The sequence below is a fragment of the Arachis hypogaea genome, chromosome 4, assembly GCF_003086295.3.
Source record: "Arachis hypogaea cultivar Tifrunner chromosome 4, arahy.Tifrunner.gnm2.J5K5, whole genome shotgun sequence".
NCBI lineage: Eukaryota > Viridiplantae > Streptophyta > Magnoliopsida > Fabales > Fabaceae > Arachis > Arachis hypogaea.
The window spans coordinates 86,682,803-86,754,891 of NC_092039.1; the positions used below are offsets into that span (position 1 = coordinate 86,682,803).

Consider the following 72,089-nt stretch of genomic DNA (forward strand, 5'->3'; position numbering starts at 1 on the left):
GATAGTCCATACTTTGCCCAAGATTTGATGGCCCAAACCGGCGTTCAAAGTCACCTTCAGAAATCCCAGCGTTAAACGCCCAAACTGGCACAAGAATGGGAGTTAAACGCCCAAACTGGCACCAAAGCTGGCGTTTAACTCCAAGAGGAGTCTCTACACGAAAATGCTTCATTGCTCAACCCAAGCACACACCAAGTGGGCCCAGAAGTGGATTTTTATGTCATTTACTCATCTCTGTAAACCTTAGGCTACTAGTTCTCTATAAATAGGACCTTTTACTATTGTATTTTCATCTTTGGATCATTTTAGATCTTTTGATCATCTTTGGACATCTAGTTCTTAGATCATTGGGAGGCTGGCCATTCGGCCATGCCTAGACCTTGTTCTTATGTATTTTCAACGGTGGAGTTTCTACACACCATAGATTAAGGTGTGGAGCTCTGCTGTACCTCGAGTATTAATGCAATTACTATTGTTCTTCTATTCAATTCCGCTTGTTCTTGTTCTAAGATATCACTTGTTCTTCAACTTGATGAATGTGATGATCCGTGACACTCATCATCATTCTCACCTATGAACGCGTGCCTGACAACCACCTCCGTTCTACCTTAGATTGGGTGGATATCTCTTGGATTCTTTAACCGGAGTCTTCGTGGTATAGGCTAGAACTGATGGCGGCATTCAAGAGAATCCGGAAGGTCTAACCTTGTCTGTGGTATTCTGAGTAGGATTCAATGATTGAATGACTGTGACGTGCTTCAAACTCCTGAGGGCGGGGCGTTAGTGACAGACGCAAAAGAATCACTGGATTCTATTCCGGCCTGATCGAGAACCGACAGATGGATAGCCGTGCCGTGACAGGGTGCGTTGAACATTTCCACTGAGAGGATGGGAGGTAGCCACTGACAATGGTGAAACCCTTGCTTAAGCTTGCCATGGAAAGGAGTAAGAAGGATTGGATGAAGACAGTAGGAAAGCAGAGAGACGGAAGGGACAGCATCTTCATACGCTTATCTGAAGTTCCTACCAATGAATTACATAAGTATCTCTATCTTTATCTTTATGTTTTATGCGTTTATCACCATACCCATTTGAGTTTGCCTGACAAAGATTTACAAGGTGACCATAGCTTGCTTCATACCAACAATCTCTGTGGGATCGACCCTTACTCGCGTAAGGTTTATTACTTGGACGACCCAGTACACTTGCTGGTTAGTTGTGCGAAGTTGTGTTTATGCCATGGTATTGAACACCAAGTTTTTGGTTTCATTACCGGGGATTATTTGATTTGTGAAAAGTATTGATCACAATTTCGTGCACCAAGTTTTTGGCGCCGTTGCCGGGGATTGTTGAGTTTGGACAACTGACGGTTCATCTTGTTGCTTAGATTAGGTATTTTTTTTCGGAATTCTTGAAGATGAATTCTAGAGTTTCATGATGATTTGTTGAAGTCTGGCTGGCTGAGAGGCCATGTCTAATTTCATTGGACCGAGGTTTCAACTTATCATCACCAAAGCTTGTTGATTTCTATCAATCTTACTTTTGGAGCAGTGATCTGCTAAGGCTTGGCTGGCCATTGGCCATGTCTAGTGTTTTGGACCGAAGCTTTCTTTGAAAGCTTGGCTGGCTGTGAAGCCATGTCTAATTCCTGGACCGGAGTCTTAGACTAAACATTGCATGATTCCTGGAATTCTCATTAAGAATTTTGATACCTTTTTCCACTTAATTTTCGAAAATCCAAAAAAATTTTTACAAAATTATAAAAACAAAAAATTATTGCATGTTTGAGTCTAGTGTCTCATTTTAAGTTTGGTGTCAATTGCATGCAATCATGTGTCTTAGTGATCTTCAAGTTGTTCTTGATGATTTCATTGCTCTGACCTTTGAATTCTCTTGACTTGAGTGTTTATATGTCTGATATGCATTCTCATTAGTGTCAGTAGTATACAAACTGCTAAGTTTGGTGTCTTGCATGCATTGTTATTTGATTTTAGTTGCATTTTGATTATTCCTTATTATTAAAAATCCAAAAATATTTTTAATTTGTGTCTTCTCAAGTCAATAATACAGAGAATTAAAGATTCAGAACATACAGCAGAGGAATTACACAGAAAAAGCTGGGCGTTCAAAACGCCCAGTGAAGAAGGATAGACTGGCGTTTAAACGCCAGCCAGGGTACCTGGTTGGGCGTTTAACGCCCAAAAGGGTATAGTTTTGGGCGTTAAACGCCAGAATGTGCACCATTCTGGGCGTTTAACGCCAGGATGGCACAAGAGGGAAGATTTTGTTTTTAATGCAGATTTTTTTTTCAGTTTTCAAACTTTTTCAAATCATATCTTTTCAATCATATGTTTTCAAAATCAATTTCTTTCTATTTTTAAAAATACTTGCTATCAATTAATGATTTGATTCAACATTTCAAGTATGTTGCCTTTTCTGTTGAGAAAGGTTTAATGTTTGATTCATATCTTTTCTTGTTAGCCAAGTTTTTAATTTTCAAAATCAAATCTTTTTAAAACTAATCATATCCTCTTAACCACATCTTTTTCAAAATAGTTTTCAATCAAATCTTTTTGATTTCTAATTTCAAAATCTTTTTCAAAAATCACTTGATTTCTTTTCCACTTTCAATTTCGAAAATCAATTAGTGTTTTTCAAAAATGTTTTCAAAATCTTTTACTTAATTTTCGAAAATTACTTCCCTTCTTCTCACATCCTTCTGTTTATGGACTAACACTATTCCTTAATGCAAAATTCGAACTCCATCTTCTTTGATAAGTTCGAATTTTCTACTTCTGTCTTCTACTTTTCTTTTCCTCTGACACCTAAAGGAATCTCTATACTGTGACATAGAGGATTCCACATTTCTTGTTCTCTTCTCTTTCTTATGAGCAGGAGCAAAGACAAAAGCATTCTTGTTGAGGCTGATCCTGAACCTGAAAGGACCTTGAAGCGAAAACTAAGAGAAGCTAAGGCACAAATCTCTGTAGAGGACCTAACAGAAATCTTCAAAGAAGAAGAACACATGGCAGCCGAAAACAACAACAATGCCAACGATGCAAGGAAGGTGCTGGGTGACTTTACTGCACCTACTCCCGACTTCTATGGGAGAAGCATCTCTATCCCTGCCATTGGAGCAAACAACTTTGAGCTTAAGCCTCAATTAGTTTCTCTAATGCAACAGAATTGCAAGTTCCATGGACTTCCATTGGAAGATCCTCATCAGTTCTTAGCTGAATTCTTGCAAATCTGTGACACTGTCAAGACTAATGGGGTTGACCCTGAGGTCTACAGACTTATGCTATTCCCTTTTGCTGTAAGAGACAGAGCTAGGACATGGTTGGACTCACAACCTAAAGAAAGCCTGGACTCTTGGGAAAAGCTAGTCAATGCCTTCTTGGCAAAGTTCTTTCCACCTCAAAAATTGAGTAAGCTTAGAGTGGAAGTCCAAACCTTCAGACAGAAGGAAGGAGAATCCATCTATGAAGCTTGGGAAAGATACAAACAATTAATCAGAAAGTGTCCTTCTGATATGCTTTCGGAATGGAGCATCATAGGTATTTTCTATGATGGTCTCTCTAAACTATCCAAAATGTCTTTGGATAGCTCTGCTGGAGGATCTCTTCATCTGAAGAAGACGCCTACAGAAGCTCAAGAGCTGATTGAAATGGTTGCAAATAACCAATTCACGTACACTTCTGAAAGAAATCCTGTGAACAATGGGACTAGTCAGAAGAAAGGAGTTCTTGAGATTGACACTCTGAATGCCATATTGGCTCAGAACAAAATATTGACTCAACAAGTCAATATGATTTCTCAAAGTCTGTCTGGAATGCAAAATGCACCAAGCAGTACTAAGGAGGCTTCATCTGAGGAAGAAGCTTATGATCCTGAGAACCCTTCAATGGAAGAGGTGAATTACATGGGAGAATCCTATGGAAACACCTATAATCTTTCATGGAGAAATCATCCAAATCTCTCATGGAAGGATCAACAGAGACCTCAACAAGGTTTCAACAATAATAATGGTGGAAGAAACAGGTTTAGCAATAGCAAGCCTTTTCCATCATCTTCTCAGCAACAGACAGAGAGTTCTAAGCAGAATACCTCTGACTTAGCAACCATGGTCTCTGATCTAATCAAAACCACTCAAAGTTTCATGACTGAAACAAGGTCCTCCATTAGAAACTTGGAGGCACAAGTGGGTCAGCTGAGCAAGAGAATTACTGAACTCCCTCCTAGTACTCTTCCAAGCAATACAGAAGAAAATCCAAAAGGAGAGTGCAAAGCCATCAACATGGCCGAATTTGGAGAGGAGGAAGAGGCAGTGAACGCCACTGAGGAAGACCTCAATGGACGTCCACTGGCCTCCAATGAGTTCCCCAATGAGGAACCATGGGAATCTGAGGCTCAAAATGAGACCATAGAGATTTCATTGGACTTACTTCTGCCATTCATGAGCTCTGATGAGTATTCTTCCTCTGAAGAGGATGAGTATGTCACTGAAGAGCAAGTTGCTAAATACCTTGGAGCAATCATGAAGCTAAATAACAAGTTGTTTGGAAATGAGACTTGGGAGGATGAACCCCCTTTGCTCACCAAAGAACTGGATGACTTGTCTAGGCAGAAATTGCCTCAAAAGAGACAGGATCCTGGGAAGTTTTCAATACCTTGTACCATAGGCACCATGACCTTCAAGAAGGCCTTGTGTGACTTAGGGTCAAGTGTAAACCTCATGCCTCTCTCTGTAATGGAGAAGTTAGGGATCTCTAAGGTGCAAGCTGCAAAAATCTCACTAGAGATGGCAGACAATTCAAGAAAATAAGCCTATGGACTTGTAGAGGATGTTCTGGTAAAAGTTGAAGACCATTACATCCCTGCTGATTTCATAGTCCTAGAGACTGGGAAGTGCATGGATGAATCCATCATCCTTGGCAGACCCTTCCTAGCCACAGCAAGGGCTGTGATTGATGTTGATAGAGGAGAATTGATCATTCAAGTGAATGAAGAATCCTTTGTGTTTGAGGCTCAAGGATATCCCTCTGTCACCATGGAGAGGAAGCATGAAGAGCTTCTCTCAAAATAGAGCCAAACAGAGCCCCCACAGTCAAACTCTAAGTTTGGTATTGGGAGGCCACAACCAAACTCTAAGTTTGGTGTTGAACCCCCACATTCAAACTCTAAGTTTGGTGTTGGGAGGTTCCAACATGGCTCTGAGCATTTCTGAGGCTCCATGAGAGCCCACTGTCAAGCTACTGACATTAAAGAAGCGCTTGTTGGGAGGCAACCCAATGTTATATTTTGACTATTTTCTTTTGTTATTTTATGTTTTTTGTAGGTTGATGATCATGAGAAGTCACAAAATCAATGAAAAAAGCAAAAACAGAATGAAAAATAGGAAGAAAAACAGCACACCCTAGAGGAAGAACTTACTGGCGTTTAAACGCCAGTAAGGCTAGCTGTTGGGCGTTTAACGCCCAGTCTGGCACCATTCTGGGCGTTTAACGCCAGAAAGGGGCACCAGACTGGCGTTAAACGCCAGAAAAGGGCAAGAAGCTGGCGTTAAACGCCAGAAATGGGCACCAGCCCGGTGTTTAACGCCAGAAATGGCTAAAAACGCATTTTTGCATGCCATTTGGTGCAGGGATGACTTTTCCTTGACACCTCAGGATCTGTGGACCCCACAAGATCCCTACCTACCCCACCACTCTCTCTCTTCTTCACCCATTCACCAATCACCTCAACACCTCTTCCCCAAAAACCCTTCACCTATCCAATTCCATCTTTCTCTTCACCACTCACATCCATCCTTCACAAAACCCCACCTACCTCACCATTCAAATTCAAACCACTTTCCCTCCCAAACCCACCCTCAAATAGCCGAACCCTCACCACCCCCACTCCTATATAAACCCCTCTTCACTCCTTCATTTTCACACAACCTAAACACCACTTCTACCCCCTTTGGCCGAACACAAGGCCATTCCCTTCTTCCTCATTTCTTCTTCTTCTACTCTCTTCTTTCTTCTTTTGCTCGAGGACGAGCAAACATTTTAAGTTTGGTGTGGTAAAAGCATTGCTTTTTGTTTTTCCATAACCATTTATGGCATCCAAGGACGGAGAAACCTCTAGAAAGAGGAAAGGGAAGGCAAAAGCTTCCACCTCCGAGTCATGGGAGATGGAGAGATTCATCTCAAGGGTGCATCAAGACCACTTCTATGAAGTTGTGGCCTTGAAGAAGGTGATCCCCGAGGTCCCTTTTTCACTCAAAAAGAGTGAATATTCGGAGATCCGACATGAGATCCGAAGAAGAGGTTGGGAAGTTCTTACCAACCCCATTCAACAAGTTGGAATCTTAATGGTTCAAGAGTTCTATGCCAATGCATGGATCACCAAGAACCATGATCAAAGTGTGAACCCGGATCCAAAGAATTATCTTACTATGGTTCGGGGGAAATATTTGGATTTTAGTCCGGAAAGTGTAAGGTTGGCATTCAATTTGCCCATGATGCAAGGAGATGAACATCCTTACACTAGAAGGGTCAACTTTGATCAAAGGTTGGACCAAGTCCTCACAGTCATATGTGAAGAGGGCGCCCAATGGAAGAGAGATTCAAGAGGGAAGCCGGTTCAATTGAGAAGGCATGACCTCAAACCCGTGGCTAGAGGATGGTTGGAGTTTATCCAACGCTCAATCATTCCCACTAGCAACCGGTCCGAAGTTACCATAGACCGGGCTATCATGATTCATAGCATCATGATTGGAGAAGAAATAGAAGTTCATGAGGTTATATCTCAAGAACTTTATAAGGTGGTGGACAAGTCCTCTACCTTGGCAAGGTTAGCCTTCCCTCATCTCATTTGTCACCTCTGTTATTCGGTTGGAGTTGACATAGAGGGAGACATCCCTATTGATGAGGACAAGCCCATCACTAAGAAGAGGATGGAGCACACAAGAGACCCCACTCATCATGAGATCCCTGAGATGCCTCAAGGGATGCACTTTCCTCCACAAAACTATTGGGAGCAACTAAACACCTCCCTAGGAGAATTGAGTTCCAACATGGGACAACTAAGGGTGGAGCATCAAGAACACTCCATCATCCTCCATGAAATTAGAGAAGATCAAAGAATCATGAGAGAGGAGCAACAAAGACAAGGAAGAGACATTGAGGGCTCAAGCACTCCATAGGATCTTCAAGAGGAAGAACAAGCCGCCATCACTAAGGTGGACCCGTTCTTTAATTTCCTTGTTTTTTATTTCTCTGTTTTTCGAAAATTATGCTTATGTTTATCTATGTTTGTGACTTGTGATCATTAGTGTCTTAGTGTCTATGCCTTAAAGTTATGAATATCCTATGAATCCATCACCTTTCTTGAATGAAAAATGTGCTTAAATTGAAAAAGAAAAGAATTGCATGAATTTTGAATTTTATAACAGTTTAATTATCTTGATGTGGTGGCAATACTTTTGTTTTCTGAATGTATGCTTAAACAGTGCATATGTCTTTTGAATTTGTGGCTCATGAATGTTGGCTCTCGAAAGAATGATGAAAAAGGAGACATGTTACTGAGGATCTGAAAAATCATAAAAATGATTCTTGAAGCAAGAAAAAGTAGTGATGAAAAAAAAATTCGAAAAAAAAGGGAAAAGAAAAAGAAAGAGAAAAAGAAAAAAAAAGGAAAGAAAAAGAAAAGAAATAAGGTTGTGATCCAAGGCAAAAAGAGTGTGCTTAAGAACCCTGGACACCTCTAATTGGGGACTCTAGCAAAGCTGAGTCACAATCTGAAAAGGTTCACCCAATTATGTGTCCGTGGCATGTATGTATCCGGTGGTAATACTGGAAGACAGAGTGCTTTGGGCCACGGCCAAGACTCAATAAGTAGCTATGTTCAAGAATCATCATACTTTACTAGGAGAATCAGTAACACTATCTGGATTCTAAGTTCCTAAAGAAGCCAATCATTCTGAATTTCAAAGGATAGAGTGAGATGCCAAAACTATTCAGAGGCAAAAAGCTAAAAGCCCCGCTCATCTAATTAATACTGATCTTCATAGATGTTTTTGGAATTCATTGTATATTCTCTTCTTTTTTTTATCTTATTTGATTTTCAATTGCTTGAGGACAAGCAACAATTTAAGTTTGGTGTTGTGATGAGCGGATAATTTGTACGCTTTTTGGCATTGTTTTTAGTATGTTTTTAGTATGATCTAGTTTGTTTTTAGTATATTTTTATTAGTTTTTAGTTAAAATTCACTTTTCTAGACTTTACTATGAGTTTGTGTGTTTTTCTGTGATTTCAGGTATTTTCTGGCTGAAATTGAGGGACCTGAGCAAAAATCTGATTCAGAGACCAAAAAGGACTGCAGATGCTGTTGGATTCTGACCTCCCTGCACTCGAAGTGGATTTTCTGGAGCTACAGAAGCCCAATTGGCGCACTCTCAACGGCGTTTGAAAGTAGACATTCTGGGCTTTCCAGCAATATATGATAGTCCATACTTTGCCCAAGATTTGATGGCCCAAACCGGCGTTCAAAGTCACCCTCAGAAATCCCAGCGTTAAACGCCCAAACTGGCACAAGAATGGGAGTTAAACGCCCAAACTGGCACCAAAGCTGGCGTTTAACTCCAAGAGGAGTCTCTACACGAAAATGCTTCATTGCTCAGCCCAAGCACACACCAAGTGGGCCCAGAAGTGGATTTTTATGTCATTTACTCATCTCTGTAAACCTTAGGCTACTAGTTCTCTATAAATAGGACCTTTTACTATTGTATTTTCATCTTTGGATCATTTTAGATCTTTTGATCATCTTTGGACATCTAGTTCTTAGATCATTGGGAGGCTGGCCATTCGGCCATGCCTAGACCTTGTTCTTATGTATTTTCAACGGTGGAGTTTCTACACACCATAGATTAAGGTGTGGAGCTCTGCTGTACCTCGAGTATTAATGCAATTACTATTGTTCTTCTATTCAATTCCGCTTGTTCTTGTTCTAAGATATCACTTGTTCTTCAACTTGATGAATGTGATGATCCGTGACACTCATCATCATTCTCACCTATGAACGCGTGCCTGACAACCACCTCCGTTCTACCTTAGATTGGGTGGATATCTCTTGGATTCTTTAACCGGAGTCTTCGTGGTATAGGCTAGAACTGATGGCGGCATTCAAGAGAATCCGGAAGGTCTAACCTTGTCTGTGGTATTTTGAGTAGGATTCAATGATTGAATGACTGTGACGTGCTTCAAACTCCTGAGGGCGGGGCGTTAGTGACAGACGCAAAAGAATCACTGGATTCTATTCCGGCCTGATCGAGAACCGACAGATGGATAGCCGTGCCGTGACAGGGTGCGTTGAACATTTCCACTGAGAGGATGGGAGGTAGCCACTGACAACGGTGAAACCCTTGCTTAAGCTTGCCATGGAAAGGAGTAAGAAGGATTGGATGAAGACAGTAGGAAAGTAGAGAGACGGAAGGGATAGCATCTTCATACGCTTATCTGAAGTTCCTACCAATGAATTACATAAGTAACTCTATCTTTATCTTTATGTTTTATGCGTTTATCACCATACCCATTTGAGTTTGCCTGACTAAGATTTACAAGGTGACCATAGCTTGCTTCATACCAACAATCTCTGTGGGATCGACCCTTACTCGCGTAAGGTTTATTACTTGGACGACCCAGTACACTTGTTGGTTAGTTGTGCGAAGTTGTGTTTATGCCATGGTATTGAACACCAAGTTTTTGGTTTCATTACCGGGGATTATTTGATTTGTGAAAAGTATTGATCACAATTTCGTGCACCAGCCGCCCTATCCCGATTCTTAGCAGGAGCTGCGATAAGATCTCTCCCCTTTTATGCTACTTTAAGAAAGGGAAAACAGTTCGAATGGACAACAGAATGTGAGCAAGCCTTCCAAGACTTTAAGAAGTTCTTAGGACGGCCACCTATCCTATCTCGACCATGAGAAGGAGAACCACTCATATTATATCTCGCAGTAGGAAGCCAGGCAATAGCCTCAGCACTAGTCAGAGAAGACGAGAATGGACAACAACCCGTCTACTTCATTAGCAAAGCACTACAGGAATCCGAGCTGAACTACCTGAAAATAGAAAAATTCGCCTATACTCTTATTTTAACATCCCAACGACTCCGCCCTTACTTCTAGGCTCACACCATTAAGGTTCGAACTAACCAGCCCTTAAAAGGAATATTGTAGAAAACAGATTTAACAGGTAGAATTCTACAATGGGCAGTCGAGATGTCAGAGTTTGACCTCCAATATGAAGCTCGGACGGCCATCAAATCACAGTATCTGGCCGACTTTATCGCAGAATTTACAGATGCCCTGGAAACCCTCACAGAATGGAATCTCTACGTGGACAGTTCTTCAAATAAAAGTAGAAGCGGCGCAGGCGTAATAATAGAAAGCAACCAAGGAACCCAAGTTGAGCTCTCCCTCAAGTTCAGGTTCTCGACCTCAAATAACCAGGCAGAATATGAAGCATTGTTAGTTGGTTTGAAGCTGGCTGAAGAGATGGGAGCTCAAAAACTCAACATTTACAGCGATTCACAAGTGGTCACATCACAAATAACAGGGAGCTACCAAGCCAAAGATCCCAACATGAAAAAGTATTTGGATAAGACCAAGGAACAGCTCGGACAAATCAGGGAATATAAGATCTGCCACATACCCCGCGAACAAAATGCCCGAGCTGACGCACTCTCAAAACTAGCCAGCACCAAACCAGGGGGCAACAATAGAAGCCTCATCCAGGAAATGTTACAGAACCCGTCAATCTCGGAAGAGGAAAAAGTCCTAGCCATAGTAAACCAGGACTAAGGATGGATGACCCCCATAATCAACTACCTCAAAACAGGAACACTCCCCACAGAAGAAAAGGAGGCAAAGAGGCTAAAAAGGGAGGCACAGTACTACACCATCATAAACAACATCCTGTACAAAAGAGGGATCTCAGTACCATTATTAAAATGCGTGCCGACCTCCCACACAAAGGAAGTGTTAGAAGAAGTACACGGCGACATTTGTGGCAATCATCTCGGAGCACGGGCCCTCGCCAAAAAAGTACTCCGGGCAGGGTTCTATTGGCCAACATTACAGAAAGAAGCCACAGAATTTGTAAAGACATGTCCACCATGTCAGAAGCATGCCAACTTTCACATCGCCCCGCTAGAAGAGCTCATTAGCGTGACTTCGCCTTGGCCGTTTGCAAAATGGGGACTCGATCTTCTCGGCCCCTTTCCTCAGGGATCAGGACAAGTTAAATTTCTCATAGTAGGGGTAGATTACTTTACAAAGTGGATCGAGGCAGAACCCCTAGCCAACACCACCGCCCAAAGAAGCCAGAAATTCCTATATAGAAATATTGTCACAAGGTTCGGAGTTCCATATTCAATAACCACAGACAATGGCACTCAATTCACAGATGCAGGCTTCAGAAAACTAGTAGCCGACTTGAATATAAAGCACCAATACACCTCCGTCGAACATCCACAGGCCAATGGACAGGCCGAAGCCGCCAACAAAGTCATATTGGTCGGGTTAAAACGGAGATTACAAGATGCAAAGGAAGCTTGGGCAGAAGAGCTTCCACAGGTCCTATGGGCATATTGAACGATGCCACATTCCACCACAAAGGAATCCCCCTTCCGGTTAGCATACGGAATAGAGGCAATGATTCCAGTAGAGATTGAGGAAAGATCGCCTAGAGTAGTTCATTACAATGAGGGAGCAAACTCCCAACTTCAGAGGGAAGAGCTCGACCTACTACCTGAAATCCAAGAAAGAGCTCGGATTAGGGAGGAAGCTCTAAAGCGTCGAATGGCTTCCAGATATAATCAAAGGGTAGTATCGAGAAGTTTTGCAGAGAATGATCTTATCCTAATCCGAAATGATATTGGAACAACTCGACCAGGAGAAGGAACGCTGGCAGCAAACTGGAAAGGACCCTACCGAGTTATAGAAGTACTTGGGAAGGGCTACTACAGACTGTCCGAACTCGATGGACGAGAGCTTCCCAGATCATGGCACGCCTGCAACCTAAGAAGGTACTACAGTTAGAAAAGGTAAAGGATCTCATTATTGGATGCACTCTTTTTCCTGAAAAAGTTTTTTAATGAGGCACCAGGTTGAGACCTAGACATTATCCGACTTAAAAGGATAAAAAAATTCCCACATGTATATATTCACACTTTGAATAAAGTTTATTTAGATATTCTACAAGATTTCAAGATGCATTAATCTGAAGTATTCATCATCCGATTATAAAGCAATAGATCGGCAGAAAGTGAAAAACAATTTCACTGCATGATCATGATAAAGATAACCGTTCGATAAAGGTGAAAACGCGATTCACCCAAAAGACGATCTAAAGATGCCAACCACTTTCTATAAATCGGCAAAGATGAACACAGAATAATGTAAGAAGTTATCGAAAGCAATCCAAAAAAGAACCTGACGAGGTCTTACGGATAGCTAAAATAATAACTTAAAGACTGGCCGACGTTCAGAAGTCGGACCAAGTCAACCCAAGTTATAAGTAAACCCTGGAAAGAGGTCTGGCCAACCCTATTAAAGAGGATTACTTTAACTTAGAAAGAGATCGACCTAACGAAGTCGGTTTCCTACAAAACAAAGTTATAAAAGTAATCCCTAAAAGAGACCTGACAAAGGTCCAAGAAAGAGGATTATAAAAATAACTTAGAAAGAGATCGACCTAACGAAGTCGGTTTCCTACAAAACAAAGTTATAAAAGTAATCCTGAAAGAGACCTGACAAAGGTCCAAGAAAGAGGATTACAAAAATAACTTAGAAAGAGATCGACCTAACGAAGTCGATTTCCTACAAAACAAGTTATAAAAGTAATCCCCGAAAGAAACCTGATAAAGGTCCAAGAAAGGGGATTACAGAAATAACTTAGAAGGGGACCAACGCAAAGGAATCGGTTATGGAGCACCAAAAATACGTACAAAAGCGAAAAAACCGAGAAACAAGTCAGACCCACACAGACACAACCTCAAAGGATCCAAGCTATAAACAATACGTACAAAGCAATCCAAAGAGGTCGAGCTGCAAGGTTCCAACATTCTCAGAAAACAGAAGAGATAACAAGTCAAAAACCTTGATATAATCTACAAAGTTATAAAGCCTCGGAGGCCATCAAAACCTACCTTAAAAGGATAGCGAGCTACTCTTTGTTTTTCAAAATAAAAGTTGCTAAAACAAGCAACTAGAAAACGTCAGCAAATAAACAAAAAGTTTTAAGAGCCCACAAGCCGGGCCAACTACATAAATATCCAGAAAGAGATCAGCAAGCATAAGGAGCCTTCTTGGCAGCATCAGGACAAGGGGAAAGAGGACGAGTCTGAATAGGCACAGCGTCTATAGTTCCATCCTCCCGGTTCAGAACCTGGCAATCCGAATCAGGTGCAACCGGAGGAGCAGAAGAGGTCGACACTTTGGCAGAGGACACAGGGGAGGATCAGCATCATCATCACCCTCGTCATCAGGGATAATCTTGCCATCCCTGACAACGTTGTCCAGGCTGAAAGGGGTGAGATCGGCCTCGGGAGCAATGACCCAAACTTGCTCCTTCAAGTTCTCATAAGCAGCAGTCACGCTGCCAACGAGATGACCTTGGAGCTCAGAATAATCTTCCCGGGCATTGTCCAACTCCCCCCTCAGGTGCATCACCTCCCGATAAGACGTAACGTAACTCTCCTTATGCATCATGGCTGTGTCCTCGGCCAACCTCAAATAAGCTGCCAGTGAAAGGGAACTCGCCTTCTCGTTCTCTAGATCCTTCTCCAACTTGGTCACCTTTACTTCAAGTTCCTCCTTCAGCTCCCTCATCCGGTTAAACTCCTGCTTTGCCTCCTCCATAAATGCTTTGGTGGCGTGGAGAGGAAGATTCTGAGCACTCCGGTATATAGCAGCCGCCATATACGCCATCTTTACGTTATTTCGGGCCATAAATTCCAAATGATGGAGGATAGACACATCGTCCATGGGGAGGGTACCATAAGGACCGATTTGCTGATCCATAAATTCAATGGCATTAAAATCGGGAGCATTGAGGTCGAAAGGCTCAGCTATTTTTTGTTTTTTATTGGGAGGAGCAACAGAAGGAGCAGCAGAAGTAGGGTGAGGATCCACCAGACGAACTCAAGGAGTAGGGATCACCTTCTTTACCCCAGGGGAACTCGGCACAGACGGCTTCACGTGCACTTGGGAGGATCCTTCCCCAGCCACCTTGGCTGAGATGTTTCTAGCAGCAGTCACCCTCTACGCTCTTTTAAAAGCTTTCATGGATTCATTATTCTTCATTGCCTCTGCAAATAAAATAGAAATTAAGCTACAAGTCGGAAAAGACAGTCACAAGCAATATAAACAGATAAAAAAGTAAACACAAAATACCCAGCTCAGTTTGAAGAAGAGAGGGATTGGTTAGAAATTTCTTTGTGTCGAGATGGGGAGGTTGACCCCAGTGTTCTTCCAAGACAGTCACAAAGGCTCGCTCAGCCTCATCCAACGTTTCCCACGTATATCGAGACACCCTCACATCTTTTTGCCATTCCAAGGAAAAAGCAAGCTCGTCATTTTCATCCAGAAAGAAGGGCCGAGCTCCTTCAACAGCTCGGACCTTGAAAAGGTAGTTTTTAAAATCGCGGAATTACTCGTCAAACATGGAAAAGACCTTCTTTCCCTGGGTAGAGCAAAAGGAGACCCAAGCTACTTTCTTTTTTACCACTCCGTGCTTAGTCAAGACAAATAGATAGAAAAAGAGAGATTGGGAAGCAGGGATACCAAAACCATTGCACAACAACTGAAAAATCTTTATGAAACCCCAGGAATTAGGGTGAAGTTGGGAGGGGGCGACATTACAGGACCATAACAGGTCGGCCTCAAATTTAGTAAACGGAAGGGTGATACCCAGCTGACCAAAGAAAAAGTCATAAACATAGAAGAAAGGGCGATCGTTAACAACCCGAGTAGAGAAGCAGACTCTCTCGTCAGAAGAGGGAGGGACAAGTTCATAGTTCTTCTCATCACAGGGATTACTACAGACACTATGAAACTGCCTAAGCTACGCGCAAAACTTAGAATCAACCAGAGAGACACAGATAAGAACCATCGAGTCCACCCAATCAGCCATGCCCTCAGGGACCTGGGAAGGCATCTCTACAACGTTATTTCGGAAAGACATGAGGCCAACTAAATCCTACAAAAAGAAAAGAAGAGAGGATTACTTAAAAAACATTTCGGATGAGGGGCAAAACAACTCGACGGATGGACAAACAGAAAAGGAAAACCCCAAGACTCAAGCCAAAAGTCTTGGGGCATCCCTTGGAGGCAGTAACAAAGCAAGGTTTTTTAAGAAATCTCTACAGCTCACGTCCTGACACTCATCAAAAAGAAAATAAAGTCTCAAAGGATACAAAGGAAGTAAAAACACAAAATCGACACCCTTCTACAGTTTGTCAGCAAAAGCATTGTCAAAAACACCAAAAAATGCCAAGCAGAAAAATAGCAAAGACGCAAAAACTTTTTCGGAATCAAGCAAAAAAAAAAAATCATCAGCGAAGGCACAAGCAGAAACGGTGACAACATAAAGAAAAATATTCAAGCAACAAGAAAAAGATTCGCACCAAAAACGAAGAAATTCCAGAGCATGCAACAATCAGGCATGATAAAAGCAGAAAGACCCAAACTTCCTCTAAACAAAATGCAAACTATCCACATATAAGGAAACAGAAGAAAGAAAAAACAAACCTGGAAAAAATTAGAAGAAAACCTCGAAAGCCGAAAGAACAGAAGCCACAAAGCCACCCCTCGAAAGCGGAAAACTGCAGAGGAAAAAACCTAGAAATCACAGCTCTTCCACAGAAAGTAATGACAGAACAGACGGAAGAAGCTACAAAAGAAACAAAAAATGAGAGAGTAAAAGGAGAAGTTACGAAGAAGAAGTGAAGAAGAGAAACCATTTTTTGATTGAGAAATTCAAAATAAAAGACCAAGAGAAAATGAGGCAATTAATGCCAATTAAATGCAAATATTAAAACCTTCTCGCGTTCCCAAAAAAGCGCTGATATAAAAGCGCGCGCTTTTAGAGGAAAACGTTCTACATTCAAAAGATTCTACATAAGGAAGAAATCGACGAAATGCTTGAGTTCGGCTTTATCATAGAAGGACCGAAGTCCAAAAAACTCGACCTCGACAAAAAGATCGAGCTCAAGCAGGGACACTGTTCATACCCTGGGTCGAGTTACCCGACCCGGGATGATTGGCGATAAAAGCGACCGACCTCCTTAGGTCCGACTAGCCGACCTCTTCTCAAAGAGCTCGGCCAAATCGACAGGAGAGCCCAGTAAAGGGCCCAAATAGAGGAACACGACCCAAATCCTAGGGCAACTCAAGCCTATAGAGATAAAGGCGGTTCCATTGAAGATACACTAACCTCAACTCAAAGATAAAGATAAGATAACTAACTTATCTTATCCAAAAGGTCACATCTCATCATTATAAATACGCTGGAGCACCCAGGTATAACTCATACTCTGATTCTACATAAAACCTGCTTCATACCCTTGCTAACTTAAGCATCGAAGTCCCTTGCAGGTACCCCCCACCCTTCGGTGACAGAGGATCAGCAGCACCATCAGTCCAACCAGTTGGACATACCAGCTCCGGCTGTCATCCACCTGCCGGACACACCAGCTACGACCAGTACGGAAGATCTCATCTGAGATCGACCTCCAGTTTCAGGTAACCCTCGGAACAGTGTGCATGATACATTGCATAAATAATAAGTGGCACACCAAACCTAGTGTGACACTTTCTTTTGGAATTGATGCAAGTATCCAGTATAGATTGTAAACAAATTTTTGTTGCATAGCAACACCAAACTTAGAATGCAACCATATGTCAATTTATTTGAACTAAAACTAAACAAAGGGAACTGTTATATGTTAAATACAATCACCAAGCAAAGAATCTATCATGAATAAGGATTTTTTGGTGAGGTATTAACAAGAACAGTTAAGGAGCAAAATAAATGAAAGTATTAAAAACAAAAAATGACTAAAACAAAGAGAGAAAAAAGTCAAACTAAAAGAAAGATAGCTTTGCAGAGGCATTATGATTATGCAGATAAGTGGTGTCGTTGAATAAATTACATAGAAAGTTAAGTGGCACACCAAAGTTAGAATCTTAATGTGACACTTTCATTTTTGATTTGATGCAATCATCCAGAAAGATTGAAAATAGATTGTTGCAGGGCAACACCAAACTTAGAATGTAATCATATGCCAATTTATTGAAATTTAAACAAAGCAAACAAAGAAAATAAACAAAGAGAAGGAATGAAATGCTACCTAAGGTTGGGTTGCCTCTCAACAAGCGCTCTTTTAGTGTCATTAGCTTGACATGTTGTTCTTTACTTTCTTCCTGTTCTTCCAGTTTGTTAAGAGGAATGACCTCACGGGGGGAGAAGATTCAGCTATTGTCCCCTGTTTTGGTTTCTCCTCAACAAGCTTCCTTTTGTTATTTGCTGGGTTGAATTTGCTTGCTGGATTAGGGGTAGGATTGTTTGTAGTTGACCATTTCTTGAATGTTGTCCTTGGTATCTTGGTCACAATCCTCTTTTCAGTGCTCTTGTTAGTTGCCTTCACTTCTTTGATTCCAAGACAAGGTTGCTGTGTGATTATTGGAGCTTTATCTTCATCAAGAGCCTTTTGAATTGATGGTTCAATGAGCCTTTCATCTATGTAATTCTCGGCTTCACTTGAGTTTGGACTTCTTTGATTGTCTTCCTCACTTTCTTGTTCCTCCACTTCCACTTTTGCACTCAACATTTGATTTAATAGCACTGTCATGGAGGAGGTTTGTTGTTCTTCCCAATATTTCTTCATCTCCTATTCATATCTGTCAACCACAGATTCATGTGTTGAGACTCTTTGGTTCAGGGAAGTTTGTGAGGGTTGTGAGTTCTCATGTTCCCTTGTCATCTCAAGTGCAGTTTCAGGTTCAAATACCTCCACCACCTCATTCTTCATTGAAAGTTTGCTTGACACAGGTGCCTCTTCTTCTTGTTTTTCCACTTCCTCCTTCACATTCACCAATTGGTCTTCATTTTTCTTGCTCAGCAGTTCTAAATTTCTCCTCATTTGCTCTAAGTGCCCATCCATCTTCTTGAAGAGGGTCTCTTGCTCTTTCCAGGATTGTTCTTGTCTTTCCAAGAATTCTGTAGTTCTCTCCTTAGAGTCTATGGCACTTTGCAGGCATTTTTCTGCTTGTAGCAAGAGAGAACCAGATTGAGGTGGATTTTGTGGGCTTATGGATATTGTGGTGAACTTGTGTTGAGGGATATGAGATGAATTTTGTGAGTAATCGGGTGTATCTTGTGGTTGGTGAAATGAATTGTATGTATCTTGGAGGAGACTTTGTGTTGAGGTGTAGTCAAGTGATGAAGGATTTTCAATTGGAAAACGGGGAGGTGATGCTGAGCAACTTTGCATAAATGAGTTGAAGGTTTGCTCAAGTGATGATGGCTCTTGATTAATGGAGTATGACACATTGAGTGCTCTCTGATTTTGATCCTCCCAAGCACAACTTGAAGAATTGTTGCATTCATCATAGTATGGATCATCTTGTGGCATTGGGGGACAATCTTGCATGAATTTATTGAAAGTACACTCTAGTGATGATGTCTCTTGATGAGTGGAGTATGACCTATTGAATGCTGTTTGGTTTTGATCCTGCCACCCACAACTTGAGTGATTGTTGAATTCATCACAATGTGGATTATTTTGTGGTATAGAGGAATAATCTTCCATGTATGTACTGACAGCATAGTCATGTGATAATGTCTTTGAATGATTAGAATGTGAATCATTATAATTCCCTTCCCAGCCATGATTTGTGTACGTGTCACAATAGTATGAGTCACTTTGTGGCTCTGGGAAATAGTTTATTTCACTTGATTGTTCATACTCTCTCATTCCTTGTTGATATTCCCAGTCACCATGAGGATAATGACCTAAATCATCTTGTGGTGGTGGGCAATATCTTATGAAATTGTCTTGATCATTTTCTGAAGCAAATCCCCATTGATTGGGTTGCTCAGAATTTGTTAATTCTTGGTAATACTCCCAGCCACCATTAGGATAATGAATTAAATCATATTGTGGTGGTGGGCAATATCCTATATGATTCTCTTGCTCATCTTGTGGCTTTGAAGCATATCTCCAATGATTGGAGTGCTCAGAATCTGTGATTTCTTGGTGATATTCCCAGCCACCATTAGAATAGTCAGTTGGTGATGGTGAGTAATATCCCATAAAATTTGTTTGATCACAAGATGAGTTGAACTCCATTTGAATTTTATAAAACACATCACCAATGAAAATTGGAATTCATGTCACAGGTGAAAATTTCTTAGTGAGGCAATAACTCAAACACCTTGGTGTCAGCTTAAAACAGAAAATTAAAAGAACAAACACAAAGAAAATGCTTAATCTAGACTTATCACCCACTTAATCATTGTCGATCTATATCAATCCCCGGCAACGACGCCAAAAACTTGATAAGGGAAAAATGATTCCACACAAACTTACCGGCAAGTGTACCGAGTCGCATCAAGTAGTAATAACTCACAAGAGTGAGGTCGATCCCATAAGGATTGATGGATCAAGCAACTTTAGTGAGGTGATTAGTTTAGTCAAGCTAAGAGTTGGGAATTGGGTGAAATTGAAGTGACAGAAAGTAAATTGCAGAGAATGTAAAGTGCAAAATGTAGATTTGCAGAAACATAAGGTGCAAGAAAAGTAAATTGCATCAAATGTAAAGGGAATTGGGTGCTGGAAAATTAAAGAAGATAGTAAATCAGAACTCAGAACAATTGCAGAAGACTTAAATTGTATGAAAAGTAAATTCAGATCACTGCAAGCTCAAATGTAAAGTTGCAGAAAGTAAATTTGCAGATGAAAAGAAATTGAAATTGTATAAACCAAACTGAATTCAATTATAAAAGAAATATAAAATTGTAGAAATGGAAAAGGAAGCTAAGCTCTCTACTAGAGCCTTCTACCCTACTTCTACTCCTACTGCTCTTTATTAGAGCCAACCTCCTCTATTAAAATGAAACTGATGCCTTTATATAGGCTTCCTAAACTACTAAATGAAATTCAAATTGAAAACAAATTTCAATTAAATTCTAAATTCCTATTCTAGATGATCTTTGTGCCTTGAGCAATGTCAATTGGGCTCTGCTTGCTTTGGGGCTTCAATGGGCTTGAATTGGAATTAATTGAGTCAGAGTTGCAGCTTCCAGGAGAGCATAGCGTTCATTTGGAGAACAGAGCATTTTTACAGCCACGTGTATGCGTGCTATATGCTTCCGCGTCCCTGGTGATTTGGCTCATCGACGCGTACGCATCATGCATGCATACGCGTCCCTTTCAGCGTTCACAAAATGAGTGTAGCGTTCTGTAATTGAGCGCTCCCATGCGTACGCGTCTTGTGCGCTTGTGCGTGGGTGGGAAAATGTTAATTCCATGCTTCCGCGCCACCCACGCGTTCACGTGCTTCCTTCCAGATTCTCCATCGACGCGTGCGCGTCTTGTACGTGTACGTGTAGGCTGAAAAACTTCAAGTCCAGATTTGATTGTGCCCGAAAATGCTCACTTAGTAAACGTAGCGTTCTCCTTGGAAATGAGCACTGATCATATCCGCGCGTACGCGTGGGTCTTCAAAAATCCTTCCCCAACGCGTTAGCGTCTTGTACGCGTGCGCGTCGTGATGTTTTCGCGCCAAGAGCCTTTTCTTTGTTTAAATCTTGGGCCACACTTTTAAAAGCGTGGCCTAAGGCTCCAAAGTGTGTCCAAGCTCCAAAATGTGCCCTAGAATTCCTCTTTTCTCCTTTTTAGCTTATTTTGTGCTTTTTCTTCTTTTTGCACTTATTTCCTACAAAGTTTATAAAATTAAAAGATTAAAGAAATATACTATTTAAGCACAAAAACACTTAACAATTAAGCATTAATCATTAATTTCTTATGTGAAAAAGAATAGAAAAACATGACATGATGACACGTCATCAGAAGGGAGGAATGACAGTGGTTCACAATAAAAAGAATGAGCTGATCCCAAAAAGGACAGTTACAGGGTGGCGTATGTGCATTGATTATAGAAACCTCAATGACGCCACCGAAAAAGATCACTTTCCTTTACCCTTCATTGACCAAATGCTAGAAAGACTAGCAGGTCATGCTTTTTATTGTTTCTTGGATGGATATTCTGGGTACAATCAAATAGCAGTAGATCTACAGGATCAAGAGAAGTCAGCATTCACATATCCTTTGGGCGTATTCATCTATAGATGAATGCCATTTGGCCTATGCAATGCACCCGCCACTTTTTTGATATGCATGTTGTCCATCTTCTCTGACATGGTAGAGAAGTTCCTTGAAGTATTCATGGATGACTTCTCTGTTTATGGAAACTCTTTTAACTCCTGTCTTGAACATCTGACCCTGTTCCTAAAAAGATGCCAAGAAACAAACCTAGTTCTAAACTGGGAGAAATGCCACTTCATGGTAACTGAAGACATTGGTCTTGGGCATCGGATCTCAAACAAAGAGATAAAAGTGGATCAAGCTAAGGTGCAAGTGATCAAACGCTTCCTAGGACATGCAGGCTTCTACAGGCGGTTCATAAAAGATTTTTCTAAAATTGCCATACCCCTGTGCAATCTATTGGCCACTGATGTTCCATTCGTCTTTGACCAAGAATGCCTGGATACCTTTGAAACTCTGAAGGCCAAGCTTGTCAGTGCTCTTATTATCTCTGCACCCAACTGGGATTTGCCATTTGAGCTAATGTGTGATGCAAGTGATCATGCAATTGGTGCAGTCTTAGGTTAGAGACATGACAAGCTTCTGCATATCATTTACTATGCTAGTTGATGAGCGGATAATTTATATGCTTTTTGGCATTGTTTTTAGGTAGTTTTTAGTAGGATCTAGCTACTTTTAGTGATGTTTTCATTAGTTTTTATGCAAAATTCACATTTATGGACTTTACTATGAGTTTGTGTGTTTTTCGATTATTTCAGGTATTTTCTGGCTGAAATTGAGGGACCTGAGCAAAAATCTGATTCAGGCTGAAAAAGGAATGCTGATGCTATTGGATTCTGACCTCCCTGCACTTGAAATGAAATTTCTAGAGCTAAAGAACTCCAAATAGCGCGCTTTCAATGGCGTTGGAAAGTAGACATCTAGGGCTTTCCAGAAATATATAATTTTCCATACTTTGTTCTCGCTTAGACAACGCAAACTGGTGTTCAATGCCAGTTCCATGCTGCATTCTAGAGTAAAACGCCAGAAACACGTCACAAACCAGAGTTAAATGCCAAAAACACGTTACAACTTGGTGTTTAACTCCAAGAGAAGCCTCTGCACGTGTAAAGCTCAAGCTCAGCCCAAGCACACACCAAAGTGGGCCCCGGAAGTGGATTTCTGCACTTAGACTTATTTCTGTAAACCCTAGTAGCTAGTTTAGTATAAATAGAACCTTTTACTAATGTACTAGGAGTCTTTTGACCATTGGTCCTTTTCCCTATTGTTCAAATTCATATCCTATTTTGGGGGCTGGCCATTCGACCGTGCCTGGACCTTGATAACTTATGTATTTTTAACGGTGGAGTTTCTACACACCATAGATTAAGGATGTGGAGCTCTGCTGTACCTCGAGTCTTAATGCAATTACTACCATTTTCTATTCAATTCATCTTATTCTTGTTCTAAGATATTCGTTGCACTTCAACCTGATGGATGTGATGATCCGTGACACTCATCTTCATTCTCACCAATAAACGCGTGACTGACAACCACTTCCGTTCTACCTTAGAACGAGCGAGTATCTCTTGGATTCCTTAATCAGAATCTTCGTGGTATAAGCTAGAACCCTTTGGCGGCCATTCTTGAGAATCGGAAATTCTAAACCTTGTCTGTGGTATTTCGAGTAGGATTCAGGAATTGAATGACTTTGACGAGCTTCAAACTCGCGATTGTTGGGCGTAGTGACAGACGCAAAATAATCAATGGATTCTATTCCGACATGATCGAGAACCGACAGATGATTAGCCGTGCTGTGACAAGAGCATTTGGACCATTTTCACTGAGAGGATGGGAAGTAGCCATTGACAACAGTGATGCCCTACATACAGCTTGCCATGGAAATGAGTAAGAAGGATTGGATGAAAGTAGTGGGAAAGCAGAGATTCAGAAGGAACACAGCATCTTCATACACTTATCTGAAATTCCCACCAATGATTTTCATAAGTATCTCCATCTTAATTTTATTATTTATTTATTATTATTTTTGAAACCTTTATAACCATTTGAATCTACCTAACTGAGATTTACAAGATGACCATAGCTTGCTTCATACCAACAATTTCTGTGGGATCGACCTTTACTCACGTAAGGTATTACTTGGACGACCCAGTGCGCTTGCTGGTTAGTTGTGCGAAGTTGTGACAAAGTGTGATTCACGTTTGAGAGCGCTACCAAGTTTTTGGTGCCAATGTTGATGATCACAATTTCGTGCACCAAGTTTTTGGCGCTGTTACCGGGGATCGTTCGAGTTTGGACAACTGACGGTTCATCTTGTTGCTCAGATTAGGTAATTTTCTTTTCAAAATTTTTTCAAAAATCTTTCAAAATTTTTTTTCTTTATTTTTGCTTTTCAAAAAAAAAATAATTTTCGAAAAATCCAAAAAATTAATAAAATCATAAAATCAAAAAAATATTTTGTGTTTCTTGTTTGAGTCTAGAGTCAAATTTTAAGTTTGGTGCCAATTGCATGTTTTTAAAATTTATGCATTCTTTTTTCGAAAATTCATGCATGTGTTCTTCATGATCTTCAAGTTGTTCTTGATAAGTCTTCTTGTTTGATCTTTAAATTTTCTTGTTTTGTGTCTTTTGTTGTTTTTCATATGCATCTTTGCATTCATAGTGTCTAAGCATTGAAAATCCCTAAGTTTGGTGTCTTGCATGTTTTTCTTTTCTTGAAAATTTTTCAAAAATAATTTCTTGATGTTCATCATGATCTTCAAAGTGTTCTTGGGGTTCATCTTGACATTCATAGTGTTCTTGCATGCATTATGTGTTTTGATCTTGCATTTTCATGTTTTGGGTCATATTTGTGTTTTTCTCTCTCCTCATTAAAAATTCAAAAATAAAAAAATATCTTTTCCTTATTTTGCTCATAATTTTCGAAAATTTGAGTTGACTTAGTCAAAAAATTTTTTAAAAAACTTAGCTATTTCTTATAACTCAAGTCAAATTTTCAATTTTAAAAATCTTATCCTTTCAAAATCCTTTTCAAAAATCAAATCTTTTTCATTTTTTTATTTATTTTCAAAAATTTTTAAAATTTATTCAAAATCTTTTTCTTATCTTTATTTCAAAATTTCAAAAACTTTACTAACAATTAATGTGATTGATTCAAAAATTTGAAGTTTGTTACTTTCTTGTTAAGAAAGGTTCAATCTTTAAATTCTAGAGTAATATCTTTTAGTTTCTTGTTAGTCAAGTAATCAATTTTAATTTTAAAAATTAAATCTTTTCCAAAATATCTTTTTCAATCATATCTTTTCAAAATATCCTTTCCAAATCATATCTTTTTAAAAAATTTGATTTCAAAATATCTTTTCTAACTTCTTATCTTTTCAAAATTGATTTTCAAATCTTTTTCAACTAACTAATTGACTTTTTGTTTGTTTTACTATTTCTTATCTTTTTCAAAACCACCTAACTACTCTTCTCTCTCTAATTTTCAAAAAATGACCCCCCTCTTTTTCAAAATTCTTTTAATTAACTAATTGTTTCAAATTTTAATTTTAATTGTTTTTCTTCTCTTAATTTTTGAAAATCACTAACCCTTTTTCAAAATTTATTTTCGAATTTTTCCTTCTCTCATCTCTTTCTATTTATTTTATTTAATTACTAACACTTCTCTTTATCTTAAAAATTCGAACCCCCTCTTCCTCTCTGAGTTCGAATTTTCCTCTTTTTCTTCTTCTACTAACATAAAGAAATCTCTCTACTGTGATAAAGAGGATCCTTATTATTATTTTCTGTTCCCTTCTTTTTCATATGAGCAGGAGGAAGGACAAGAATATTCTTGTTAAAGCAGATCCTGAACCTGAAAGGACAAAAATTACAACAATCCAAAAACAACCTTACAGAAATTTTTGAAAAGGAAGAGGAGATGACAGCCAAAAATAATAATGCAAGGAGGATGCTTGGTGATTATACTACACCTACTTCCAAGATTGATGAAAGAAGCATCTCAATCCCTGCCATTGGAGTAAAAAATTTTGAGCTGAAGCCTCAACTAGTTGCTCTAATGCAATAGAACTGCAAGTTTCATGGACTTCCATCAGAAGATCCCTATCAGTTTTTAACTGAGTTCTTGCAGATCTATGAGATGTTAAGACTAATGGAGTAGATCCTGAAGTCTACAGGCTCATGCTTTTCCCTTTTTGGTGTAAGAGACAGAGCTAGAACATGGTTGGACTCACAACCTAAAGATAGCCTGGACTCTTGGGATAAGCTGGTCACGGCCTTCTTGGCTAAGTTCTTTCCTCCTCAAAAGCTAAGCAAGCTTAGAGTGGATGTTCAAACCTTCAAATAAAAAGATGGTGAATCCCTTTATGAAGCTTGGGAAAGATACAAGCAGATGACCAAAATGTGTCCTTCTGATATGCTTTCAGAGTGGACTGATAAACCACTATTTTATGGTTTATCTTGTGCTCAATTGAGTGGTTTTTATCAAGCCTTTGCACACTTATTCATACTATTTGCATGGTTTTATAATTCCTTCCTCATGATATGATATATGTGAAAACATGTTTTCTATGCTTTAGAAATATTAAATTTAATTATTCTTTATTACCATTCGATGCCTTGATATGTGTGTTAAGTGATTTCTGGGATTATAGGGCAAGAATAGCTTAGAGAATGGAAAGGAAGCATGCAAAAGTGGAAGGAATACAAGAAGTTGAAGAAACTGCTAAGTTGTCAGCCTGACCTCTTTTCACTCAAACGGACATAACTTGAGCTACAGAAATCCAAATGATGCGGTTTCAGTTGCGTTGGAAAGCTAACGTCTGGGGCTTCGATTTGATATATAATTTGCCATAGTGGCCATACCGCTAGGTGACGCGAACGAGTGATCAACGCGGACGCGTTGCAGTGACGAAAAACCAGCGTAGCTAAATTCGTAAACAGCGATTTCTGGGCTGTTTTTGACCCAATTTTCGGCCCAGAAAACACAGATTAGAGGCTATAAAGTAGGGGAATCCATTAATTCAGAATCATACATTCAATCATTACTCACAATTTTAGGTTTTAGATGTAGTTTTTAGATAGAGAGGAGGATTAGGATTTAGGATTTCTTTTAGTCATTAGGATTGTTTCTTCATACCAGGTTCAATAATTTATGTTTCTCTTCTACTTTCATTTACTCTGATGCTTTCATTTGTATCTGATTTGTGTTGCCCAATTGGGTTATGAACTTTTCATGTTAGGATTGATTTTCTTATTTAATACACATTATTGAGATGTTTTCAGATATATGATTTTAATTTAGCTTTCTACATTCTTGGCTTTGGTTGATTAATTGGTAACTCTTGAGTTGTCAAACTCAGCAGTGGTTGAAATTGGCAGATTCTAATTGATCTAGATCGCTCTAAAGCTAGTCTTCCCACAGGGATTGACTAGGACTTGAGGATCAAACTAATTAGTCCACTTGACTTTCCTTTACTTTAGTAAAGGTTAACTAAGTGGGATTCAAATCCAATTCTCATCACACCTGATAAGGATAACTAGGATAGGACTTCAAATTTCTCATATCTTGCCAAGAGTTTATTTTATAGTCATTTATTTATTTTTTTTGTCAATTAAATTACTTGTTCAACCCTTTTAAAAACCCCAAAATATACCTTTGCATAACCAATAATAAGAACATACCTCCCTGCAATTCCTTGAGAAGACGACTCGAGGTTTAAATACTCGGTTATCAATTTTAAAGGGGTTTGTTACTTGTGACAACCAAAACATTTGTACGAAGGGCTTTTCTGTTGGTTTAGAATCTATACTCACAACACGACTATATTTTTACAAATTCTTTACTAGTAAAAATCCTAACGTCAAAATGGCGCTGTTGCCGGGAATTGCAAACGTGTGCCTTATTATTGGTTATTGTAAATATTTTTCAAAAAAAAAAATTTCAGATTTTAAAATTTTTATTTTATCTTATCTTATTTCAAAATCAAATTTCAAATTTTAAATCTTTTTCAAAAAAATAAAAATCATATCTTTTTCAAAATCTTATCTTATCATTTTTCAAAAAATCAAATCTTTTTCAAAATATTTTCTTTTTTGTTAGTTTTTGTTTTTATTTTCTCCTACTACTATGAACTCTCACCCCTTTGGCTATGAGTCTGGTTACAACTATGTTGCAGGAAGAGAAAGCTATAACAGGAATATGCATCAAGGTCAAAGCAATCAAAGATGGACGGAGCCAAGAGGATCTGATCAACCCTTTAGGCGACAACACCCTCCAAGATATCATGGACAAAGACCATTCTACAATGCATACCGAGATGATATATATGGTGGACCCCCTTGTAGTTACCAACAAGACCCACCATATGCCCATGAACCCCCTCCTCCTCAATATAATTTTGAACCACCATAATCATAAGTCCCTAACCCGTATCCACCATACCAACCACCTTATGAGCCAAATGAACCATACACAGAACCACCACCTCAATATATACCATCTCCTTATCATTATCAAGATGAACCACCTTCCGACCATGAACCCTTTCTCCCAACAAATGAACCCTCCTATCCACCCCAAACCTCCATGGAGAAAGCATTTGCCGATCTAAACTCTACTATACAAGCTCTCGCCGCCCAAATCGGACCACCAAATACCTTCAATATTCAACCCTCAAGCTCCAATGCACTTCCATCTCAACCATATAATGATCCATCCATCCCATCACCACCATCCATGGAAGAACACCCACATCCACTAATCCAAGAGCAAGATGATCCCAATTATGCTATTGATATGGAACAAGAGAGAGAGAGGATCGTCTTTGCGAATCTATACTTCATAAGGAGCTAAAGGAGGCACTAAAGGTGAAGGTAGAAGTGACCCTTGGATATATTCTATTATGGTCTATCTGAGTTCTCTAAGATATCACTGGACCATTCTGCAGGTGGATCCATTCACCTAAAGAAAACGCCTGCAGAAGCTCAAGAACTCATTGACATGGTTGCAAATAACCAATTCATGTACACCACTGAGAGGAATCGTGTGAGTAATGGGACGCCTCAGAAGAGGGGAGTTCTTGAAATTGATACTCTGAATGCCATATTGGCTCAGAACAAAATATTGTCTCAGCAAGTCAACATGATTTCTCAGAGTCTGAATGGACGGCAAAATGCATCCAATAGTACTAAAGAGGCATCTTCTGAAGAAGAAGCTTATGATCCTGAGAACTCTGCAATGGCAGAGGTGAATTACATGGGTGAACCCTATGGGAACACCTATAATTCTTCATGGAGAAATCATCCAAACTTCTCATGGAAGGATCAACAAAAGCCCTAACAAGGCTTTAATAATGGTGGAAGAAACAGGCTTAGCAATAGTAAGCCTTTCCCATTATCTTCTCAGACAGACAGAGAATTCTGAGTAGAGCTCCTCTAACTTAGCAAATATAGTCTCTGATATGTCTAAGGCCACTTTAAGTTTCATGAGTGAAACAAGGTCCTCCATTAGAAATTTGGAGGCACAAGTGGGCCAGCTGAGTAAGAAAATCACTGAAACTCCTCTTAGTACTCTCCCAAGCAATACTGAAGAGAATCCGAAAAGAGAGTGCAAGGCCATTGACATAATCAAATTGGCCGAACCTAGAGAGGAAGGAGAGGACGTGAATCCCAATGAGGAAGACCTCATGGGACGTCTTCCAGACAAGAAGGAGTTCCCTATTGAGGACCTAGAGGAATCTGAGGCTCACATAGAGACCAGAGAGATTCCATTAAACCTCCTTCTGCCATTCATGAGCTCTAAAAACTATTCTTCCTCTGAAGAGGATGAAGATGTAACTAGAGAGCAAGTTGCTCAATATCTAGGAGCTATCATGAAGCTAAATGCCAAGTTATTTGGTAATGAGACTTGGGAAGATGCACCTCCCTTGCTCATTAGTGAACTAGATACATGGGTTCAGCAAACTTTACCTCAAAAGAAACAAGATCCTAGTAAATTCTTAATACCCTGTACCATAGGCATCATGACATTTGAGAAGGCTCTGTGTGACCTGGGGTCAGGTATAAATCTTATGCCACTCTCTGTAATGGAGAACCTGGGGATCTTTGAGGTATAGGCTACCACATTCTCATTAAAGATGGTAGACAAGTCAATAAGACAAGCTTATGGATTGGTAGAGGATGTGTTAGTGAAGGTTAAAGGCCTTTACATCCCTGCTGATTTCATATTCTTAGACACTAGGAAGGATAAGGATGAATCCAACATCCTTGGAAGACCCTTCCTAGCCACAACATGAGCTGTGATTGATGTTGACAGAGGAGAGCTAATCCTTCAATTGAATGGGGACTACCTGCTATTTAAAGCTTAAGGATCCTCCTCTGCAACCATGGAGAGGAAGCATGAAAAGCTTCTCTCAATACAGAGTCGAACAAAGCCCCCACAATTAAACTCTAAGTTTGGTGTTGGGAGGCCACAACCAAACTCTAAGTTTGGTGTTGAACCCCCACATTCAAATTTTAAGTTTGGTGTTGGTAGGTCCCAACAATGCTTTGAACATCTGTGAAGCTCCATGAGAGCTCACTGTCAAGCTATTGACATTAAAGAAGTGCTTATTGGGAGGCAACCCAATTTTTATTTATCTATATTTTTATTGTTCTTTTATATTTTATTAGGTTCATGATCATGTGGAGTCACCAAACAAATACTAAAATTAAAAACAGAATAAAAAATAGCAAAGGAAATAGCACACCCTAGAAGAAGAGCTTACTGGCGTTTAAACGCCAGTAAGAAGCATCTGGCTGGCGTTCAACGCCAGAATAGAGCATAAATCTGGCGTTGAATGCCAGAAACAAGCAGGAATCTGGCGTTTAAACGCCAGGATTACACCCTAAGGAAAGCTGGCGTTTAACGCTATCAACAAGTATCAGGCTGGCGTTAAACGCCAGAAACATGCTACATTTGAGTGTTTAACGCCAGAAACAAGGTTCAGTTTGGCGTTAAACGCCAGGATTGCAAGCAATGGGCGTTTTACACGCCTAATTGGTGCAGGGATGATTAATCCTTGACACCTCAGGATCTGTGGACCCCACAGGATCCCCACCTACCTCAACTCACCTTCTCTCCTCTTCACACAAACCAATAACACTCTTCCCCAAAAATCCTTCACCAATCACCTCAATCTCTCTTCCCCATCACCTATTCACCACTAACATCCATCCACTCTTCCCCACAAACCCCACCTACCTTCAAATTCAAAATCTCTTTCCCACCCAAACCCATCCTAAATGGCCGAACCAAACCCCTCTCCCTCCACTATATAAACTCCTCCATCCTTCTTCATTCTCACACAACACAACCCTCTCTTCTCCCCCTTGGCCAAATACACATCTCCCCCTCCTCCATATTTTCTTCTTCTTCTATTCTTTCTTCTTTTGCTCGAGGACGAGCAACATTCTAAGTTTGGTGTGGTAAAAGCATAATTTTTTTGTTTTTCCATAACCATTGATGGCACCTAAGGCTAGAGAAACCTCAAGAAAGAGGAAAGGGAAGGCAATTGCTTCCACCTCTGAGTCATGGGAGATGGAAAGATTCATCTCAAAGGTCTATGGTTCAGTAGTAGAGCATTTGACTACAAATCAAGAGAGCCCACTCATGGACCTCAACAAGAGCATGAGGAATTCCCTTATCAAGAAATCCCTGAGATATCTCAAGGGATACATTTTCCTCCACACAATTATTGGGAGCAACTAAGGATAGGAGCACCAAAATCACTAGGGATCAAGCAACAGAGGCAAGGAAGAGACATAGAGGAGCTCAAGAGAACTTTTGGTTCTTCAAGAGGAAGATGCTACCCTCACTAAGTTGGACTCATTCCTTAATCTCCTTGCTCTTATTTTTCTATTTTTCGATTTTTGAGCTTCATGTTTGTCTATGTTTTGAGTCTTTATTACATGATCATTAGTATTTAGTAACTATGTCTTAAGGCTATGAATAATTCCATGAATTCCTCACCTTTCTTGAATGAAAAATGTTTTTAATACAAAAGAACAAGAAGTACATGAGTTTCGGATTCATCCTTGAAATTAGTTTAATTATATTGATGTGGTGACAATACTTTTTGTTTTTTGAATGAATGCTTGAACAGTGCATATTTTTGATCTTGTTGTTTATGAATGTTAAAATTGTTTCCTCTTGAAAGAATGATGTAAAAGAGAAATGTTATTGATAATCTGAAAAATCATGAAATTGATTCTTGAAGTAAGAAAAAGCAGTGAAAAAAATAAGCTTGCGAAAAAAAAGTGGCGAAAAAAATAAAAGAAAAAGAAAAAGAAAGTAGAAAAAGCCAATAGCCCTTAAAACTAAAAGGCAATGGTAAAAAGGATCCAAGGCTTTGAGCATCAATGGATAGGAGGGCCCAAGGAAATAAAATCCAGGCCTAAGCGGCTAAATCAAGCTGTCCCTAACCATGTGCTTGTGGCATGCAGGTCCAAGTGAAAAGCTTGAGACTGAGTGGTTAAAGTCGTGATCCAAAGCAAAAAGAGTGTGCTTAAGAGCTCTGGACACCTCTAGCTGGGGACTTTAGCAAAGCTGAGTCACAATCTGAAAAGGTTCACCGAGTCATGTGTCTGTGGCATTTATGTATCCGGTGGTAATACTGGAAAATAAAGTGCTTAGGGCCACGACCAATACTCATAAAAGTAGCTATGTTTAAGAATCAACATACTTAACTAGGAGAATCAATAACACTATCTGAACTCTGAGTTCCTATGGATACTAATCATTCTAAACTTCAAAGGATAAAGTGCGATGCCAAAACTGTTCAGAGGCAAAAAGCTACAAGTCCCGCTCATCTAATTAGAACTAATATTCATTGATATTTTGAGATTTATAGTATATTCTTTTCTTTTTATCCTATTTGATTTTCAGTTTCTTGGGGACAAGCAACAATTTAAGTTTAGTGTTGAGATGAGCGGATAATTTATACGCTTTTTGGCATTGTTTTTAGGTAGTTTTTAGTAGAATATAGCTAATTTTAGGGATGTTTTCATTAGTTTTTATGAAAAATTCACATTTCTAGACTTTACTATGAGTTTGTGTGTTTTTCTGTGATTTCAGGTATTTTCTGGCTGAAATTGAGGGACCTGAGCAAAAATCTGATTCAGGTTGAAAAAGGACTACTAATGCTGTTGGATTCTGACCTTCATGCACTTGAAATGGATTTTATGGAGCTACAGAACTCCAAATGGCGCGCTCTCAACGGCGTTGGAAATTAGACATCTAGGGCTTTCCAGCTACAGAACACAGCATCTTCATACACTTATCTGAAATTCCCACCAATGATTTACATAAGTATCTCCATCTTTATTTTATTCTTTATTTATTATTATTTTTGAAACATTTATAACCATTTGAATCCACCTAACTAAGATTTACAAGATGACCATAGCTTGCTTCATACCAACAATCTCCGTGGGATCGACCCTTACTCACGTAAGGTATTACTTAGACGACCCAGTGCACTTGCTGGTTAGTTGTGCGAAGTTGTGTCAAAGTGTGATTCACGTTTGAGAGCGCCACAAAGTTTTTGGTGCCATTATTGATGATCACAATTTCGTGCACCACTAGTCGCGTATTAAATGATGCACAGAAAAATTACACTACTACAGAAAAAGAGCTACTTGCAGTGGTTTATGCCATTGATAAGTTTAGATCCTACTAGGTAGAATCTAAGGTCATTATTTATACTGACCATGCTACTCTAAAATATCTGCTTACTGATGCCAAGGCATCTTAGGCTAGTTTCACTAGCATTTTTCTGTTAGTTTTAGTTGTTTTATGCATTTTCTTGAGCTTAAAGTAACCAAGAATGGTTAAATGAATAACAAAGCAATGAACCATCCAAACAGTATGATTTTGATGCAAATTCCATGAGTTTTTAGTTATATTACTTGAATGCTATGAATGGAAGATTTCTCATGAAATTTTGCAAGACTTTGATGCAGTTGTTTGGATGATTTTAGGGAAGAAGAGGTTAGGCAAGGAAGCAACAAAATCAATAAAGGAAGCTTGAATATCACATGTGGAGTTTAAGTTCCAGTTTAAGCTTAAACTGGAACTTAAACTGCCAAGCCATATAATGCTGGGAACTATCAGTGGCGTTTAAGCTCCAGTTTAAGCTTAAACTGGAGCTTAAACGCCAAAATCATGAAAGCTGAGGAAAAGCTGAAAGTGGCGTTTAACCTCCAGTTTAACCTTAAATTGGAAGTTAAACGCCAGAAATGAGAAATGCACCAGGGTGCTCTATTGTAATTCAATGAATCAATAATAGTTTTTATCTTCTTCTTCAATCTTTTCTCTTGAATTTTTGTTAGAAAGCTTCTCGATCTAATTCCATTGGTTAGTTGTCTTGGGAAAGAAACTATCCATAATTGGAATCCTTCGGAACCTTGGGAAAGGAATGGAGGATTCATGCTAGAGAAGCTTTCTCACAGTGAATTGGATTGGGGTTTGGATGGATATTGTGACATGTAATCCTACCAAATTGTGGTTCATGAAACTGTGTGGTATAATCAGTGATCGAGCGTCATCTCTTCTTATGAACATTTAAACCAAGGGATTGGGAATTTGTTTGTTTTTAGAGAGAATTGGTGAGCCAAGGGATTGGGATCCAATCATATAAGATTGCCAAGCAAAATTCAATGAACGCATTGGTTGAGGAAGGGATAAAAATGTTTTGATTCGGAGATCTCAATATCTCCTGAAACCCAATGAATTCCCCATTTCTGATCTACCACTTTCTCTTACATTCTGCAATTAAATTCATGCAATCACCCCGATCCCTTTTTAATTTCAGCAATTTAGCTTCTCGCTCTTTAATTCATGCAATTTAAGATTCCGCAATTTCAATTTCTTGCCATTTACGTTTCCCGCCAATTTTACATTCCGTAATTCTCATCTAAATCTTGATTCCGCTCAACTAGAACACACCTCTAATCCGAATTGCTCACTCAACCAATCCTTGTGGGATTCGACCTCACTCTATTGTGAGTTTTTATTTGACGATAACCGGTGCACTTGCCGGAAGGAATTTTTGCCGATCGTGCAATTTCCTAAAATCGTAGCATCACTTACTAAGCAGGATTTGTAGTCAAATTGGAAGTTAACTAGATTGAGCATTTTTTTTGTTTTGTTAATTCAGTTCAAGTTACTTGTTGAATTTTAATTTCTGCACTCTGTTACTTGCTTTCTTTCTTTATGCCTTTAAATTCAAGCAACTAACTCACTGACTCACTAACTATTTGAATTAATTCCTCAACTGCTCTAACCATACTCTTCCATTAACCAAGAGCATTTCACTTGTTTGTTGCCTGTGCTGTGTTCTTGTATGACAGGTAGGAGAGGAGAGACATCAACTCCTCCATATACCGAACCAGAGAGGACCCTTCATAAACTTAGAAGGGAAGCAAGAGGGAAGAGAGTACTGGAAGAAGAAGAATCTGAAGGAGAATCTGAGGACAATTTTGAGGAAGCTCTAGATCTCAACATGGATAGAGAAGTTCACAACCATGAGAGAGCTGATGGAAACAATGCCATTCCCGAGAGGAGGGTTCTTGGTTCATACATAAACCCAACCTCTGGGAATTGTGGTAGCAGCATTCAGAAACCACCCATTCAGGCCAACAATTTTGAACTCAAACCACAGCTAATATCACTGGTGGAGGATCATTGTTCATTTGGTGGGAGTGCTAATGAAGATCCAAACCAACATCTCACAAAATTCCTGAGAATTTACGACACTGTGAATTCCAATGGAGTCCAGGAAGATGCCTATAAACTGCCCTTGTTCCCATTTTCACTTAGGGACAAGGCAGCTAAGTGGCTGGAATCATTCCCAAGGGGGAGCCTAACAACCTGGGATGAGGTGGAAAGCAAGTTTCTGGCACGTTTCTACCCCCCACAAAAGGTCAATAGGCTTCGATCTGAGGTTCAGACTTCTAGACAACAAGATGGTGAAACTCTCTACGAGGCATGGGAGAGGTTCAAGGATTTGACAAGGAAATGCCCACCAGACATGTTCCATGACTGGGTGCAATTGCATATTTTCTATGATGGACTTTCTTATGAATCAAGGAAGGCTGTAGACCATTCATCAGGAGGTTCATTGAACAGGAAAAAGACTGTGGAAGAAGCCATTGAAGTGATTGAGACAGTGGCTGAGAATGAGTACTACTATGCTTCAGAGAGACACAACACTAAGGGAGTCATGGAGCTGAACCATGTTGATACAATTCTAGCCCAAAACAAGGTGTTTGCCAAGCAACTAGCAGAGCTCACCAGGAAATTAGAAACAAATCAAGTGGCTGCAATACACACACAAGATTAAGAGGAAGTAAGCACTGAAGGAGGTGATTGGGAAGAGGCCAACTATATGGGAAATCAACAAAGGCAACCATATGATCCACATTCCAACACTTACAACCCAGGCTGGAAAAACCACCCAAACTTTGGGTGGGGAAACCAGCAAACCTAACCACAAAACCACAAACCTTACAACCCCAACCAACATAACAATTCCACATACCAAAACTCCAACCAAAGATCATACCAAGCCACACAAAACACTTACTCCCAACCACCATATCATGGCCAAAATAATCAACCTGCCCAACCTAATCCGAACCAACAATTTCAAGATCAATTAAATAGGATAGAAGGAATGCTTGCAAACATGGGTCAGGACATAAGTGAGTTGAAAAGCTTTAGGGATGATGTGAGATCTACCTTAAGGAACCATGGTGAAAAACTCAAGAGGATGGAGTCTCGAGTAGGAGAGCTATCTCAACAGGCCCCCAAGTCAACTGCAGTGTTCCCTAGTGACACAGAAAAGAATCCTAAAGGGGAACAAAAGGGAGTGAGATGGGAAGAATGCAAGGCCATCACCATATTGAAGGAAGTCTCAGAAGAAGAAGGAATCAGACCCTCAGAACAGGAGCCAGAAATCTTGAAGGAAGGTGTGGAAGAAGCTAAGCAGGAAAGTGAAACTGAGCAAGCCAAGGAACTGCAAAATAAAGGCATGCTGGAAACATACCAACCAAAAGCACCATTTCCTCAGAGGTTAGGAGGAGGTGAAAAAGGAAAAACATATTCAAGGTTTTTAGAGACATTTAAGTCTCTCCATATCAATATTCCCTTTCTTGAGATTCTCCAGCAGATGCCTACACATATCAAGTATTTGAAGGAATTGCTGAGCAAGAAAAGAGTTTTGAAGGGAGGACAAACTGTAATAATGAACAAAGAATGCAGTGCCCTCATCAAGAAGGACATAGTCTCTAAGAAAACAGACCCAGGAAGTTTTCATATCCCCTGCATCATAGGGGAAACAAAAATTGACAGAGGATTCTGTGATCTAGGAGCTAGCATAAATCTGATGCCTCTGACTCTTATGAAGAGGTTACAACTGAATGAGGTGAGATCCACTGATGTAATCATACAACTGGCTGACAAAACTCAGAAGCAAGCTGAAGGGGTAGTTGAGAATGTGCTGGTGAAAGTGGGAAATTATTTCTTCCCCACAGACTTTGTCATTTTAGACATGGAGGAAAGCTACCTACACCCTATCATTCTGGGAAGGCCATTTCTAGCCACTGCTAGAGCGCTCATAGATGTAGAACAAGGAGAGCTAATTTTGAGAATACATGATGAACAGCTCATTTTCCATGTTTTCAAACCTGCATCTGAGCCTGAACCAGAACCTGAAAAGCCTAAGGATGATAGTAGCCATCTGTGTTTGGAGGAAAGCAATCCAGCAGCTGAAACTCTGAAACAGTCCTTGGAAGGCAAACAAGAATGGCAAGAGTTAAAGCCACAAGAATCAATAGAAACAGCTCAGAAGGATCCTCCTGGCATAAGGGTCAATGAAGAAATCCTCAAGAGAGAGGGAAGAATTGTAAAGAAATTGCCAAGAGGGTGGAGAAACAAGAAAATTCCCACTGAAGGTTTCTCTCCGGGAGATAAAGTGATATCAAGTCATTATCTGCCAATCCCACCTGGCCTCAAAACCATTCCTTTCCCAGCTCCCTCAAGTGTTCACAATCAGGAAAGTTCTTTCTATGGAACATTTGGAAATCATGAAGGAATCAAATGGGGACGTTTTCATAGTGAGAGGAGAGGACATCAAGCACTACAATCCACCCTAACAAGGGACAACCGTCAAGCTAGTGACGTTAAAGAAGCACTTCATGGGAGGCAACCCATGTTTTAGTATCCTTACTCTTTATTGTTTTGCTTTGCATCTAATAAAGCATGGTTTCTTATGCATGAACTTGAATCCTCAGGACAACTGTTGATAAGGTGCACTAAACATTGCATGTAAAATACAATTGGTCTCTAAGTTTGGTGTGCCTGAAGGCACCCCAAATCTTATTCAAATTGTATTCAATCTTTCATTCAAGGTGCACAACCAAACATTAAGTTTGGTGTTCCTCTTTGAACACAGTTAATGAAAAGCAAGAAGTTCCTCTGGATTTAGAAATTCATGACAAGTATACCATTTGCATGTTTTAATACTTTGATTTCAATTACTTTAGGTAGTAAAATTGTTTAGGATCAAAGAGCCAAAGTGACTATGATTTATTAGAATTATGCACATTCATTAAGGACAACCAACATGGATTTCATGTCATCAGGAGACATTACCAAACACTAAGTTTGGTGTCCAGTAATAAGTGTGCATACATACAAGGGTCACGGCTATAAGCTCATGAAGTCAATCATTGATTTACAATTCAAAAAGAATGAAAAACATGTGCAAGTACTATTCATTATTCACATGGACCGAAAAAATGATAGCAAAGTTGTTTGTTTGTGCAGGTACAAAGGGAAGGATAAGAATGGATGAAAAAGACAAAGGGGGAGGTACGGTGCTTGGTCAAAAAGGGAGTTCACAAGTCTTTGAAACTAACACATGGGAAAAGGAAGTTCTGCATGAAAAGATAGCTACATGTACAACTTAATGCACCCAGAATACTTCCAAGAAAGTGAAAAGCAATTCGTCTTTTTCCCTAATTCATATATTTACCATCAAGCCATCCTTCACAAATCACCCTAGCCGTCCATTTTTCACTTGCATGCACTATAAAGAACCACTTGGGGAACGAGTTCCACACCACCAAATCTCCTTCTTGCACATATTCTTTCATCATAGCATAACTACCTCTTGCCGAAAATAACCTCACCACACTTCTAACAACATTTTCTTACTCCACCTTGTCAACCTTAGCTTGTCACTTGCCAAAACTAAAGAACCAATGGCAGCCTCATCTAGCCACAAAAGAAGAAAAGACAAGCAGCCAATGGAGGACGAAAGGGAATTTGATGCATGGAAATACAAATCAGTTTTCCATGAGATTCAGGCCGAATGGATGAAACCTAAAAGGATACTAGCTGAGATTCCCTTTGACCTTGGAGAGGAGGAGTTCCCAAGTGTTTGGGAGAAGATCAAAAAGAGGAAGTGGGAGCTCCTGACTAAGCCAATCACTAGAATCAACATCAACTTGGTGAAGGAGTTTTATGCAAATGCAGTGAGGGAGGATCCAACCGAGGAACCCACATACAAAAGCTATGTGAGAGGGGTGGAAGTTGACTTCAGCCCCAAGGCAATCATGAAAACTCTTGGCCTGAAAAACATACGTTTCAGCCAAGCAAGTTATGAGGATAGGATGATAGGAGAACCTGACTATCTGACTATTGCTGAAGACCTTTGTGCCATCAGAGCTGAATGGGTGAGAGGAACAAAAAGGGCTCCAAGAATCTTGAGAAGGGGAGACCTAACACCTGAAGCTAAAGGGTGGTATGAAATAGTTAGGAGATCCATCTTACCCACTGCAAACTCTTCAGAAATACTCCCTAAAAGAGCCGTCTTGCTACATTGCATTATGATGGGAGGAGAGATCAAAGTTCATAAACTCATTGCTGAACAGATACAAGAGTTTAGTGAGAAAAGTGACCCTGACTCCTGGCTCCACTTCCCTAGCACCATCATCAGACTATGCATCAAGGCCCAAGTACCACTTGAAGATGCAAGACCTAATTGGCTACATCCTGGAATGGCCATGACTGCTTATAGAATGACTCTTGGCCCAATTGCTCCAAGACATACAAAAAGAAGAAATGAAGAAGGGCAACAAGCAGAAGGGGAGCAAGAAGAAGAGCAAGAAGAGCAAGGAAATCCAGAAAGAAGGCAACAAGTTCCCAGAGACCCCATGGATATGAGCAGAATGCAGGAAATCATAGAAGGAATGTCTCAACAATACATGAGGTCTCAAGAGAAGCAAGAAGAAGCAGGACCCCAAGAATCAAGAAGAACCAAGCAACAAATGAGAGGTGGTCTTGTTCCTTAATAATCAAATAATAGTTTGTGAATTGTCTTTATGAGCTTTCTTTCATTTTAAGTCATTTAAGTTTAATGTGAAATTTCTAGTATGTTTGTCTGTTTACTACTTTGAATAAAGTGAATGTCTAGATGTTTGGATATAACTTCACCTTCTTAAACAAATGCTTTCCATGCTTGTTCTGTTTCCAAAAATAAAAGAAAAGTTTGAACAAAAGTAACTTGGCTCATTTAGTGACAAATCAAGTAGAATTAAGTGGTGGTATGCATGCTTGATTGTTTAGTCAGCTCACTGGAAATTGAGTGTAGAATTATCATTTTTGTGTAGAAGTTGAATACTGTCTATGGATCTTGATGAATAAATGTCTTTGGCCATGAAAAAGAAAGAAAAAGAAGAAGAAAAAGCCACTGAAAAAGGGCAACCAAAAAGCAAAAAAAAAATTGAGAAAATAAGCTAGGCACCAATGGTTTGAACTTCTGAGACAAATGCCTGTGGTGTTTATGTATTAAGGATATGCTTGGATGAATAGGTTCTGAGGAGTGTTTCAACACTTGGTAACTTGGGTTAACTAACCCGGGATTATCAACCAAAAGTCCATTATCAAGAGCAACCTAAATACAAAACATTTAGTCACACAAAGAGGTGCTGGGCACCAATGTCTCAAGAAGAAATGTGAACTAAAATGCCTGTAGTGGATATGTGTAGTGCACTGATAAGAAAAAGAAAATGCCAAAGGCTTGTGCAACACATGACACTGAGCAAACAAGGAGCAAAGGAGCTCTAAGAAAAAGAAAAACAAAGAAGGGAAAAGTGCCAAGGACATAAGAATAACAAGAGGCCATAGCAGTGTTTGATGGATGCAATGAAAAAGTGATAATCTTACCTGATAAGAATGAAAAAGTGATGCTGCAACTTTCTACATAAAACCCTTCTGATGAACTTCAAGTGCTTACTAATATAGCCAATGTAATTGCTTTCTGTTTCATACTTTCTTCTCAAATAACTCAGGACTTGCTTAGGGACAAGCAAGTATTAAGTTTGGTGTTGTGATGCCAAGGCATCTTAGGCTAGTTTCACTAGCATTTTTCTGTTAGTTTTAGTTGTTTTATGCATTTTCTTGAGCTTAAAGTAACCAAGAATGGTTAAATGAATAACAAAGCAATGAACCATCCAAACAGTATGATTTTGATGCAAATTCCATGAGTTTTTAGTTATATTACTTGAATGCTATGAATGGAAGATTTCTCATGAAATTTTGCAAGACTTTGATGCAGTTGTTTGGATGATTTCAGGGAAGAAGAGGTTAGGCAAGGAAGCAACAAAATCAATAAAGGAAGCTTGAATATCACATGTGGAGTTTAAGTTCCAGTTTAAGCTTAAACTGGAACTTAAACTGCCAAGCCATATAATGCTGGGAACTATCAGTGGCGTTTAAGCTCCAGTTTAAGCTTAAATTGGAGCTTAAACGCCAAAATCATGAAAGCTGAGGAAAAGCTGAAAGTGGCGTTTAACCTCCAGTTTAACCTTAAACTGGAAGTTAAACGCCAGAAATGAGAAATGCACCAGGGAGCTCTATTGTAATTCAATGAATCAATAATAGTTTTTATCTTCTTCTTCAATCTTTTCTCTTGAATTTTTGTTAGAAAGCTTCTCGATCTAATTCCATTGGTTAGTTGTCTTGGGAAAGAAACTATCCATAATTGGAATCCTTCGGAACCTTGGGAAAGGAATGGAGGATTCATGCTAGAGAAGCTTTCTCACAGTGAATTGGATAGGGGTTTGGATAGATATTGTGACATGTAATCCTACCAAATTGTGGTTCATGAAACTATGTGGTATAATCAGTGATCGAGCGTCATCTCTTCTTATGAACATTTAAACCAAGGGATTGGGAATTTGTTTGTTTTTAGAGAGAATTGGTGAGCCAAGGGATTGGGATCCAATCATATAAGATTGCCAAGCAAAATTCAATGAACGCATTGGTTGAGGAAGGGATAAAAATGTTTTGATTCGGAGATCTCAATATCTCCTGAAACCTAATGAATTCCCCATTTCTGATCTACCACTTTCTCTTACATTCTGCAATTAAATTCATGCAATCACCCCGATCCCTTTTTAATTTCAGCAATTTAGCTTCTCGCTCTTTAATTCATGCAATTTAAGATTCCGCAATTTCAATTTCTTGCCATTTACGTTTCCCGCCAATTTTACATTCCGCAATTCTCATCTAAATCTTGATTCCGCTCAACTAGAACACACCTCTAATCCGAATTGCTCACTCAACCAATCCTTGTGGGATTCGACCTCACTCTATTGTGAGTTTTTACTTGACGATAACCGGTGCACTTGCCGGAAGGAATTTTTGCCGATCGTGCAATTTCCTAAAATCGTAGCATCACTTACTAAAATATTACCTATGGGAAGAGCCATATCTCTTTAAGAGATGCTCAAATGGAATAATCTGACGTTGTGTGTCTGAAGAAGAGGAACAGAGAATTCTATGGCATTGTCATAGCTCTAACTATGGAGGACACTTTGGAAGTGAGCGGACAGCCACTAAGGTACTCTAAAGTGGCTTTTACTGGCCTACTCTCTTTAAAGATTCTAGAGAGTTCATCCATAATTGTGATAATTGCCAGAGGGTTGGCAATCTTCCTCATGGTCACAGCTTGCCTTAGCAAGGAATCCTAGAGATTGAGTTGTTTGATGTATGGGGCATCGATTTTATGGGACCCTTCCTGCTTTCATACTCAAACATCTACATCTTTGTGGCAGTAGATTACGTGTCTAAATGGGTTGAAGCAATAGCAACACCCACTAATGACACTAAAGTAGTAATGAAGTTCCTTCAGAAGAACATTTTTAGGGGGTTTGGCGTCCCCAGGACACTAATCAGTAATGGAGATACTCATTTTTACAATAGACAGCTAGATTTTGTCTTAAGCTGATATGGCGTTCGCCATAAAGTAGCAACACCGTATCATCCCCAAACTAATGGGCAAGCTGAAGTCTCAAATAGAGAACTGAAGCAAATCTTAGAGAGGACAGTAATTGCCTCTAGAAAGGATTCAGCTAGAAAGGTTGATGATGCTCTGTGGGCATACAAAACAGCTTTCAAAGCCCTGCATTGGAACTTCACCATATCAGCTAGTATATGGAAAGTCCTGTCATTTGCCAGTGGAATTAGAACACAAAGCCTATTGGGCTACTAGGTTCCTCAACCTTGATGCTAAAGCAGCAGGGGAGAAATGGATGCTCCAACTAAATGAGTTGAATGAATTCCGCTTAGAAGCATTTGAAAATGCAAAAATATATAAGGAAAAGGCAAAGAGGTGGCATGACAAGAAGCTAGCTTCCAGAGTCTTTGAAGCAAGACAAAAAGTCTTACTCTTCAATTCAAGACTCAAATTATTCCCTGGGAAACTTAAATCCCGGTGGGTAGGACCATTTGTGATTACCAAGGTATTACCTTACGGACACATAGAACTTGAAGGTAAAGAAACCAAGTTCACTGTAAATGGATAGATGGTTAAGCATTGCCTTGAAGGAGATATAGAGCCAGGAGGATCAACACTGCTACTAAGTTAAGTACAGTGAAGTCCAGCTAAAGACATTAAAGAAGCGCTTGTTGGGAGGCAACCCAACTTTACTCAACCATTTATTTTCATTTTGTTTTTCCTTTTAGTTGTCAGAGTCATGATCATGTGCATTAGTTAAGAGACAGAATTCACAGTAATGAAAACAGAATACTCCAAGTGGAGTGTCAAAGTTGAATGCCAGCCAAGAAGCCCTACTAGGCGTTCAACACCCCAAGAGGGGAGCATTGCTGGTGTTGAACGCCAACCAGGGAGCACCCCTGGGCATTCAAACGCCAGTGCAGAGAAGTAGGGAATTTGGAATTCCATAGCCTTTGGTGCAAGAAATTGTGATCTCTAACAATGGCATTCAACTTGTTATGTGCATCTACTAACTCAACACTTTCTTCACAACTTCGCACAACTAACCAGCAAGTGCACTGGGTCGTCCAAGTAATAAACCTTACATGAGTAAGGGTCGATCCCACGGAGATTGTTGGTATAAAGCAAGCTATGGTCATCTTTTAAATCTCAGTTAGGCGGATAATAAATGGTTATGGAGTTTTCGAATAATAATAATAAATAAACAGAAAATAAAGATAGAAATACTTATGTAAATCATTGGTGAGAATTTCAGAAAAGTGTATCGAGATGCTTTGTCCCTGTTGGATCTCTACTTTCCTACTGCCTTCCTTCAATCCTTCTTACTCTTTTCCATGGCAAGCTGTATGTAGGGCATCATCGTTGTCAATGGCTACATCCCATCCTCTCAGTGAAAATGGTCCAAATGCTCTGTCACAGCACGGCTAATCATCTGTCGGTTCTCGATCATGTCAGAATAGAATCCATTGATTCTTTTGCGTTTGTCATCACGCCCAACAATCGCGAGTTTGAAGCTCGTCACAGTCATTCAATCCCTGAATCCTACTCGGAATACCACAGACAAGGTTTAGACTTTTCGGATTCTCATGAATGCCGCCATCAATTCTAGCTTATACCACGAAGATTCTGATTAAGGAATCCAAGAGATATGCACTCAGTCTAAGGTAGAACGGAGGTGGTTATCAGTCACGCGTTCATAGGTAAGAATGATGATGAGTGTCACGGATCATCACATTCATCATGGTGAAGTGCAACGAATATCTTAGAACAGGAATAAACTAAATTGAATAAAAAATAGTAGTAATTGCATTAAAACTTGAGGTACAGCAGAGCCCCACACCCTTAATCTATGGTGTGTAGAAACTCCACCGTTGAAAATACATAAGTGATAGTGGTCCAGGCATGGCCGAATGGCCAGCCCCCAAAAATGTGATATGAATTTGAAATTAGGGAGAAGGACCTGGTCTAAGGACTAGGCGTCCAAAGATGTGGTAAAAAAGACACCGTTATAATAGTAAAAAGTTCTATTTCTACTACACTAGCTACTAGGGTTTACAGAAGTTAGTAATTAATGCAAAAATCCACTTTCGGGGCCCACCTGATGTGTGCTCTTGCTGAGCTTGAGCTTTACACGTGCAGAGGCTTCTCTTGGAGTTGAACGCCAAGTTGTAACGTGTTTTTGGCGTTCAACTCTGGTTCATGACGTGTTGCTGGCGTTTGACTCCAGAATGCAACATGGAACTGGCGTTGAGCACTAGTTTGCGTCATCTAATCTCGAATAAAGTATGAACTATTATATATTTCTGGAAAGCTCTGAATGTCTACTTTCCAACGCCGTTAAGATCGCGCTATTTGGAGTTCTATAGCTCTAGAAAATCCATTTCGAGTGCAAGGAGGTCAGATTCCAACAGAATCAGCAGTCCTTTGTCAGCCTTCTATCAGAGTTTTGCTCAGGTCCCTCAATTTCAGCCAGAAAATACCTGAAATCACAGAAAAACACACAAACTCATAGTAAATTCTAGAAATGTGAATTTAGCATAAAAACTAATGAAAACATCCCTAAAAGTAGCTAGATCCTACTAAAAACTACCTAAAAACAATGCCAAAAAGCGTATAAATTATCTGCTCATCAGCCTCTTAGGACCAAGAGGTCCTACGGAAGCTCCACCTACCCCACCTTATTCTTTCCCATTGATCATATTTGCTCAAGGACGAATAAAACTCTTAATTTTGGTGTTGCAAAAGCTTTGCTTTGTGAATTCTACCACTCTTAAGTATAGAAGAAGAGGATGGAGCAAACTAGAGAGCATGCACATGAACTTGTGCAACCGCCTCAACAAAGACAAAGGAGTGACATAGAAAAGATCAAGCACTACATTGGATCCTCAAGGAGGAACACTAGCCACCATCATCCAAGTGGATTCGTTCTTTTTATCTCCTTCTCTATTATTTTCTTGTTTTCTTTCTATCTGTTTATTTGTTCTCTTGTTCTAAGTTGCATGATCATTTGCAACTGATGTCTTAAAGTTGTAAAATATTCCATATATCTCTCACCTTGCTTAAAAGAAAATTTTTATTGAAAAGAATTGAGGGATGCATGAATTTCAAGTTTAAAATAAGATTAGTTTAATTAGTTTGATGTGGTGTGATTTGCTTTTGTTTTCTGAATGTATGAAATAAATAGTGCATATTTGAAGTCAAAATTTATGAATGTTGGCTCTTGAAAGAATAAGGAAAATAGAAAAGTATTATTGATAATCTGAAAAATCTAAAAATTGATTCTTGAAGCAAGAAAAAGCAGCAAAAAGCAAAAGAAAAAGCATGTTGCAAAAGAAAAAAATATATATGCAGGCAAGAAAAAAAAGAAAAATGGCGAAAAAGTAAAAGAAAACAAAATAATAAGCAGAAAAATCCATTACTACCCAAAAATGTAGGAAAAGGAGGGTAAATTGAAAAAGCCAGTAACCCTTTAAACCAAAAGGCAAGGGTATAAAGACCCAAGGCTTTTAGCATCAGGGGATAAGAGGGCTCAAAGGAATAAAATCCTGGCCTAAGTGGCTAAACCGAGCTGTCCTTAACCATGTGCTTGTGGCGTGAAGGTGTCAAGTGAAAAGCTTGAGACTGAGTGGTTAAAGTCATAGTCCAAAGCAAAAAGAGTGTGCTTAAGAACTCTGGACACCTCTATCTGGGGACTCTAGCAAAGCTGACTCACAATCTGAAAAGGTTCACCCAGGTAAAGTGTCTGTGGCATGAATGTATTCGGTGGTAATACTAGAAAATATAATGCTTAGGGTCACAGCCAAGACTCAAAAAGCTGTGTTCAAGAATCAAAATAAGCTAAACTAGGAGAGTCAATAATATCATATGGATTCTAAGTTCCTAAGGATGCCAACATCTCTGAGTTTCAATGGATAGTGAGATGCCAAAACTATTCAGAAGCAAAAAGCTACTAATACCCGCTCATCTGATTTTAACCAAGCTTCATTTGAAACTTAGAAATTTATTTTATCTTAATTTTCTTTTTTATCCTACTGTGTTTTTAGTTGCTTAGGGACAAGCAATAGTTTAAGTTTGGTGTTGTGATGAGCGGATATTTTATACACCTTTTTACATCATGTTCATATAGTTTTCAGTAGTTTTTATTTAGTTTTTATCGAGTTTTTATAGGTTTTAGTGTTAAAATCACATTTTTGGATTCTACTATGAGTTTTTGTGTTTTTGGGCAATTTCAGGAATTTTCTGGCTGAAATTGAGGAGCTGGAGCAGAAGTCTGATTTAGAGACAGAGAAAGCATTGCAAATGTTGTCTAGATTTGACCTGCATGCATTCGAAAGAGCTTTTCTAGAGTTACAAATATCCAAATGAAGCCTTCTTTATAGCTATGAAAAGCTAACTTCCATAGTTTTCCAGCAATATATAATAGTTTATACTTTTCTTCGGATTAGAAGGCCCAAAACTGGTGTCCAACTTCCTGCCCCCTTCAGGCGTCCAGTGCCCAAAGAGCAGAGCCCAGCATCCAAAGGCCCAGAGAGAACCCCCAGCTGGCGTTCCATGCCCAAGAAGCCTCATGTCATGTGGATCTCATCAAAGCTCAGCCCAAACACTTACCAAATGGGCCCCAGAAGTGAATTTTAGCACTAAAAAGACTATTGTACCCTTACTAGTCATTAACTTAGTATTTACGGGATTCTATTCATGTCATTTAGGCTACGTTTGTTTACAGAGACAGAACACTGAGACAGGGACACAGAGGGACAAAATTGTGTTTGGTAGAAGAGACATGGACAGAGACAATGTGTCCAGAGACACTGAATTAGTGTATTTTGTGTCCATCCTGACAGGAAGGACACAGAGACACTAACAAGGATACAAGAGCACAAAATTTTGTGTCTCTGTCCATCAGTGTCTTGTCCTGTCCTATTCTCAGTGTCTTGTCCAGTCTTGTTCTTGGAAACAAATGCAGCCTTAGGGAACATACATCACTTTTTCTCATTATACACGTTTATCATTGTTTTTTACCTCAGTATGAGTTTCTAAACCTCCTAGGTTGAGGGGAGGAGCCCTGCTGAGTCCTATGAATTAATAAAAGTACTATTGTTTCTTCTTCGATTTGTTTCTGATCTATTTCTAAGATGTATATCCGATCTTCATCATGGTGAATAGGATAATCTAACCAATTAGCTCTGTTCATCATACTAAGATAAATGTGCCTGATAAACACCCGTGTCTACTTGGGTTTGTGTGAATACCTGGAAGAAAAGCACGAGCCAACAACTATGTTTATAGAACTCTCCTAATAACTTGTATTACTTTGCACCTCTTAGAGGCTTATGGAGAACCAAGATTTATTATATTTGTAATTTGGGTTCTGGGTTAAGTATATATATGTTTGTAAATATTCTCTGACCAGCTTTAGCTTCGCAGGCTAAGTTAGGAGCTTGTTATTTTGTATTCTTGACCCTCTGTTCTTACTTTATATATATATATATATATATATATATATATATATATATATATATATATATATATGTTTGTGAACTCTAGAGGTCATAGCACCTCGCCAGCTCTGTTTTACATTCTAGGTGTAAAGCTCTGTGTAGTAGGGTGTTACATTATAGTATCAAAGTAGTTCGTTCCCGTAAAGCCTGGGAAATGGACTGACTATGCTTCTCAAACATACTCTATCTGTGTGTACATGCTATTTAGGATGTCTACTTGACATATATAGCATAAATGTTCATGAGCATTACTTTTGGAGACTCGAAGCACTAGACTTTAGATATTAAGACTGGTTACCTTAATATCAATTGTTCGGTGTGGACAAGACCCAAATGGTGTCTCATGGATGTGAACGAGATGATACGACTGATCTTAGGGTCGCTACTGTGCGAGCAACTACTGAAGGGGACGCAGCGGATAACCTAGGAATGGTGATGGAGGTGAAAATGTATTAAGTGGTGGAAACAACTAAAGATTAGAACTCGTGTGGCTAAGCAAAGGGTCGATAGCATTCAATTAGAAAAGTACAAGAAATTCCAGGAGGTTTTGATGAAAACAAGAGAAGGATTAAGTTATTAGTAGTTGATAATCAAACTAACGTTGCGGAAGCGTAGTGAATTTGGTGGCTCTGGAATTGTAGAGACGAGAGAAAGGACACTTGGGATATGGAATGATTTTGAGGGCTGTCGTATGGTCAAAGATGGAAAGCGTGAGTATGTGGTTTATGCAAGAATGATTTAACTCAGACTAAGAGATAGAACAATTGTTTAGTGTTTGAAATAGTTGTGAACGACTGGAGATTTAAATTAAATTAGATGGCACTTATACAGGATAAGGAAATTTGTAATCATTGAAAAAGAACTAGACGAAGCTAAGATGAAACAAACGAGTATAGGTCAAGCTTGAATTTGATTAAGTTTATGATTTTGTACCTGAGACTGGAGAATGTGAATTAGTATTTGAATTATTGGGGGAATGTTAAAATGAATGATAAGAGGTTGGTTGAATATGAGGGGGGCATATATGGAGATTTGAGAGCGAATTTTCGAGGGTGAAAATTTCTGTTAGGGGTGTAAGAGGTAAAACCTAAAAAATTAGTAAATGATTAGTCAATAAATTAATTATTAATCAAGAAATTAGAAAATGGAATTTTATAGTTTAATGGAGTAGAGAAAATTAAAAAAGGAATTGATACTAATTTTAAAGATTTTGGCCCAATATTGGGCCAAATAGGACAAACCGGGCCCGAGGCCCAACCCAAACCTTTAATATAAATAAGCTTCAGCCCATCTTCTTCTTCTTTCATTGGAAGAACGCTGAAGACACAAGGAAAGGGGGGAAGGAGAATTTACAAACCCTAGCTCTTGGTTTAAGTCAAGATAACTTTTGATTCGGACCTCTGATCGCTGCACTGTTTGCAGCCATGCGACCGCAGCGTCGAGCTCTACAAAGCCCAGTATGTTGTAATGTAAGGGAGTCACATTTTCTTTCTCAATTCCTCCCTTCTCAATTTCGAAATTTAGTAGCTTAGAGGTTGAGGTTTTGGTGAATTTGATGTTCTAGGGTCAATCTAGCTTGGAGAATTAGCAAGCTCTTGTTTGATTAATGCACATACAAGGTAAGTATCCTCAAACCCTAGTGAATCCCTTGGTTAATTGTGAATGATCATTAAGTTGGTGCATGTGAATGTGATAATATGTGTTAGGTAGTGTATATGTGAGATTGGAACTCAATTGAAGAGATTGGATGCTTATTTAAGCCTTGGGTGTTGAGCTTTCGGTGTCAGAGGCTTGTAACCTCGCCAATTTAGGTGTTTTTGGCTTGGGGGAGAAATCGGCCAAGGTATGGTTTAGGTTTCTCATATTTAATATATAATGTTCTGTGAAAACTTAGGCTAGACGACTATAGGATAGGTTGGAAATACAAGAATAAGTTTGATGCTTAGTACCCTTAATGATGATTTTGATAAAAATTGAGTATTTGTTGGATGATTGTGGTTTATGATGATAATAGGATGTTAAGTGATGAGTTGATGATGAACAACATGATGGTATAAATATATATTGAGTAAGTAGATGGGAATCTTGTTAGTTTAAAATGAGAAATTTATGTGTGAAATTTTGATATATTGAAGCATAATTGAATGTGGTATGAAGTGGGAGTTTTAGTGCTGTGTTGGTGTGTTATAATATGCTGTTATGCTGAATATATGTATAGGAAGTGGGATTTGAGTTTGGTTTGTAATGAAAATTGTGGTTTGAGGTGTTTGTGAAAAACTGATTTTTGACTAAACTTCGTTGAACCATAACTTGGCTTTCAGACTCCCAAATTCTTTCAAACTTGTTTAAAATCAAAATTGGGTCTGTGAAGTTTACGCCGTTCGAAGAATGGGTGAAAAATATTTTAAAACGAAAAAGTTATGCGCGTCAAAAGTTTGGAGTGCAAAGTTGAAAATTCTGCAGCATTCAGCATTTTTGCTGTTCTGCATAACTTGCGGCCGTGACCACTACACGCGACGCGACCAACCTATTCGGGTTGGATATCTTGCGTACACGAATAGGGTGCTTGCATACGTGAACACAAAAAATTGTACGCCCACGTGTACGTGTGACTTTTCAGAAATGCACTCCCACGCGTACGCGTGGCCCACGAGTCCGCGTGACCCCTATTGTCAACAAATGAGATTTTGCTGTTTAAACATGATTTTAAACCTCTAAACCTCTATTTTCACTCGTTTAACCCTACATCTTAGTAGTAGGCCATAGCTAAGATGATAACCTCTAATGAGATGAAGCTAGGGAAGATGATGTATCGTGGAGGTGAAGTAAGGTTGGAGAGTGATGATTTTATATATATAAATGTGAATACATGAAGTATATATGATGCCATAGCTATGATGAATGGTTGTGAAATGATTATGAATGATTATAAATGAATGTGATAGTTGAGGCTTGATTGAGATTTGTTGATGAAGAGAATGTATGAGTTTCTCTCTCTATTGTAAGGTGTGTCAGGCACTATATCTCATGAGTGAGACGGGCACCATATCCCAAGAGCGTGGCATATCAGGCACTATATTCCAAGAGTGTGGGAGCACCTTACTTTGGAAAGTGTGTCAAACACTATATCCTATGAGTGTGATGGACACTATATCCCAAGATCGTGGCATGATGGGCGCTATATCCCAAGAGTGTGGGAGCACTTTGTCCCAAGATATGCGGTGGGCACTATATCCCATGAGTGTGATGGGTACTATATCCCAAGAGTGTGGAGGCATAGAGAGATGATATCTGGGTTAGCTGCTGAGTGTGTCAGGCTCTGACAAGTAACCGACACGTGAGCTTACGACCAGAAGGAAAGGCATGCATCATACGCATCTGTTTGTCTTGTTTGAGTTTGCATTATTTGGGATTGCCTTTGTGAAATTACTATACTTACTTGCTATATGACCTTCTTGCTGTACCTACCTTCTACTTGTGTTTGCTTTTGCTTGCTTGTTTGTCTGTGCAAAATCACCGGAGATGGAGGTACGGAGGAAAGGTGGAAAGATTTAGTGTTCTAGTTAAATTTTAGTTAGATTTAAGGAATTTGTTAAGTTTGGAAAGCCTTAGAAGACTACCATGATTCATGGTTTTTGTTTTAGTTATTTAAGTTTTATAACCTGAGTGACAGCATTATAGGATCACCTTTGGCATTCCCAGGATCTTATATCTTATGTGCGTGGCACCTTTACCATGATCAAAATCCCCCAGTTCTCATTCCATACGAATGTTTGTTATTTTTCAGATGCAAGTCGAAAGGCACCTCGGTAGGCGTCTGGAGCTCTGTAGCGAAGTGGATTTTAGGGCTCTATTTTGATATATAGTTTTTACATTATCATATCTATAGAACTCTCCTAATAACTTGCATTACTTGCACCTTTTAGAGGTTTATGGAGAACCAGGATTTATTATATATGTAATTTGGGTTCTGGATTAAGTATATATATGTATCTAAATATTATTCGGCCAGCTTTAGCTTCGCAGGCTGAGTTAGGAGCTTGTTATTTTGTATTCTTGACCCTCTGTTCTTACTTTATATATATATATATATATATATATATATATGTTTGGGAACTCTAGTTTTCTTCGTACGCAAGTAATCTCTTTCCTAAGCGTTGCGCTTTTAATTTTGCAATTTTCTTTTTACACATTCTTCAAGGCTCCTAGTATACTACACTCTTTCGACTATTATACATATTTATCTGAAGAAGACGCCTGCAGAAGCTCAAGAACTCATTGAAATGGTTGCAAATAACCAATTCATGTACACTTCTGAAAGGAATCCTGTGAACAATGGGACGAATCAGAAGAAAGGAGTTCTTGAGATTGATACTATGAATGCCATATTGGCTCAGAACAAAATATTGACTCAACAAGTCAATATGATTTCTCAAAGTCTGTCTGAAATGCAAGCTGCAGCAGGCAGTACTAAGGACGCTTCATCTAAAGAAAAAGCTTATGATCCTGAAAACCCTTTAATGGAAGAGGTGAATTACATGGGAGAACCCTATGGAAACACCTATAATCCTTCATGGAGAAATCATCCAAATTTCTCATGGAAGGATCAACAGAGACCTCAACAACGTTTCAACAACAATAATGGTGGAAGAAACAGGTTTAGCAATGGCAAGCCTTTTCCATCATCTTCTCAGCAACAGACAGAGAATTCTAAGCAGAACCACTCTGACTTAGCAACCATGGTCTCTGATCTAATCAAAACCACTCAAAGTTTCATGACTGAAACAAGGTCCTCCATTAGAAATTTGGAGGCACAAGTGGGTCAGTTGAGTAAGAAAGTTACTGAACTCCCTCCTAGCACTCTTCCAAGCAATACAGAAGAGAATCCAAAAGGAGAATACAAGGCCATTAACATGGACCACATGACCGAACTTGGAGAGGATAAAGAGGCAATGATCGCCACTGAGGAAGACCTCAATGGACGTCCACTGGCCTCCAATGAGTTCCCTAATGGGGAACCATGGGAATCTGAGGCTCATAATGAGACCATAGAGATTCCATTGGATTTACTTCTGCCATTTATGAGCTCTGAAGAGTATTCTTCCTCTGAGGAGGATGAAAATGTCACTGAAGAGCAAGTTGTCAAGTACCTTGGAGCAATCATGAAGCTAAATGACAAGTTATTTGGTAATGAGACTTGGGAGGATGAACCCCTTTTGCTCACCAAAGAACTGGATGACTTGTCTAGGCAGAAATTACCTCAAAAGAGACAGGATCCTGGGAAATTCTCAATACCTTGTACCATAGGCACCATGACCTTCAAGAAGGCTCTGTGTGACTTAGGGTCAAGTATAAACCTCATGCTTCTCTCTGTAATGGAGAAGCTAGGAATCTTTGAGGTACAAGCTGCAAGAATCTCACTAGAGATGGCAGACAATTCAAGAAAACAAGCTTATGGACTTGTAAAGGATGTTTTGGTGAAGGTTGAAGACCATTACATCCCTGCTGATTTCATAGTCCTAGAGACTGGGAAGTGCATGGATGAATCCATCATCCTTGGAAGACCTTTCCTAGCCACAGCAAAGGTTGTGATTGATGTTGACAGAGGATAATTGATCATTCAAGTGAATGAAGAATCCTTTGTGTTTAAGGCTCAAGGATATCCCTCTGCAACAATGAAGAGGAAGCATGAAGAGCTTCTCTCAAAACAGAGTCAAACAGAGCCCCCACAGTCAAACTCTAAGTTTGGTGTTGGGAGGCCACAACAAACTTCTAAGTTTGGTGTTGAACCCCCACATTCAAACTCTAAGTTTGGTGTTGGGAGGTTCCAATATTGCTCTGAGCATCTGTGAGGCTCCATGAGAGCCCATTGTCAAGCTACTGACATTAAAGAAGTGCTTGTTGGGAGGCAACCCAATGTTATATTTATCTATTTTCCTTTGTTATTTTATGTTTTCTGTAGGTTGATAATCATGGAAAGTCACAAAATCAATTAAAAAGCAAAAATAGAATGAAAAACAGAAAGAAAAATAGCACACCCTGGAGGAAAACCTTGCTGGCATTTAAACGCCAGTAAAGGCAGCAATTGGGCGTTTAACGCCCAGTCTGGCACCATTCTGGGCGTTTAACGCCATAAAGAGGCACCAGACTGGCATTAAACGCTAGGAAAGGGCAAGAAACTGGCGTTAAACGCCAGAAATGGACACTAGCCCGACGTTTAACGCCAGAATTGGCATAAACAGCATTTTTGCTCACCACTTGGTGCATGGATGAATTATCCTTGATACCTCAGGATCTGTGGACCCCACAAGATCTCCACCTACCCCACCACTCTCTCTTCTTCTTCACCCATTCACCAATCACCTCAACACCTCTTCCCCAAAAACCCCTCACCTATCAAATCCCACTATTCTCTTCACCACTCACATCCATCCTTCATAAAACCCCACCTACCTCACCATTCAAATTCAAACCACTTTCCCTCCCAAACCTACCCATAATGGCCGAACCCTACCCCTCTCTCCACCCCTATATAAACCCATCTTCACTCCTTCATTTTCACACAACCTAAACACTATTTATCCCCCTTGGCCGAACCACAAAGCCTCCTCCATCTCCTCTATTTCTTCTTCTTCTACTCTCTTCTTTCTTCTTTTGCTTGAGGACGCGCAAACCTTCTAAGTTTGGTGTGGTAAAAGCATTGCTTTTTGTTTTTCCATAACCATTTATGGCACCTAAGGCCGGAAAAACCTCTAGAAAGAGGAAAGGGAAGGCAAAAGCTTCCACCTCCGAGTCATGGGAGATGGAGAGATTCATCTCAAGGGTGCATCAAGACCACTTCTATGAAGTTGTGGCCATGAAGAAGGTGATCCCCGAGGTCCCTTTCAAACTCAAAAAGAGTGAATATCCGGAGATCCGACATGAGATCCGAAGAAGAGGTTGGGAAGTTCTTACCAACCCCATTCAACAAGTCGGAATCTTAATGGTTCAAGAGTTCTATGCCAATGCATGGATCACCAAGAACCATAATCAAAGTGTGAACCCAAACCCAAAGAATTGGCTTACAATGGTTCGGGGGAATTGCTTAGATTTCAGTCCGGAAAATGTAAAGTTGGCATTCAACTTGCCCATGATGCAAGGAGATGAACACCCTTACACTAGAAGGGTCAACTTTGATCAAAAGTTGGACCAAGTCCTCATAGACATTTGTGAAGAGGGCGCTCAATGGAAGAGAGATTCAAGAGGGAAGCCGGTTCAACTGAGAAGGCATGACCTCAAGCCCGTGGCTCGGGGATGGTTGGAGTTTATCCAACACTCAATCATTCCCACTAGCAACCGGTCCGAAGTTACTATAGACCGGGCTATCATGATTCATAGCATCATGATTGGAGAGGAAGTATAAGTTCATGAGGTTATAGCCCAAGAACTTTATAAGGTGGCGGACAAGTCCTCTACCTTGGCAAGGTTAGCCTTTCCTCATCTCATTTGTCACCTCTGTTATTCAGTTGGAATTGACATAGAGGGAGACATCTTCATTGATGAGGACAAGCCCATCACTAAGAAAAGGATGGAGCAAACAAGAGATCCCACTCATCATGAAATCCCTGAGATACCTCAAGGGATGCACTTTCCTCCACAAGGCTATTGGGAGCAAATCAACACCTCCCTAGGAGAATTGAGTTTCAACATGGGACAACTAAGGGTGGAGCACCAAGAATATTCCATCCTCCTCCATGAAATTAGAGAAGATCAAAGAATCATGAGAGAGGAGCAACAAAGGCAAGGAAGAAACATTGAGGAGCTCAAGCACTCCATAAGATCTTCAAGAGGAAGAACAAGCCGCCATCACTAAGGTGGATCCGTTCTTTAATCTCCTTGTTCTTTATTTTCCTGTTTTTCGAATTTTATGCTTATGTTTATCCATGTTTGTGTCTTATGATCATTAGTGTCTTTGTGTCTATGCCTTAAAGTTATGAATGTCCTATAAATCCATCACCTTTCTTAAATGAAAAATGTTCTTAATTGAAAAAGAGAAGAATTGCATGAATTTTGAATTTTATAACAGATTAATTATTTTGATGTGGTGGCAATATTTTGGTTTCTGAATGTATGCTTGAACAGTGCATATGTCTTTTGAATTTGTTGTTCATGAATGATTGGCTCTTGAAAGAATGATAAAAAAGGAGACATGTTACTGAGGATCTGAAAAATCAAAAAAATGATTCTTGAAGCAAGAAAAAGCAGTGAATACAAAAAAATGAAAAAAAAGAAAAAAAAGAAAAAATAATAAAGTTGTGATCCAAGGCAAAAAGAGTGTGCTTAAGAATCCTGGACACCTCTAAGTGGGGACTCTAGCAAAGCTGAGTCACAATCTAAAAAGGTTCACCCAGTTATGTGTCTGTGGCATGTATGTATCCGGTGGTAATATTGGAAGACAGAGTGCTTTGGGCCACGGCCAATACTCATAAAGTAGCTGTGTTCAAGAATCATCACACTCAACTAGGAGAATCAATAACACTATCTGGATTCTGAGTTCCTATAGAAGCCAATCATTCTGAATTTCAAAGGATAGAGTGAGATGCCAAAACTGTTCAGAGGCAAAAAGCTAAAAGCCCCGCTCATCTAATTAATACTGGTCTTCATAGATGTTTTTGGAATTCATTGCATATTCTCTTCTTTTTATCTTATTTGATTTTCAGTTGCTTGGGGACAAGCAACAATTTAAGTTTGGTGTTGTGATGAGCGGATAATTTATACGCTTTTTGGCATTGTTTTCAGTATGTTTTTAGTATGTTTTAGTTAGTTTTTATGATATTTTTATTAGTTTTTAGTTAAAATTCACTTTTCTGGACTTTACTATGAGTTTGTGTGTTTTTCTGTGATTTCAGGTATTTTCTGGCTGAAATTGAGGGACCTGAGCTAAAATCTGATTCAGAGGCTGAAAAGGACTGCAGATGCTGTTGGATTCTGACCTCCCTGCACTCAAAGTGGATTTTCTTGAGCTACCGAAGCCCAATTAGCGCGCTCTCAACTGTGTTGGAAAGTAGACATTCTGGGCTTTCCAGCAATGTATAATAGTTCATACTTTGCCCGAGATTTGATGGCCCAAACTGGCGTTCCAAATCAGCTTAAAACTGCCCGGCGTTAAACGCCGGAACTGGCACAAGAATGGGAGTTAAACGCCCAAACTGGCACAAAAGCTGGCGTTTAACTCCAAGAAAAGTCTCTACACATAGAAGCTTCAATGCTCAGCCCAAGCACACACCAGGTGGGCCCAGAAGTGGATTTTTATGTCATTTACTCATTTTTGTAAACCCTAGGCTACTAGTTCTCTACAAATAGGACCTTTTACTATTGTATTTTCATCTTTGGACGTCTAGTTCTTAGATCATCTTTAGATCTTTGAATCTTTTGATCACGTTTTGGGGGCTGGCCTCATGGCCATGCCTGAACCTTGTTCTTATGTATTTTCAACGGTGGAGTTTCTACACACCATAGATTAAGGTGTGGAGCTCTACTGTACCTCGAGTATCAATGCAATTACTATTGTTCTTCTATTCAATTCAGCTTATTCTTGTTCTAAGATATCACTTGTTCATCAACTTGATGAATGTGATGATCCGTGACACTCATCATCATTCTCACCTATGAACGTGTGCCTGACAACCACCTCCGTTCTACCTTAGATTGAGTGGATATCTCTTGGATCCCTTAATCGGAATCTTCGTGGTATAAGCTAGAATTGATGGCGGCATTCAAGAGAATCCGGAAGGTCTAAACCTTGTCTATGGTATTCTGAGTAGAATTCAAGGATTGAATGACTGTGACGAGCTTCAAACTCCTGAAGGCTGGGCGTTAGTGACAGATGCAAAAGAATCACTGGATTCTATTCCAACCTGATTGAGAACCGACAGATGATTAGCCGTGCTGTGACAGAGTGCGTTGAACATTTTCACTGAGAGGACGGGACTGTAGCCACTGACAACAGTGATGTCCAACATACAGCTTGCCATGGAAAGGAGTAAGAAAGATTAGAAGAAGACAGTAGGAAAGCAGAGAGACGGAAGGGACAAAGCATCTCCATACGCTTATCTGAAGTTCTCACCAATGAATTACATAAGTATTTCTATCTTTATTCTATGCATTATTCACAAATCATCTATAACCATTTGAATTCGCCTGACTAAGATTTACAAGGTGACCATAGCTTGCTTCATACCAACAATCTCCGTGGGATCGACCCTTACTCGCGTAAGGTTTATTACTTGGACAACCCAGTGCACTTGCTGGTTAGTTGTGCGAAGTTGTGATAAAGAGTTGAGATTGCAATTGAGCGTATCATGTTGATGGCGCCATTGATGATCACAATTTCCTGCACCATAATTCCTTTCATCTTTCTTTTGTTTTGCTTGGATTTCTTCTTGTCTTGCACGTAGCTCTTCCATCCCTCGCATGAAGGTTGGGTATCCTGGGTTTAGAGCGGCTACGGCGTTACACAAGTGATTCAACTTGGCTTGTGTGTTGATGTCATACTCTCCTGGATATGGTCCTGGCATCATAGAGATTTTTGAATTTAGCCAAGTTCCTCTGTTGCCACTTGCATTGCTCTGTTATTTTGTCTAGTGCACTTCGCACCTCTCTTTAATCAAATTGTTCTTGCTGCTCCTTCCTCATATGCTCCCAAATCCCTTAGAGTTGCTGAATGTTCTAGTTGACTTGGCTCTATTGTTGTTGCTGAGTCTCCTTGAATTGATTGACATCCTCCTCAAGTGGTGTAGGTCTCCCTTCATTTGGTGTACATCTCCTTGCAATTGCTCTCAGTTGAATCCCTCTGGAAATTGTTGATATTGGTATTGTGGTGGTGGTTAAAGTGCCAGGAAGTGAGGTTACTCTTCTGCCTCTTCCTCTTGTTGTTGTTGTTGTGGTTCATGAGCATGGGCTCTTCGTTCTCTAGCCCTGTTGAGTGGGTGGGCAGTCACCACTTTGGCCATCTTTTTGGCGGTTATGAACTTGTCTTGCTTCACAAGCACTTCATCAATGATCTTTTCAAATCCAACCTCATCACACAGCCTCTGTATAATGCTAGGGAATACCAACCTTGTGTTGTCATTGGTGCTTTTCAGCACTTTGTTGATGTTGTTGGCGATCATCTCCCCCACATTGATGTTTTCTCCTCTCATGATGCTGTAGATGAGCACAGCTCTCTCCTTGGTCACCTCTGAAGTGTTGGATGTGGGGATTAGGGACCTCCTCACAAATTCTAGCCTCCCTCTAACTTGGGGGCTCAAATCTCTTCTCCTCAATTGGTTGGGTATCCCATCCTTGTCATTTATCCAACGCACATTCATCACACAAATTTCATTCAGGATTTCGCCAAACCCAGTGTCTTGCTACTTCATTCTCTCTTCAAAGCTCCGAGTGGATCTTGTCCTCTTCACTATTAGCATTCTTTCTATGCTAAAGGGGCTGTAGTTAATGGACTTCCCCCTTACACAGCTAATGTAGCCATATTGTTGCCCTGGTTGAGGTACTGCGTTGGCATAGAATTTCCTCACCAAGCTTTCTACCACTTTCCTTGGTGGGTTGCATAGAAGTGACTAACCCCTCTGTTCGATCTCAATGTTGATTTCAATATGCTCATTCCTCCCTAGTTAAAACCCAACTTCTAGAATGATTTCCCTCTCACTCACCCAACCATAGAATTGATTTTGGTTGAATGCAGGGAGGAACTTATAGTCATTAAAAGAGCTTGAGGATCCAGAGGTTGGTTCCTTGTTTCTTCTTTTCTTACAGGCTGAGCTTTTTGGTGGTGCTATTAGGTTGAAAGAGTGTAAAAAACTGGGGGTTGAAAGAAAGAGAAGGCAAAACAAGGTTTTGGTCCAACACCAAACTTAGGACTTGATTGTCCTAATCAAGAAAAAAGAAAGTAAGGGATAGTAGAAGATGAAAAGAGAAGCAAAGGTGAGGGGTGTAGGGGTTGTTGAAGTGGGAGAGGAGATGGGGAGTGAAGCTTTTATAATAGGTGAATGATGCAGTTCGAAGGGTGGGAAATAAAAGGGATTAAATGTTTTCCACTTTTGGAAGTGGCGCCTAGCGTGGGAAGAGGCGCCAACTCTTTTCTCACAGTGTCTTCTGCGTGTGTTGAGTTCCAAGGTGCAAGTACACTTTGACTTCCTTGTTTTGTGAGTTGTTTACCATGTGGGCCCTATCTTCTCTCCTGAAATTGAAACTGAACCCATTAGTAATGACAAAAGAACCCCTTCACATTCCTTCTCATCAAGAATAAATTGGATTGCAACTGATAGGTGTCCCTTGGGACACCAAACTTAATTCTTTGGCATCTTAATAAATTGATTTCATCATTGTGTATTTAATTTGTTCATAAGAGTGAAATAACATCAATCTTTTCATTTTCTTTTGATTCTAACTCCTCTGAACTCATTAAATCACGTTCATGTTCTTACCCAAAGCATTAAGTGCTTTCAAATTGGGTGACTTGGGCTGCTATGTGATCATTGGTGGTGGCCACACCAAACTTAATCTCTGGACTTACTCTTCAAAATCAACTATTAATTGTTTGTAAGCCTAGATTAAGTGGTGAGAGGCCACACCAAACTTAGCACTTTAGCTAGTTCTCAGCCCATTCACTCATCATTAGTTATGCATTCATCAAGTTGCAACTACCAAATAGAAAGAAATAAGAGAGTGTAAAGAAAATCTAACTATCAAAGCTAATATCAAACTTCCTAATCTACAATTGTAAACCAATCCTAATTACTGAAAATTTAAGTATCTAAAGCAACAGAATTTAAGCTACTTCTAAGAAAAGCAATTAAATCAAAAAAGGATAAAGTGTTGGGGTGCCTCCCAACTAGCGCTTCTTTATTGTCATTAGCTTGACATTCCTTCATTTTTAGCTGAGCTTGTAGCTCACTCTCTTCTCCTCCAAGGAGCCTCCCAAGTAGTGTTTGAGTCTATGGCCATTGACAGAAAAAGTTCTCTGAGTCTTGTCCTTCATGAGCTCTACATGACCATAGGGAAACACTTTGAGTATGGTGAAAGGTCCTGACCATCGAGACTTGAGTTTTCCAGAGAAGAACTTGAGTCTTGAGTTGTAGAGTAACACCTTATGTCCTTCAGTGAACTCCCTTCTTGCTATCTTTTGGTCATGCCACCTTTTTGTGTTCTCTTTGTAGATTTTTGCATTCTCATATGCTTGATTTCTAAATTCTTCCAGCTCATTGAGTTGCATTAATCTCTTTTCTCCAGTAGCTAGCTCATCAAAATTCAGTTGTTTTAGAGCCCAGAAGGTTCTATGCTCCAGTTCAACTGGTAAGTGGCATGCCTTACTGAATACCAGTTGGTATGGTGACATCCCAATGGGAAAGGCTGTCCTGTAGGCCCATAGAGCATCGTCTAGCTTCTTAGACCAGTCCTTTACTGAGCTTCCAACAGTTTTCTTGAAGATTTGTTTTAGCTCTCTGTTGGAGATCTCGGCTTGCCCATTGGTCTGTGGGTGGTATGGAGTTGCCACTTTGTGTTTGACTCCATATCTGAGAAGGAGTGCTTCCAGTTATTTGTTGTAGATGTGTGACCCTCCATCACTAATGAGAGCTCTGGGAACTCCAAATCTGTTGAAGATATTCCTTCTCAAGAAGCTTATCACAACTTTGTTGTCATTCGTTACAGTGGCGATTGCTTTCTACCCATCTTGAAACATAATCAACGCCACTAATATGTAGCTATTTGAGTAGGAGGTTGGGAAGGGTCCCATGAAATCTATCCCCCATACATCAAATAGCTCCAACTCTAGTTTGTATTACTGTGGCATCTCATTCCTCTTGGTTAGATTACCAGCTCTTTGACATTTATCACACCTTGACACCATTTCCTTGGCATCCTTAAACACTGTTGGCCAGTAAAATCCGGATTGAAGCACTTTTGCTGCTGTCCTTTCTCCACTAAAGTGACCCCCATATGTTGATCCATGGCACTGCCATAACACTTCCTGCCCTTCTTCATGGGATATACACCTTCTTAGGACACCATCAGTACACCTTTTGAACAAATAGGGGTCATCTCAGATGTAGTGTTTGGCATCCTTGATTAGCTTCCTCCTCATGTGCTTATTGATGTTAGTTGGTAGCTCTCCAATAGCCTTGAAGTTATCTATGTCTGCAAACCAAGGGGCTACTCGAATCATCATCAATTGTTCATCAGGAAAGCTTTCATTTACTCCTACTTGCTGCATTTCTTCTCCTTGTGGGATCCTTGAGAGGTGGTCAGCTACCTTGTTCTCTGCTCCGCTCCTATCTTTAATCTCAATATCAAATTCTTGGGGTAGCAGGATCCACCTTATTAGTCTGGGCTTAGATTCTTGTTTGGTAAGCAAGTATTTGAGTGCTGCATGATCAGTGAACAAAATTATTTTTGAGCCAATGAGATATAATCTAAACTTATCAAAAGCAAAAACTATGGCTAAAAGTTCTTTCTCCGTGGTGGTATAGTTCCTTTGATTCTCATTAAGGACCTTGCTAGCATAGTAAATAACATGTACTAGCTTGTCTTTCCTCTGTTCTAGAACAGCACCAACAGCAAAATTAGATGCATCACACATTAGTTCAAAGGGAAGATCCCAGCTTGGTAGAGCTATAATAGGTGTAGAGGAGAGTTTCTTTTTGAGTTCATCAAAGGCTACCATGCATTCTCTATCAAAAATAATAGGAATATTTGAGACAAGTAGGTTGCTAAGGGGTTTTGCAATCTTTAAAAAATCTTTAATAAACCTCCTATAGAACCCAGCGTGTCCCAAGAAGCTTCTGATTGCTTTGACATTGCAGGGTAGAGGTAATTTTTCAATTACTTCCACTTTTGCCTTGTCTACTACTATACCATCTTTTGAAATCTTGTGACCAAGAACCACCTCTTCAGTCACCATAAAATGGCACTTCTCCTAGTTTAAAACCAGGTTGGTCTCTTGACACCTTTTAAGCAGAAAAGCAAGATGGTACAGACAATCAGAATATGAGTTCCTAAACACAGAAAAGTCATCCATAAATACTTCTATGAACTTCTCAATCATATCTGAAAAAATGGAGAGCATGCACCTTTGAAATGTTGTAGATGCATTGCACAATCCAAAGGGTATTCTCCTATAAGCAAAAACACCATATGGACAAGTAAATGAAGTTTTTTCCTGATCTTTGGGGTCTACAACAATTTGGTTGTAGCCCGAATATCCATCCAAGAAACAATAATACTCATGTCCTGCCAATCTCTCAAGCATCTGGTCCATGAAGGGTAGGGGAAAGTGATCCTTCCGGGTGGCTTCATTAAGTTTCTGGTAGTCAATGCACATACGCCATCCAGTCACTGTCCTTGTGGGTATTAATTCATTCTTCTCATTTGCAACAACAGTGATCCCTCCCTTTTTAGGGACTACTTGCACTGGGCTTACCCAAGGGCTGTCTGAGATGGGGTAGATCACCCATGCTTGCCACAATTTCAACACTTCTTTCTGAACCACTTCAGTCATAGTTGGGTTCAGCCTCCTTTGTTGTTGTCTTAAGGGTTTGGCATCCTCTTGAAATAAGATCTTATGCATACACATTGAAGGACTAATCCCCTTTAAATCTGCAAGTGTCCAGCCTATGGTATCCTTGTGTTGTCTCAGCATTTGGATAAGTTCCTCTTCTTGTTCCTTACCCGGACTTGAATTTATGATTACTGGGTAAGTGTTGTTAGCACCCATATATGCATATTTCAAGCTGGGTGGTAAGGCTTTCAGCTCTAGTTTTGGTGACTCTACATCTTTGTTGTCTGTGGTAGTTGACATGATTGAGTTCTTCATGGTTGCTTGTGGTAGTTCTCCATCTGGTGCTTGTTCCAGCTCAATGCTTCCTCCACATTGTTCTTCCTCCATGACTTCTTGAACTATCTGTTCTGTGGTGTCTACCAGCATGCATTCTCCTATGGATTCTTTGGGGTAACTCATTGCTTTAAAGACGTTGAAGACCATTTTCTCTTCATGCAATCTCAAGACTAGTTCCCCTTTCTGCACATCAATGATGGCTCTAGCAGTAGCTAGAAATGGTCTTCCTAGTATGATTGACGTGTTGGCCTTTTCTTCCATGTCCAGCACAATAAAATCAGCAGGGAAGATGAATTCTCCTACTTTCACTAGCAAGTCTTCCACCACCCCATGTGAAAACTTAAATGTTCTGTCAGCCAATTAGAGTGCCATTCTTGTTGGTTTGGCTTCCTCAATCTTCATCCTTCTCATCATGGTTAGGGATATAAGATTTATGCTGGCTCCCAAATCACACAAAGCTTTCTCAATAGTGATGTCCCCTATGATGCAGGAAATTTGAAAACTCCCTGGGTCTTTCAGCTTTTGAGGTAGCTTCTTCTGTATGATGGCGCTGCATTCCTCAGTCAATACTTTGGTTTCCTTTGCCTCCCAGTTCCTCTTTTTGGTTATAAGCTCCTTTAAGAATTTGGCATAGAGTGGCATTTGTTCTAATGCCTCAGGAAATGGTATGTTGATTTCGAGCTTCTTGAAGATCTCTAGGAACTTAGAGAACTGGCCATCCTTCCCATCTCTTCTCAGTCTTTGTGGGTATGGTGCCTTTGGCACATAGGGCTTCAAGACTGGTTTTGGTGGAGGTGAAGTTGGGATCTCCCCTTTATCCTTGTTCCCATGCTTTGATGCAACCTCTTCATGATTATCTTTGCTTGGGGCTCCTTCCTCTATAACCTTCCCACTTCTTAGAGTTATGGCTTTGCATTCCCCTATTGGGTTAGCCATGGTATTGCTGGGAAATATGTGTGTGGGAAGTGGGATTTGCTTGGACAAAATTCCCACTTGTGCCTCCAACTTTGAGATTGCTGCATCTTGATTTTTCAGATTTGACCTGTATTCCTCTTGATTAGCATCTATCCTTTTCTCAGTTTGTGCTTGTCTGTCCATGAGGGTGGAAACTGCTCCTGAAATCTGGGATGACAGTTGTGCCATTGCAGCCTCTATCCTCTCAAAGTTGCCTTTGATTTCACATGGTTGCATAATTAATGATGGTTCATCTTGATTGAGGTTGTTGTGTATGGGTTGGTTGTTATGGTATTTATGGTATGATGTGTTTTGTGAGTTATGGTAGGGTCTATGGTTCCCTGTTTGATGGTTGGGGTTGTGATTGGGATGCTGATTTGATGAATAAGGCTTGTTGTGGTCCTGGTTGTGGTTTTGTTTATTTTCCCACCCAAAGTTTGGGTGGTTCTTCCAACCATGGTTATATGTCTTAGAGTATAGGTCATATGGTATTCTGGATGAATTGTGCACATAATTAGCTTGTTCCCAGTCACCTTCAGATTCTGATGCATTCCCTTCTTGTTGAGGTGTTTGGTCTTGAATGACTGAGGCTTGGTTGGCCTCTATCCTCTTGGTTAAGGCTGCTATTTGTGCTGCAATTTCCTTGTTTTGAGCTAACAAAGCATCTACAGATTTGAGTTCTAGCATTCCCTTCTTCTGAGTCCTTTTTGAGGCATAGAAATACTCATTTTTAGCTACAGTCTCAATGACATCTATGGCCTCTTCAATGGTTTTCTTTTTGTTGAGTGAGCCTCCTGAAGAATGATCCACTACCTTTTTTGCTTCATAGGATAGTCCCTCATAAAAGATATGTAGTTGTACCCATTCATTGAACATTTTCGGTGGGCATCTTCTTGTCAGATATTTAAATCTCTCCCAGGCCTCATAGAGTGTTTCTCCATCTTGTTGTCTGAAAGTTTGCACCTCAGCTCTCATCCTGTTGATTCTTTGTGGAGGGTAAAATCTTGCAAGGAATATATTCACGACTTCCTCCTATGTAGTTAGGCTGTCCTTGGGGAATGATTCCAACCACTTTGCTGCCTTATCTCTGAGTGAGAAAGGGAATAAGAGTAGCTTGTAGATGTCAGGGTGTACCCCGTTGGACTTTACAGTATCACATATCCTCAAGAATGTGTTGAGATGTTGATTAGGGTCTTCTTGGGCACTTCCTCCATATGAGCAATTATTCTAAACAAGTGTGATGAGCTGAGGCTTCAGCTCAAAATTATTGGCATGAATTGTCGGCTTTAGGATGCTGCTGTCATAATTTCCTGGATTTGGGTTGATGTAGGAGCCTAAGACTCTCCTCTCTTGCCCATCATGATTGACTGGGCCTTCTCTGGCATGATTATGAACTTCTTCCTCATGGTGATTCTCCATATTCTCCTCCATGTTTGTTTCAAAATACTCTTCCACTTCCTCAGCACCAACGACTCTCTTCCCTTTTGCTTCCCTCCTTAATCTAAGGAAGGTCCTCTCAGGTTCAGAATCAAAAGAAGTTAAAGCTCTGCTTCTTCTACCTGTCATATAATCAATCAAAGCAAAAAGCAAGAAAGAAAAAGAATAGATGAAGAAATTACTTTCGCTAGAGTAGTTGTTAGTGTGAGTGGTGCAATTGATCAAACAGTTAGAAGAGTGGAAATATGGACACTAAATAAGATAATCAAAGAAGAAGGAAATAGAGCTCAAAATAAAATAAAAATGCTAAATAAAAGAAATTAAAATAACAAGAAAATTAAATTGCTTAATCTAGCTCTCCAATCAATTTAATCACTATCAAATTTAAGCCAATCCCCAGCAATAGCGCCATAAAACTTTATGACCAGAATTCAATACCCATTTCAAAATTTAGTGAATTAGTTCTTTTGGCAAGTGCACCAAAATTATTGCCAAGTAATAACCCACTAGGAGTGGGATCGTATCCATAGAGATTGGCAAATTCAAGCAGTTTTAATTGATTGATGAATTAGTCAAGCGGATCAATAAGATTGTGAAGTGCAGAATTGTAAATGACATAAATGTAAATGACTATAATATAAAGAAAATCAAGAAAGTGCAGTCATGTAAATTGCAGAATGTAAAGTGCTGAATCATAAATGACTTGAATGTAAATGGGAGCGGGGAATTGCTGAATGTAAAAATTAAGCAGTAAAGAAATAGATAGATAAGAATGGGGAAGTTCACTGAGATTGGGAGATGCTGTCTCTTTGGATCAAATCTAGCTTATATCCTCTTCAATCATGCAACTCATTGACCTTTTGGCAATCATGATTGATTGAGCCCTGTTGCGGTATTTATAACCCACACTACTAACCGGCAAGTGCACCGGGTTGTACCAAGTAATACCTTACGTGAGTAAGGGTCGATCCCACGAGGATTGATGGATCAAGCAGCAATAGCATTTGATATGATTAGTTAGGCAAGCAGAAAATGGTTTTGAGATATTCAAAAAGCATTAAACAGTACTTTAAGAATTTTAGAAAGTAAGCAGCAATTAGTTGGGAATAAAATATTTGAGAAAGCAGTTAAGGTTTCAGAGTTATCTAATTTCCGGATTAACTTTTATTACTAACTAATTTAATCATGCAAGATTTTATTTCATGGCAAACTATATGTGACTAGACCCTAATTCCTTAGACCTTCCTAGTCTCCTCTAAAATTCATTAATTGCCAATTCCTTGGTCAATTAATTCCAATTAGAGGGTGATGATCAATTTCTAGTTTATATGCCAAAAGAATCCAAATTATCCAAAAATAAGGGGATTATATGTCACGTATCCCGTTAAATACAAACAATTAGAAATTCATTATAATATGTTTTCAAGCTATTGTTCAAGTAAAGAGCTTTTCCAAGTTTTACAAGAACTCAATTAGAAGATGGGTCATACTTCCGTTCCACCCATATTCATATAATAAAGAACAAAAACAATTATTGAAATATGAATCTGAACATGAATTAAATTAAAAAGATCAAACAAATCAATCCATGAAAATAGACAGAGCTCCTAACCTTAACAATGAAGGATTAGTTGCTCATGGTTCAGAGAAGAAAAATAAGGGTTCTGGTAATAATGTGTGTGTCTAAATGTACAGAGTTCCTATTTATAACTAATCCTAATAATTTTAAAATCTAATTATCTAAAATTAAAAATAATATCTTTTCCTCAAAATAAGATTTGAATTTAAATTCGAATTAATTAACAAGTCTTCAGTTGATGGGTGGGGACCACTTGATTTGTCCATTATGCAGCTTCTAATATGTGTTTTCTGGGCTGAAAACTGAGTCAAAACGCGGCCCAAAATCCATGCCAGCGATTTTTGTAAATTCTACAGATTGCGCATGTCACGCGTATGCGTCAGTCACGTGTACCCGTCGATGGTCTTTTCTGCAAGTCACACGGACGCGTGAATCACGCAGACGCGTCGCTGAGCAAATCTTCAATTCACGCGTACGCGTCAGTCACGCGCATGTGTCGCCATGGATACCTTGAATTCACGTGCACGCGTCCCTTGACGCGTGCGCATCACTCCTCGTAGCCATCTCCTTTGATTCTTGTGCTGTAGAAACTCCATCAAATTCTGCCGAATGCTACCTAAAATAAATAAAATTGCCCAAAACTCAAAATAGCATCCATAGTGGCTAAAATATAATTAATTCTTAATTAAACTCAGCAATTTAAGTGCAAATTCACTAAGAAAAGATAGACAAGATGCTCACGCATCACAACACCAAACTTAAACTGTTGCTTGTCCTTAAGCAACCAAAACTAATATAAGCTTATGATGGGAATTTGCATGAGAGTGAGAGTTCGATTAAGCTCGTGTCTCTTCTTATAGTGGGGTTTACAACTGCAATCCTGAATAGGTTTGGCATCTCACTCTCCTTTGAATAAGAAGAATGTTAACGTCATTCGGAATTAGAATCCGGATAATATTATGAATTCTCTGATCTTTTATATTTCAGTTTAATCCTTGAACACAGCAAAATTTACTTTAATTTATTTTTCTTTGGTGCTTTGCACCTTGAGCCTAGCCGTGACTTTAAATGTTTTATCTCAAGGATTACTTGACACAGAAACACCACAAGCACTTAACTGGGGACTCTCTTTGAGTCTTGATTTTTCTTTCAGTTACTCCTAGACAGTGGTGCTCAAAGCCATTGGCAAACTCTGTTAAACGCACTTGGTCTCGACTCTAAGTGTTCTGTCTCAAGGATTACTTGACACAATCACACTACAAGCACATGACTAGGGAAACAACTCTTTGAGCTTTTAATCTTGTCTGACCTCCCTAGTCATTGATGCTCAGAGCCTTGGACCTTGCTTTTATTTATTAATTATTATATATTTTGTTGCTGTTTCTTTTGCTTCAAGGATTAAATTTTTGTTTATTTCAGAGAAGTCATAATAATTCTCTAAATTCTTGTTCCTTATACATTAACATCCCTTGATTCAGATTCAAATATGCACTGTTCATATCATGCATTCAAAAATCACAAAAAATACCACCACCTTTAAGTAAATCAGACTATTCTTAAAATTAACTCAATTTCTCATGCAATACATCACTTCTTTTTCTTTTCTTTTTAGATTCAAGTTTAGTGAGTAGTACATGAAACATCTTTTCAGCATTAAAGCAATTAAAAAAAAACTAAACTAGTCTTAGGATTCTAACTAATAAAAGATCATGCAACAAACAAAGAAAAATAGCAGAAAGCCGGAACATAACATAGAGAAAAGAGGGAAGGAATAAAAATGAAAGGAACTCAACCACCTTAGTTATCCTAGCGGTCGCTTTATTCTTTAGGTTGTGTTCCTCAGTGAAGATGATTCACCTCCCTTTTGTGCCAGAAAATCCATAAGCGCATCATCAACACAAAACTTAAAGGTTTGCTTGTCCTCAAGCAATGAAGGACTAAAAATAAAAATAAAGAGGGAGAGGGAAGAAAAATATAAAGATAAAAGGACAAGAGAGAATTAGGATTGGGAGAGAGAGAGGAGAAAGTGAAAATTGTGTAGGGAACAAGTGTAGTTGTGCAGCGAAAGTGACGCGTACGCATGCAGCACGTGTACGCGGGGGTTGCAAATTTTCTTGAATGACGCGCTCGAGTCAGGCACGGGACCGCGTGCCATGGTTTTTGTGCGATTCACGCGAAGCCAGCCATGCGCCTGTGCGACTCTCTGTTCGCATGGCTTGGGAGTCAAATTTTTCAAACGACATGTTCGTGTAATGCATGCGCTCGCGTGGATGGCCATATGTGCAACCTCTGGCCATTCACTGTAAATTTTCTGTCAGAATTCTATTCTTGTATTTTCACATGACCATACGGTGAAGCTTTGGTAACCACAAACAGTCATGACCATCGGGATTTCAGCTTCCCGGGAAAGAATTTGAGCCTTGAATTATATAGAAGCACTCTTTGTCCTGGCTCAAAGACTCTGATGGCAATTTTTTTTTCATGCAATAGCTTAGTTCTTTCCTTATAGAGCTTGGCATTCTCATAGGCTGAATATCTGAATTCATCAAGCTCATTCAGCTGAAGCATTCGCTTGATTCCTACAGCTTCTGAATCAAGGTTCAGGTATCGGATTGCCCAGTAAGCTTTATGCCCCAGCTCAACTGGCAAGTGACAAGCTTTACCATAGACCAACTGATAAGGGGACATGCCAATGGGAGTCTTGTACGCTGTTCGGTATGCCCAAAGAGCATCATCAAGCTTCTTAGACCAGTCCTTTCTTGAAACACTGACGGTCTTCTCTAGAATCCTCTTAAGTTCCCCATTGAAAACTTCAACCTGTCCACTTGTCTGAGGGTGATAGGGGGTTGCAACTTTATGACGGACTCCATATCTCTGCAGAAGAGAGTCCAGCTGTCGGTTGCAGAAATGGCTTCCTCCATCACTAATGAGTGTCCTTGGGACACCAAACCGGCTAAAGATGTATCTCTGAAGAAAGCTCATTACCACTTTGGCATCATTGGTGGGAAAAGTTACAGCTTCCACCCACTTGGACACATAGTCAACTGCCACTAGAATATAGTTGTTTGAATGTGAGGGTGGGAAAGGTCCCATGAAATTAATACCCCACACATCAAACAACTCAACCTCAAGAATCCCCTGCTGTGGCATTTCATGGTTGGCAGGGAGATTCGTGGCTTTCTCACTTCTGTCACAGTGCTTTACAAATGCTCTTGAGACCCTGAAGAGAGTCGGCCAGTAAAACCCGCTCTGAAGGACCTTTGTATCTGTCCTTTCACCACCAAAGTGGCCTCCATACTCAGAACCATGACAATGCCAAAGAATCTGCTATTTTTCTTCATCTGGGACACACCTTCGAATGATCCCATCTGAATACCTTTTAAAAAGGTATGGTTCTTCCCAAATGTAGTACTTTGCATAAGTGAGTAGCTTCTTCACCTCTTTCCTACTGTACTCCCTTAGGATGAAATTCATGGCCTTATAATTTGCAATGTCTGCAAACCATGGTGCCTGCTGAATGAGGAACAAATGCTCATTCGGGAACATGTCAGTCATAGCTGTGGGTGGTTGTACTCCTGCTTTAGGCTCAATTCTGGAGAGATGGTCAGCTACTTGATTCTCTGACCCTTTCCTGTCTTTTATCTCAATATCAAACTCCTGAAGGAGCAACACCTATCTGATTAATCTTGGTTTAGAATCCTATTTGGTTAGAAGGTACTTCAAAATAGCATGATCAGTATAAATAATAACCTTAGAACCAAGTAAATAGGGCCTAAACTTATCAACAGCATACACAACAGCTAATAATTTCTTTTCTGTAGTTATGTAATTCTTTTGGGCATCATTTAACACACGACTGGCATAGTAGATGACATGTACAAGCTTACTATGCCTCTGTCCTAAAACAACTCCTATAGCGAAATCACTAGCATCACACATTAATTTAAATGGTAGATCCCAATCAGGGAGAGCTATAATGGGAGCAGAGGTAAGGTTTGCTTTCAGAGTTTCAAAAGCATGCAAACAA

At 39.6% G+C, this 72,089-nt stretch overlaps 3 non-coding genes across 3 annotated transcripts; all 3 read right to left on the reverse strand.

Annotated features, from left to right (window-relative positions):
- Window positions 1-3,430: 3,430 nt before the first annotated feature.
- Window positions 3,431-3,538, reverse strand: LOC112799215 (small nucleolar RNA R71). The gene has a single exon (XR_003200791.1). It is a non-coding gene; the product is annotated as a small nucleolar RNA R71 (small nucleolar RNA).
- A 22,153-nt stretch (window positions 3,539-25,691) lies between these two features.
- On the reverse strand, window positions 25,692-25,799 carry LOC112799417 (small nucleolar RNA R71). Its single transcript, XR_003200999.1, has one exon. It is a non-coding gene; the product is annotated as a small nucleolar RNA R71 (small nucleolar RNA).
- Window positions 25,800-35,346: 9,547 nt separating this feature from the next.
- On the reverse strand, window positions 35,347-35,450 carry LOC112798554 (small nucleolar RNA R71). Its single transcript, XR_003200162.1, has one exon. It is a non-coding gene; the product is annotated as a small nucleolar RNA R71 (small nucleolar RNA).
- Between the last annotated feature and the right edge of the window lie 36,639 nt (window positions 35,451-72,089).